The sequence below is a fragment of the Anguilla rostrata genome, chromosome 17 (genome assembly GCF_018555375.3).
Source record: "Anguilla rostrata isolate EN2019 chromosome 17, ASM1855537v3, whole genome shotgun sequence".
In the NCBI taxonomy this organism is placed as follows: domain Eukaryota; kingdom Metazoa; phylum Chordata; class Actinopteri; order Anguilliformes; family Anguillidae; genus Anguilla; species Anguilla rostrata.
In genome coordinates this window covers 11122513-11173087 of record NC_057949.1, presented here as the reverse complement: position 1 = coordinate 11173087, position 50575 = coordinate 11122513, and the positions used below count along the sequence as shown (strand labels likewise).

At 42.0% G+C, this 50575-nt stretch overlaps 5 protein-coding genes across 8 annotated transcripts in view; all 5 read right to left on the bottom strand.

The window, feature by feature from the left end:
- aimp2 (aminoacyl tRNA synthetase complex interacting multifunctional protein 2) overlaps positions 1 to 4900 on the bottom strand; it is a 5241-nt gene extending 341 nt beyond the window's left edge. Inside the window, exons 1-4 of one of the 3 annotated variants that reach the window (XM_064315418.1) lie at positions 4640 to 4900; positions 2893 to 3102; positions 1909 to 2143; positions 1 to 384 (exon numbers count right to left, since the gene is read on the bottom strand). The exon at positions 1 to 384 is cut by the window's left edge and continues 341 nt beyond it. In XM_064315418.1, coding sequence (XP_064171488.1) covers positions 1 to 384; positions 1909 to 2143; positions 2893 to 3102; positions 4640 to 4762 — 952 coding nt within the window. In that variant the 5' untranslated portion in view covers positions 4763 to 4900. Of the gene's footprint in view, positions 385 to 1908; positions 2144 to 2892; positions 3103 to 3530; positions 3680 to 4639 lie in introns of those variants that run through there. The other 2 variants (XM_064315419.1, XM_064315420.1) reach the window with 2 other exon arrangements.
- Positions 4901 to 20069: 15169 nt separating this feature from the next.
- On the bottom strand, positions 20070 to 24155 carry LOC135243803 (parvalbumin, thymic CPV3-like). 2 transcript variants are annotated; one of them, XM_064315857.1, is made up of 5 exons: positions 24048 to 24155; positions 22853 to 22920; positions 22308 to 22440; positions 20865 to 20974; positions 20070 to 20384 (listed from the first exon to the last, which is right to left on the bottom strand). In XM_064315857.1, the coding sequence occupies exons 2-5, from the start codon at positions 22911 to 22913 to the stop codon at positions 20359 to 20361; spliced, it is 330 nt and encodes a 109-aa protein (XP_064171927.1). In that variant the 5' UTR covers positions 22914 to 22920; positions 24048 to 24155; the 3' UTR covers positions 20070 to 20358. The 2 variants fall into 2 exon arrangements, with proteins under 2 accessions (XP_064171927.1, XP_064171928.1); XM_064315858.1 differs by lacking the exon at positions 24048 to 24155 and adding an exon at positions 23769 to 23995.
- A 6800-nt stretch (positions 24156 to 30955) lies between these two features.
- pvalb4 (parvalbumin 4) lies at positions 30956 to 33101 on the bottom strand. The gene is made up of 5 exons (XM_064315509.1): positions 32943 to 33101; positions 32216 to 32281; positions 31854 to 31986; positions 31429 to 31538; positions 30956 to 31254 (listed from the first exon to the last, which is right to left on the bottom strand). The coding sequence occupies exons 2-5, from the start codon at positions 32274 to 32276 to the stop codon at positions 31229 to 31231; spliced, it is 330 nt and encodes a 109-aa protein (XP_064171579.1). The 5' UTR covers positions 32277 to 32281; positions 32943 to 33101; the 3' UTR covers positions 30956 to 31228.
- Positions 33102 to 37234: 4133 nt separating this feature from the next.
- LOC135243575 (parvalbumin alpha) lies at positions 37235 to 40726 on the bottom strand. Its single transcript, XM_064315510.1, has 5 exons — positions 40572 to 40726; positions 38983 to 39066; positions 38352 to 38484; positions 38150 to 38259; positions 37235 to 37534 (listed from the first exon to the last, which is right to left on the bottom strand). Exons 2-5 carry the CDS (start codon positions 39041 to 39043, stop codon positions 37509 to 37511), a joined length of 330 nt encoding a protein of 109 aa, XP_064171580.1. The 5' UTR covers positions 39044 to 39066; positions 40572 to 40726; the 3' UTR covers positions 37235 to 37508.
- Positions 40727 to 46205: 5479 nt separating this feature from the next.
- On the bottom strand, positions 46206 to 50188 carry LOC135243780 (parvalbumin beta-like). Its single transcript, XM_064315804.1, has 5 exons — positions 50029 to 50188; positions 49164 to 49235; positions 48229 to 48361; positions 47801 to 47910; positions 46206 to 46473 (listed from the first exon to the last, which is right to left on the bottom strand). Exons 2-5 carry the CDS (start codon positions 49222 to 49224, stop codon positions 46451 to 46453), a joined length of 327 nt encoding a protein of 108 aa, XP_064171874.1. The 5' UTR covers positions 49225 to 49235; positions 50029 to 50188; the 3' UTR covers positions 46206 to 46450.
- Between the last annotated feature and the right edge of the window lie 387 nt (positions 50189 to 50575).

The following is a 50575-nucleotide window of genomic DNA, read 5'->3' as shown; positions in this document are numbered from 1 at the left end:
AGTGCAGAAGGGCGTAGGCTTGGCGGAAGTGGCCCAGGTTCTCACAGGACTTCAGCCACCTCTGGACATTGGGCGGGGCGGAGGGGGCGGAGCCGGACTGGTGCACGCAGCAGGCGCAGACGATGTCGGCCAGGGAGAGCTCCGCCCCCGCCAGCCAGGCGCTCTGCCCCAGGGCGGCGTTGAGCGCGCGCAGGACGGCGGCGCGCTCCTTGGCCCCGCCCTCGGACAGCTGGAAGAGCGCGGTGTCCACCCAGGCGTCCGACAGCGTGGCCGCGGCCGCGTCGGCCCCCGGGGACAGGAGGCCGAACAGGAAGCGCGCCACGTTCCCCTCCCCCTCCACCGGGCACATGGTCTGCACGCTGAACTTCATCTGCGTCTTAGGCACTGCGGGCGGAGAGAGAGAGAGAGAGAGAGAAAGAGAGAGAGAGAGAGACGGAAGGAAAGAATGAGGGAGGGGGAGAGGACAAATGGGGGAAGACGGGAGAGATGGGAAAAGGGGAAATGAGGGAGTGCAGATGGATGGGAGGATAAGAAGGAGAGAAATGGAATGAGAGATCAAGGGAAAGAGTCAGAGGGAGTGACAGAGGGGACAGAGAGAGCTTGAGGTGGCTGCATAATCCACTGCGTAACGCACCACACACTTATTATAACCAACGCTATCGCACATTTAAATTAGGAAAGATCTATGAATACTTTCCGAGGCAACTGAAATATCCAGGCCACTCTGCTCTATGCATTATGCGTATGAAATCACAATTAACCCACTTCTAAGAAAAACACTGGAGCCCTGTCTTTTGAGGAAATAATGCTGTTCAAGTCGATGCATATCAAATTAATTGTGCTAAACGGAAACAAGTGCATTTGTGAAACATTTCCCCAGGCACTACAGCACTGCAGCTTTGGCCTCAAAAAACAGTACATCCTGTAATTAGTGTCTTAAGGAAGTATTCACCCCTTCCGTTCACATCTTGCATGTTGAAATTTTCAACCCAAAAGCTCAGTACTCTCTCAGTGATTTTTTTCCCTGTTTATCATTCAAAAGCATTCTAAATGTCAAGGTGAAATATAGATGTTTGTGTATATTTGTGTATATTTATATCATAAAGGTTCCAAATTCATTGTGTGAGTGAAGGGGCAAATGTGTATTTCAACTGATTCAAATTTCAATCTGACAGTAAAATGTAAAAAAAAAAAAATCAAATGGGTGAATACTTCCTATAAAGACAGTATATATATCAGCCAACTTGCAGATGTTCAATGGAAAAGTACACAAACAACCAGCAGCAAATTTCTAATTTGTTGAAAAAAATAAAAATGAATAATAATAGGGAGGGATTTTAATGGAGCCTCAGCCAATGGATAGAGAGGCTGGAAAAGCAGTCAGATTACACAGCCCAGGCATGTGGCTGATAAGGAGTCCGGTCATCATTGGAACTTCTGGAATGCCACTGCACTGCTAAATCTGCCTGGCCCAAGCCATGCCCAATATACTGATGTAGGGCCTTGATACTGAGATTTTTGAGTGTATGCGCGCATGTGCCTGTACACACACGCATGGCATATCACTGCACCAACCACAGCCTTTCCTACCCATGCTCAAAATATATGTATAGTGAACTCCATGTTTGAGACATGGCTCTGTATTCCAAAGCTTCAGATTTGTAATCAAACTGTTCACGTGTGGTTGAAGTGCACATTCTCAGCTATTATTTAAGTATTTCTATCCACTTTCATTTCACCATGTAGAAATTACAGCACTTTTTATACATAAAAAATGTCTTAATGTTATAATATCCTAAATATTATGGAGCTCACTGTATATCCCTAGGCTGATTTCCTCCTTGGCCTTGTCTGGGTATATCAGACCCCCAACCCCCACTAACATGCGATACGTCCGTTCTCTCTTACCGTCCTTCCATATGAGCGTGAATCCCAGCTGGAAGTGTTGGCGGGCGTAGCTGTGGGCGTGGCGGGGGCCGAGGCAGGTGAGGAGCTCGGGGGGCACGGCGGGGATGGAGGAGTGCACGTGCACGGTGGAGAGAACGCGGTACCTCTGGCACAGCAGGCCGTGCAGCACCAGCAGGGACAGGGGGGGCCGGGAGGGGTGCGCGTTTATCACAATGTCCCTCAGGGCCCCGGGGTCCTGCCATTAAATCAGTAAGGAGCGTCATCTCAGTCATTAAGTCCTTCGCACAAGCCCCCTAGTGGCCAGGACGCCTGCGTCCTGACATTGCTCAATTCATTGGGAAATAGCGTCTATTTGGGAATTGATAAAAATATTCTTTCACTATCAAAAATTTGTATTCCATCATAGCAACAAGATAGTCAACAATAGCCAGAAGGTATGCCAATACAGCGGAGAAAAATTCTGCTCACTAAATAGCACAAAATATAAAGTGCCCAAACACAGAAGGTGAACTCCATCCAGCAAAATGTAATAACCTCTTAATAGTTAAAATACAGTGTAATAAATATAAACAGTACAAATAATCCCCCCAACACGTACACGGAGTCAGCAATCACAAATAAATTCTCAACCTGTGGGAAACACTGGGTCATTTATTCTCTTGAATGACCCATTTGAGAAATAAGCATGCAACTAGAAAGCAGGGTAGGCATTTACATTAGCCACATGTATAACCTCACTTGCTTTTTACGTTTTGCACGATGCCAACAATATTTACCTCACTAAATGCAGCAGAAACTTGGAATTGTTTCCAGAAACTTGTTAAACACTGGCAGCTCACTGCAGTTACAATATCTGCCAGATCCACATGACATGTGCCAAGTCTGCACTGTTTGAGGGACACTTCCTCTCAGTATTACACAGTCGCAGTCAGCCTTTCAGTCCAAGTGATTTGAACCCGTAACCCCAGCACTCCCGCTGCTCACCTTGCCCAGGATTGAGTCCAGATCGGCAGTCCCAGTGAGCATGGTGCTGGCGCCGCCCTGCGGGGGTATGGTGGTAGCGTCCAGGTCCGCGTCAGGTGTTGTCACAGTCTTCGCTAGCCCCTCCACAGCAGCCTTCAGCTCGTACAGTCGTCGCAAAATCTCGTCCTGTCGAGCCTCCAGCGCCCGCATAGCAGGATCCAGCTCCCCGTTCTGAGAGAGACGGAGGGACAGCAGGGTAATTCTGCTGAATTTCACTGCTTTCATTCAGTCATGATTCAGAAGTTACAGTCACGAACGACAGAACAAATATGAAATTAGTTCTAGCTTGACTGTAACCTCAAACAATACAAGGGATTTTGTTTTTCTCAAGCTTTGGCTATGCACTTTAACATGTCATGCAGTTCTACTGAATCTGAATTTGAGAGGAGGGAGAGGGGAGAGTAGGCAAGAGGGGGGATAGAAGGGAAAGACAGGAACGAGCATGGAAGAGAAAGAGAGAAGGAAGAGAGAGTAATTAGTCAAAACCACAGGCCCCTCCTGTGAACGCTCACCAAATGTTACAGGTTAAATTAGCCAAGTACAGACCTCCAATCAGTTAGTATTGGTTTAACAAGTGAGAGAGAACAGGGACATCTTACGAATATGTCTGGAGTCAGAGCCGACTTCTAGTTTCACTGCTCCCTGGCTTGTCTTTTTAAAATGTACGTTAAATTAGGTTGCGAACCAGATAAGCACGTTTGGGTGGAAACCGAAAGACTCCGGGTTTGGCGTTTGACAACAACAGACACTCGGGGCCAAATACTTTTTGCAGCAAGTATAACTTGTATATCGCAAGCATGCATAACATTACGTTTCTGTACTTGAAATGTTTATGATCCGGTCTGTCAGTTTTCATGGAACTGCTTTTCATATCTATAAGGCAGCTGAGGTAAACTCATGACCATGACATCTCAGTAAACTGAAATTATTTCACAAATATAATACGAAAGTTACAGCTTTTGACCTTCAACGGTGTAGAGCAATAATAAAAAGTGCAAAAACCATTGTGGATTATACACATTTGTCTGTGCATCTCTAGCTAAATGTTCTAACGATACACCATCTTAAGTGGTCAGTCCGCAAAACATTGACCACTATCTACATTCGATCTAAGGCTATAAGTACATTTTTCTATCAAGACATCATGCCATGAACTGTGATTGCCGTCGGGAAGACGTATTTTAACCTGCTAAAAAATCACAGCCAGGATTGCATCAGCCAAAAGTTTGATTGGCTTGTATCTGGGTAGCAGCTACCTACACATGCTAGCTAGCTATCTACACTAGACAAATCAGAGTGTATGTTGCGAACAAATAAGTAATCTAACGAGATACCTACGGGCGTCAACGCTCATAACGTTAGAGTAATACAGGCTTAACAGGCTACAAAATAAAGTCTGTCAAGCAAATTTACTCTACACTCACATAGTACCAACACGCGAATCACTAAGTTAATGGCTGGTTAACCAGCGTGGCAGCAAATCCGACTCGCTTATCGTATATTGGACAAAGTGCATGACATGCTATTATTTCATGGTTTTTTTGCATGTATATTTAGATAAGTATCACTCTATACATGTTTACGTGTCCTTTTTAATGTAACTAGTTTGGGGCTCTTTTTTTAGGACGTTACACATTAGCAAGCTAGTGAGGTAGCTTATTCCATGTGTGTAGCTCTGCACGCATCCACGGGGCCGACTGGAAGTTACCTGGTGCGCATGCTCGCCGAAGCCGCTTCTTGGCGTGTGGACATTCGGTAACTTGTACATGCAGGTTGGTAAATCTATCTTTATGTCACCACCACTGATTGGCTTTACCTGGTACATGGGCATGACTTCAGACGACTACCTCGACAGCCAAAAAACGGGGGGAAAACAAAAAGGTTGGGACTTGTTTAAATCCACTTTCGCCGACGAGCTACCCGTATGCTTACGTCCCCGGTCCCACAAAGGAAATAAGCTAATCTCTGTTATGTCACATCCGGGTAGGAATTCCGCGGACAAAGATTGTACGTTTGTACAAGATCCGTGGCCCTCTAATATTTTCTGTTTCAGTTTTGCGCCAACACGTGTTCAGATTTTTACATTGACACCACCGCTGGACCTCGGTGTTCCAGAGTTCAGGAATCTGGGCAGCAGTAATGTGTCGGAAACCACAATAGACTGTGTTTGTGACCTGAGCTTTTGGCCTTCTAGTGTTGCTAGGCCAGAATAATATTTCCAGCCCAGTGGTCTATGGTTTCTTAAAACCTGCACACAAATGTCAAAAACAATCCTGATGAAAGCACAGTGGCGTCGCCAGGAATTAAGTTTTTAGCTGAAATGTCTGATTGTCTGATATGCCTTTTACAGTTAAATAATTACTCATACTGTAGACTGTGTTTGATCACGCCAGAGATGCATTTCAAATGTAGTCCAAAAAAATACAAAAAACTACTATTTTTCTCTCGGTCAATCGGGTGAGAAAACCATGGACCCTGCAGTATTTCCCTGAAGCTTCTTGAAAGGGAAATTAGAATTTGTGAGATTATTTTCCTGCTCAACCAGTTTTTTCCAACATTATTCTGTAGATTATGATGAGGGCCACAGTGTCTGCAAGTCTTTGTGGTTGACTTTCAATCAGCTGCTAATTAAGGCCTACACAAGACGATGATTTCTTCAAAAGAAACTGACCATTGGTTTATAAGCTCAGCACATCCTTGACGTTGGGCAGATTGACCTCACACCAGATTATCAACCTGGCCTGTCTCATTGCACTGTAAGGCTATGTGCCTGAGAACTGAGGTTATGCATGCTCTGATCCACAAAAGACAAAGTGTTATATCTTGTCTTGAGCTAGGTCTCAGTTTTAATTGGTTCAGATTTCCTACTGCATGGCAGATCATTTCTAAGAAAATAGCACTTGTGTCATTAAATAAATTTAGATTCGGTTCTACTTGGAGCTTGGTTTTCCCTAAAGATCATCTGTCAGAATCGTCAGATCAGATGTCCCCCATTTTTAGTGTGTCCTAAACCGGGGTCTGGTAATGGCATCTCTCCAAGGCTTACTGTGTTACTAGCCCCATATACATTCCTTCAGTGCCCAGTGCTCAAGATGCAGTGCTGCCTGGTTCTGCCAGAAGATGGCAGTGTATGTATGTGAAATCATAATCATTATCCGTATATAACAAAGAAATATAATGTGTAGATGTCATGTGTTCAGTTCAGTGATAAATAAATCAGCGAAAACATAATTGAACACCCGTTTATAAAGACCCTTCATCTGAAGTGGTAATGAAGTGACATTACATTACAGGCATTTAGCAGACACTCTTATCCAGAGTGACTTACAGAACATTTGACATTAGCATTTTACATTGCATCCATTTGTACAGCTGGCGATGTACTTAAGCAATGCAGGTTCAGTACCTTGCTCAAGGGTACAATGGCAGTCCTACCCGGGAATCGAACCTGCAACCTTTAGTTTACAAGACAATTTCCTTACCTATTATACTACACTGTCATCATTCATCATACAACATATTTCCAGTAGAGGGCAGCATAACTACTCCTTTCAAAGTCCTTGGTAATTTTACTCCAGGCTGTTGAGCTGGACGTGGGATAAACTGGAACATCGATTGACCAGTTGACATATAGTGATCTTGTTTGAATAAAAATGAAGCTGCCAAGGAGAAATACAGAATATGCATTATTTCCCATCTTACCTTTACAACTAATACATCCACAGCACCTTAACGCTGTAGTACCTCTACTGTCCACGGTAGATTGATTTATACCTTTGGTCATTGAAATAAAAATTTATAAATAAATAAATCACTCAGATCTCGGAAGACATTTGCCCTTAAATATGATCAAGGATAATGCAAGAAAATTATAAAACCATGTTTTCCACATAATCATTCTGGTAGCAGGCTGGCAGAAATGGCAGAAATGGCTTGGGGCCTTAATTATTATAAAATGTACATTAAGCAAGCAGTCATTGTGACTGCTCTCAGCTCCAGTCCTTCCGTTTATTAGAAAGTCATTCCATTTCTGTTTGAACTTTTTTCATTATATTTGCTGAGCACACGCCTGATGTATGCAGTTTACGTTTGTACAGCTGGATTTTTACTGAAGCAGTTCAGGTAGTGTCGGTTGGAGATTTGATCCTGCAGGGGGTGGGGAGCCTGGTGCCGCCCAGCCAGTGAATGTGTGAAAAACATCCAATGTTTCTGTGGGGAGAGGGGAGGGGCACAGGAAGCTCCTCCCCCTTGTGCTGATGTCAGAGATTCCTGCTGTCTTCATAAGCCTGGGAGGCCTTCAGGACCATGGACAGTAGGCTCTCTGGCTGCTGCTTTTCAAAGCCATCCCTCATTTGAAGGGAAATGCCAGTGATGTTGTGGGCCCAATGCAGGGAGCCTAATGTACTTGTCATAGGACAGACACCTGCCCGTTTCAGCCAATAACGTTTGCAGAAGCTTGCCGCAGAAGTTTGCATAAGGTTGTTCATTTACTACTCACATTTTTAGGCTAGCTGGCAAAAAAGCAAACTAATTACTTCATTAGTCTTTGTGTACTTTTTCTTCTCCTCTGTTTGAATCTTGAAACAGGCATTGGGTTCATTAAAAGCGCTTATTTTCACTCCTTGCATCTTTTCCTCACTTCCGTTCCTCACTTGCCGTGAGTTTTTTCTTCAGCATATGAAACACATGCTCAGTTGGATTCAGATCAGGGAAATGACTTGGTCCACCAAAAAGCTTCCAGTTTTTGGCTTGAAAAAACTCCTTTGTTGCTTTAGAAGTATGTTTGGGACCATTGTCTGTTGTCCATTGTATGATGAAGCAACATCCAATGAGTTTGGAGGCATTTGCTTTAATTTTACTAAATAAGATGCTTCTGTACACCTCAGAATGAATTCTTCTGCTGTTAATGAAGACAGGTGAGCCTGTAACTGTAGCAGCCATACATGCCCAAATCATTACACCCCCGCCACCATGTTTCACAGATGAGAGGGAGTGCTTTGGATCTTGGGCAGTTCCTTTTGTCCCTCACACTTTTCTCTTGCCATCACTCTGATATAAATCATTTTTAATCTCATCTGTACTTCATAGCAAACTGTAACCTGGTTATCCTGTTTTTGCAACAAACTACTGGCTTGCATTTTGCAGAGTAGCCTCTTTAGTTCTGTTTGTGAAGTCTTCTGCGGACAGTAGTCACTGACACATCCGCGCCTACCTACTGAAGAGTTTTTCTGATCTGTCGGGTGCTTGGGGGCTTTTCTTCATTATTGTGAGAATTATTCTGTACTTGTCATGAACTGTAGAAGTCCTCCTTAGCTTACCAGGCCCTTTGCAATTACTGAGCTCACCAGTTCTCTTGTTCTTCTTATTGATGTTCCAAACAGTTGATTTTGGTAAGCTTAAGGTTTGGCCTATGTGGCTGTTTTTTTCTTACTTTTCAGCTTCATAATGGCTCACTTGACTTTCATTGGCACAACTCTGGTACTCATGTTGACAAATGCCAATAACTGGCTTCAAAGGAAATCAAAAGCCTAGACTTTTTGCTGTATACTGAAAGCTGTCTTATACCTGCATTAACAAAGCAACTGAACACACCTGACGAATCAGAAACACTTGTGAAGCCATTTGTCCCAAATATTATGGTGCCCTGAAATGGGGTGACTATGTACAAAAGGTGCTGTAATTTCTACATGGTGAAACCAAAATGTATAAAAACCTTTTAATAAACTCTGAGAATCTACACTCCACCTACATGTGCATTATTTGATTACAGATCTAAAATCTGTATGTGGAATACAAATCAAGAGAAATACGACTTTGTCCAAAACATTATGGAGCTCACTGTATGGCTTGCATCAAATTCAATTCAATTGGTGCTCGCCTATCAGGCAGCTAAAGGAACAGCTCTATTATATCTTCAAGAGATCATTAGACCCTAAACACCTACCGGACCTCTCCATTCTGCTACCTCTGTACGTCTGGCACCTCCCCCCCACATACCTGCACATCCAGGTCATGTCTACGATCTGTTCTGGCCCCTCTGGCTCCCCTGGCCCCCTTTAGATGTTCTTTCTGCTTTTCCTTGGATTTCCTTCGAGGTAATCCTGAAGGTATAGCTGTGTAACACAGGTTGTTCGTATAATCGCAACACGGATGTTCCTCAGTACACTGTTCATCGCTCTGGAGAAAAGCATCTGCCAAATGGTCGTAATATAATGTAATGTGACCCCATGACCAAGTGACTGCATGACCTTGCATTTTTGCTTCCTGCTGTGTGTGGTATGGTCAGCTCCAGTCTTGCTGCTACATCAGACCCGTGGTCTGCAACTCTAGCGTGTAACTGTACAGCTATTCTCTTTGACACAAAACACACAATAATTTGTTTTCCAGAAGCCTAGAAACATATCTATAGGTAGGGAGACCTGTCTTATTACAAATCAAACACCTTTCATATAATTGCAGTCCATACAAAAGCATAAGAAGTTAAACCCAGAAACAAATTACATTTTGATCATGTACAACATGTTGATAGTACTGTTTTCAAAATTTACTATACACAAAAAAAAAATGTTTTGAAAATTTCAATGTCAATGCAGAAAGAATCATTTGGGTTGCAAACAGGTGCGCTACTTCACACACAAACGCAGAAGGAAATTTAATTAAAAGGCACAGTTGAGTTTGGTGTCCAGAGGACTTGTTCACCGTAAATTATTCACGGTTTTGCCAAGCCGTGACATCAGCCCTGCTGCGGCCACCCAGAAACCTGTTAAATAATGGGAGGATCCAGTGGCCCGTTGCTGTGTCGACCAGGGAAACAGAGACAGGCTGTGGTTCTCAGAATCAAGCCAGAACAAGGGTGTCGAGCGAAACCAAACACAGGCTGCCACGGTAACAGCTAACGGTAACAACACTGTGAACCTCTGTGCTGTTTGTTTCCTGTTCATTCAAACCCCAGTGGTCTGAAGATCTAAGTAAAAACATTAGCTGCTCTCAAACGAAATCAGGAAAATGCATATAACCTATGTCAGTTTCTTTTGGACCTTTTTCTTTAACATTTGTAGACATACAGTGCAACTCCCAGATCTGAGAAGGACCGTAGTTAATAGTTAATGTGTCTACAATGCTATGGCCTTCCAGGACCTGGAAGAGTAGCCCTACAGGCACTGGAAATTATTTCCACTTTCACATACCACTTGCACACGCACACACACACTATGGGGCGGAGTTTGTAAAATGTTGCATATTCAATAACACTGCTAAATTTTCCACATTTATCATCACCAATTGTAAAGAAAATGCACTACAATTTTATAATGTCACTTTTACTGAGATATTTGTCTAGAATATTGTTATCGCTTTTCCAAGAGTAATGTTATCCATTAAAGAGAGATTGGAAAAAATATATTGTATATAAATGTGAAAATAAATGTTAAATATAGATGTTAAATGTAAAAACTAAGTGTTTAAAACACAAGCTAATTGGTGACGCCCATTATTTGTACATCAGTTTTTTGTAAAGAGGAGGGTGGTCTCAACCACACCAAAGCAAACACATTCGCAGCAGCTGAATCAGCTATCTCAAAATGGCTAGTCCAGGCAATTTCTTATTGAAAAAGTGTCTGCCGGGTATACAATAAAACTTTAAGATCGCGTTTGTCTGTTCCCTGTTAAAATGTTTTCATGGCAGTTTATCACATAATTTCCCATAGCCTAATGACAATGGAGGGATATCTCACATTACATTTATATTTTTACGTTACATTTACAGGAATGACATTTATATTTAACATTTACATTTGTATTTGACATTTATATTTAACATTTACATTTGCATTTAACATATTTACATATCATATGTAATTTTTTGATCTTGCTTTAATGCATGACATTACTCTTGGAAAAGCGATTACAATGTTTTAGACAACTTTCTCTCTAAATTCTTGAAAGTGACATTTTAATATTATGCACATAATATAACCTACTGTATGGTTGGCTATTGTAAAATGATTATAGGGATAATGTATATCTATCAAATAGCAGCTTCTCTTTTGGAAAACAATGTACTCGCATTTTTAGTATCCTAGGTGTGAATTTGCTTCTGTACATAGTTGCTTTAGATACCACTTCCGAAACCCAGAACGAGGAAGGATTACATTCTATTATGGATTTCAGTAGATTTTGTTGTTTTGTTGTTGAATTGTTCACCTAAAAGTTTGAACAATTTAGCCAACAGTAATTTCGAGAGAACATACATTACAAAAGTTCTAACACCGGACATAGACTGCGAATACGCTTCATGGAACAATATAGATGTATACAGGTACAGATAAAAAATGAAGATGAAAGAAAAAAATTATCTGGCTCAGGGGAGACGCTGTCGTGCAATGCATTATGAATGAATCCCAGTCACGAAAAGACTTGGCACCATTACGCAAGCCACTTATGACATCCGTAGTGCACGAGATCATTTGACTTCTGCCTGGCTTGATCAAAGTAATCACGAGACCTGGCGCGTAACATGCTATGGATTTCCGCAAACCTAGACATTACTCGCGCCTCTCTACCGTCACTCGCCCGAGATCCGTCTCGACCTGCTGCTTCAGTCAGAAGTTCACCTATCAATTTGTTATCAGCTCGGGACGGAGCGACATTAAAGTTTCAGACAAACCTAATAAGTAAGATGAGCCTGACAGTGCTCTGGGTACCTACGAGTTTTAGTGACAACGAAACAAAGACATTAATAATTGAGGCGCGGGGAGGCGGGCGCAAGGCACCCCGCTGAATTGCTGCGTCTGCAACTCCTCGCGGCCCCAGAAGCCCTGGTAATTGCGTCGTCTCACAAAAGAATTTTAGTCAACATTACTTATTTAGTCCATTCCTCGCGAACATGATTAAAGGCGCCCATCAAATCTTCTCGAAAGACAGACTAGGGTTACAATCTGCTAATCCTCGGCAGCGTGTCAGATGGTGTTGCTCTCGGTTTGAGTTCTCATTTGCTTGCATCTATTCATGGGACTTTACCATACCTTGTATATAGTGAGTGGAGCAGTCTTTGTAACCTCAGATTAACACATTTAACTGTGAAAATGAGTGATAGGCTAATCTTATATATGACTATGCCTAATACTGTTGAATCTAGCAGCGCCTAAAACACTTAAAACTTCCTGATATATATCACAATGATACCACTGATAAAAAACAGAATTAAAATACAATTGTTGTATTGAGAAAAAACTGGTATTAGTTTAGTTTTGACCATCTTGCCAAAATACACCATGCAGGGATTATTTACTTGATGTAAACTCAGTATGTACATTGTACAACCAATCATTTCCTCAAGGGTTCACAAGCTAATTTGTACTGAATTACTTTTTTTTTTTTTCAAAAAGCTTTTTTTTGTTTTAATTTCATTCTGCATTTAGTATTAAAAAATCTGAGCCAGGTTTACTTTTTTGTCAATCCTTTTGAATCAGTTTAAGTGAGAGCACCAGCTGTCATATTGTGCAAGAAGTATGGACAAACCATCGCTGACATCTATGATTCTCCAGTGAAGCACAGCCCTTAGTCAGAGGAGACCAGCACGTTTCCAGATGTAATTCCTGCACATGCTATGCTTAATTCAGTCAAGTCAAATGTGCATTGCAATTTGATTGAACGTGTTCCTGAATTTTCAGATACAACCGGCCCAGCTTCAGGAGCGTGGAGAAATTCCACAGAGGATGGGAGGAGCCATTCCAACACCCCCTCTGGCCTTTAGTTTTCACAACAGATAACAGAAGGCACTTAAAGTTAATAATGAAATATATTTTTGGGAGGCATCATTGGCAGATGGTAGAGCTGTAATTGTAGAGAGTTCTAGAAGAGTGAAAACTCTTAACCTGCATACGCGCTTTAATCTCATCATCATCATCTCATCTCATCATCATCATCTTCATCATCACGCGTCACACAGCTGGAACACCTGTGGCACTAAACTCTCGCAACCAGTGGGGCAGGAGGGGGTCAGTGACACTCGCTGCAGAGCAGGAAACGATGTCACTGTCAACAAAACAGCCCACTGGGTAGTGGACAGTCACGTGATTTCACGGCGAGAAAAAAACAGCAAAAAGGTAGAGCTTTCGAAGCATTCTGTGCGAGTGTCTTGTGACCACGCAGGTTCTGCGTATTATTACATTACATTACTGTCATTTGGCGGACGCTCCTATCCAGAGCGACGTACCATAGTGGAGAACATCTGTTATTCTCAGGAATACAAGACTGCGGTATCACCACAAAGGCACAGGGGCCCATTTATAATCACTGTAGTATTTACCTAACAAACAATTTGTATTGTAACAAAAGAAGGTACGGCTAGACAGATAGCCTATCTTACACAGCTATACCTGTAACATTATCCAAAAGGAATCCATGGAAAGATAAAAGGCATGCAGGTGTTAAGTGTTAAGCGTGTTAATGCGTTAACACACCAACATTAGCCGTCTGACATAGGTGGCACTTAGGTGTGTCACTCTCGGGGTATCATGTCGTCTTAATCCCTGCGTTGTTCTAATCACCCTCAGCATGAAAGAAAAAAAACAAGACCACAGGCCAGAGCCTATGCAGTTCTATTTGTGTGCTTTTAGCAGTTTGTTTTCACATTGCATTATATAATTGTGTGACACGTGGTCCTATTTGTGACTTCAGGATTTATCTGGTGGCATGGGTGGATATTTGTCATTCATGTAAAGGGCTAATGCACATGATGTAACAGCAGTGTTTTCACCTGGAAATAAAACCAGCATCCTCACAATTACGCCAGTTCCTTACCTGCAACCATGAAGGAATACGAACGGTAACAGCACTGTGGGTAAGCACAGTGGCTATGATTACAATCGGCCATTCGAAATGAAGGATAAACGGAAAATGGGGAAATATGACATTAAAAAAGTGGAGATTCTGTTACAGTTCACTCTTTTACAGTTACTTTTTAATTATCAAATTCCTTTTATGGGGGACTATGGATTTTGTGTTGCAAACAGACATGTGCCTGGTACTCTAGACGCTAAAACAATGTGACTTGGTCCCAACGTAATGATTGTTAGTGTCCTTTCTCCCTCTAAACTCACGTGCGCGTGTGTGTGCGCATTCACAAACGAGTGTGTATATGTGTGTGCACGCAATCAGACAGTTTGATAATTACTGCACAGTCATGTTTCCCTGGCTATGCTGCCCTTGTATCCATATATCTGTGCGTCACACTATCCTGTGACACTACTCTGGCTGCTGGGGCTTTTGGGTCCAGTTTCCTTCCTGTTTAGGTGTGAGGTGTGCATCCTGACCTCTAACGGGTCAGCACTCCCCTGGGACCTGGGGTTGGAGTCTCAGGTACAAGCCCCTGTCCCATCCTGAGGTCAGATGTCCGAAACAGGGGTCAAACCCAAAGGCTGACCTAGAGTGTCGTTTTTCAACTGTTTGTGCACAGTGCTGAGTGTAGTCCTACTGTTACAAACAATGTCATTTCTCAGTCAATCTTTCTGGATACCTAGCTAGCCGAATAACATTTCTTGAAGCATTTTTTTAGATTGTGGAAATTTGGTGAAACAATGTCCTTGTGATTTTGCCAGATTACAAAAGGGAAAAAAAGTTTAAAGTTTGGTCTGGGTAAACGTCAGCACACCTGCTTGCTCAGCAAGCAGATTGCAGTAGCTCTTGGGATTGGCAAATGTAGGGTCGGTCTCCAGCAGAACAAAAAGCCTAAACAACTATTGTAAGAAAAACAAACTTACTGTAACTTCCAGTGTGTTGCTGTTGTAACTGCAGTAATTTCTGAGTGTGGCAATAGTCTGGTTTTCCCACAATAGGTTGGGGTAAGAGCAGTGAACCTGAGCAGGGGCTGCTGGGATACTATGGTCACTTCAATCCAGCTGAGCCTGGCAACCCAGCACAAAAGAGACAGGTTGGCCCTTTGGCTTGTATTACGGCCCGTCGGCACAATCCCCTGCGCCCTTGCGTTTGAAAGGGGGAAAATGTTATGCAGCGCTTCTTTCACCAGGGATGTCTCCTGGGACAGGGGTTCCCTGAGGGTCCCACATGCTGGTGGGGTCATGGGGGAGCGATACAAAATGACAAAATCGACCCACTGTATATAAACCTCACACCGAATCAGTATTCACCCAGGTGGACACAGTAGCCACATTTCCACAGCCACGCTAATGCTGGGTGAGCTGGTGTGGGCCAGTGCTTCCCGCTAATCCACAGATACTGCCAGGCTTTGGCAATGCTTCAGTCGTTACCCTCTCAGTGCCTCAAGCCTCAAGAGTTCTTCATCCTTCTAAGCCCCATGATCCTCACTGGGCCAGCTGGGAAAAAAGGAGCTTGGTCACTGTCACTGGTGAGGTTATTACTGGTAGTTTGTTATCAAAATACAGAGGTTAGCCATCTTTCCAGTAGGTATTGTATGGGCAGTAGATAGTGTACTGGCAGGATTTAGTGTGAAGTTGCTACACCCGAGACCCGACGGTGGCAAACAGGCCAACAGTCTGGAGTTTTTGGCATAAGAAGGCTAAATGTCTGGCATTTTAATATTTTGAGATTATTATCCTTTGGCAGTTATGAGCAAATAATTAGATTACAAGGCTGACCTGAAAACACTATGCAGGATTTTAAAGCCTACTATTTGGTACCCTAACTTTTGAGGTGCTAGACTCCAGTCCTGGATTGTCATGGTGTCTTCTGATATTTTGTGTGTTTCAGCATGTGAGTCCTTAACTTAAGTCATTAATTAGCTAAAGAGTCTCAAATACCTTGTTTCCAATGTCTGCATTGGATGCTGATTTCAAGGAAACCACAAAATCCTGCAGACACTGTGACCCAAAAGGATCCTGTCCCAAAATGAACCTGATACGCGTCTCGTAAAACACACCCAGTGTGGCTAAGCGAGAGACTTAGAAACTGTTAAAGTGTTGTTGGATGCACTGTGTGCACTTCTTGTTGAGTGGCAAAGGGTGTTAAATAAAATGACTTTCCTAGGTGAGATTTTATCTGTGGATTGTTTAGGTGTATATTTTTAGTTGTATGCCTTCCAAAGCCCTTTTGTCTTGGCCATACGCATTAGGTTTCAGCAGTCGCCTACTGTCATTGACAAATGAGGTCTACTTACGCCATGAAGGTACACACCAGCTCCACAAAACATAGATAAGTCTGTTTGCAATAAAGATGACATTTTACTTATCATTATTCGCAGATATTTAACGTAAATGGCAAATGGAAGCTAGCGATCAGCGTGCAGTTTTGAACCCATCCCATTAATTGAAATCTGAGCGGTGGAGGATGCTTTGCCATGAGGCATTGGGCACCCCCTTGCCACCCCCCCCCCCCCCCCGGCCCCCCCTCTGCAGTGTAACCGTAACCTGCGGGCTCTACCGTTTGGCTTTTGTGCCGCCCGCCTTGCTTTAAATCTTTAACGCCGCTCAGGCTATTCTGAAACCCGCGTGCACACGCACAGAAGCTGAAAAGCTACTGGCTTCCTTTAAATTATTCAATTTTCTGTAGATTGCTATTTGAGGCGTCTGTTTGTTTGTCAGCAAACATAAAGGCCATGTAAGTTTGCAGTTAAAAATAAAACCTGTGTGTGTAGGGATGATGTAAGCTGATACACTCAATTGTCTTGAGAGATAATTGTACTTCAAGACTGAAAGAGATAAAATGTCTTAGGAATTCTCATTCATCAAAAGCATCATCAGCAACTTTAAGACAACACGGCTATTTGTAATAACAAACATATTATTTTGGGGGAAGGCTAAATATGTTGGATTAAAATAATGTCTCCCTTGGATGACAACACAAATGGATTACAAGACTGGCACAAACGTGTGCATGCTGTGGGAATTGTTACAATTAAATGCTTTAAACTCCAAGAACAAATCAAATAAAGACATTGTGGGTCTGTGAAGCAGGTGATATCTAATAAAGAAAAAAAGGGGAGGGGCAATGGGAGGAGAAAATATTACATACTCATCCCCTTTAATATTAAATATTATATACTCATCCCCTTTAATATTAAATATTATATACTCATCCCCTTGTTGTTTCAGAGCTTTCTGCAGCTTCCCAAAGCCTGTTAGGCCTTCAGCACCACAGACAGCAGCAGCCGCATCTACAGGCAGCACAGCTGAGTCTAATCATCCAGGCAGCACAGCTGAGTCTGATCATCCAGGCAGCACAGCTGAGTCTGATCATCCAGGCAGCACAGCTGAGTCTGATCATCCAGGCAGCACACTTGCGGTTTATCTGTAATCAGCCCATGTCTCACTCGTTGTTTTTGTTAGGCTTGAACGTACAGGCCAGCCACTGGGGAAATACTGATGTGGATATATGCAGCTCCCTGCTTCTTCCAAAAGACTTCTGCAGCTCATCCAACATGCTGCTGCTGTTTTAACCTACAACCTTCCCGGACATAGCCATGTCCATTCCCTTTTCATCTCCCTCCACTTTGTTCACATCAAATTCAATACCTTGGTGCTAACCTATTGGGCAGCTAAAGGGACAGCTCTCCTATAAAAGATGATCAGTCGCTACACCCCTTCCAGACCTCTCCGTTCTGCTGTGTCCGGGCATCTGGCACCTTCCCCTCTGTGTGCCTGCGCTTCCAGGCCGTGTCTCCTGTCTGTTCTGGTCTCCCGGTGGCGGAATGAGCTTCCCACTGCAGTCCAAACAGCAGAAACCATGCCCATGTTCAGATGCAGACTGAGGACTCATCTCTTCGGATTGCACTATGGCTCCCCTGACCCCTTGGAGATAACCCTTCTTTTTCTTTCTTTGTTTGAATTTCCTTTTGGAAAATGTTATTGTGATGACTGCGTAAACATAGGTTTTAGGTCTTTAGTGACAATATCAATTTTTTGTTGGCTTAACATTACACTTATTGATTATTAATGGGTGAACCCTGAGTGAGTTAGAGTGAACGCTGCGGTTCTCAGAGGGTAAGAGTGAACCATACTGAAGAACTTGCTACCAGCAGATCTGTGACAGATAAATTATACTGTGCAGCGTGTGAACTGTGCCATGCTGTGTGTAGCTGTGCAGTGTGACAGTACTAGAGCGTTCCTCTCGTTTGTGTATATTGCCCTGTGAGCTGTGCAGTGTGTAGATTGTCCTGTGATGTGTACAGTGGAGACCCTGGTGGCTTTATTTACCTGAGTCAGGTGCTACCTGATACTGCCAGGGTGACCGTGCCTCAGTACCTGCCGAAGGTCACACTTCTCACTGTCCCTGCCACTTGCCTTCACCGCACAAAATCACCACATCTGCAGGATTCCTTTAAATCCCCTCTTATTCCGTCCTGCTCACATCGGTCAGACTGATGGCCGGTTAAGTCATATTGATCACAAAAAGAGCACTACTTGGGTAAAACTGTGAAATGTGAATTGAAGGTGCTTATTGGAATATAAGAAATTGTAACATACAGGTAGTTGCCAAAAAAAGTGGAAAAGCCAGTATAAATCACTTAATAGGGTGTTGTACCACCATGCACCAACAGACCAGAATGTATCCACAATAGCGACATGGAATTTGCAAATCGGCACCACGCTTTCACAAGAAAGGCAATCAACTCATGTCTTGTTGATAGTGGTGGGAAACTCTAGAATCTCTCTCAAAAACTCAGTTTGGTTCATATTTGGTGACAGAGAAGGCCATGGAATATTGATAATATTGTTGTCATTGTCATCAAGCTCATCACTCCACTAGGTGACCTGCTCTGTGAATTGGGGCATTGACATCCTGGATCATATCAAGAAAGAAATGCAGCAACATGGATGAAAATGATCAGTCAGAATCCTTGAGTAGCAAATAGCATCGCCCTTGCCTTCTAAGGAGATGAGTATGGTGGCCCACAAGAACTATTGTGCTCCAAAAATAAAGCACAATCATAAACGGAAACATGCAACAACAAGGAGCTCATCAACAGCAGGTCACACAATCTTCCTTGCTTTTATATCTAACAAACCTCTGAAACTCTTATAATACCTAACGGATCTGTTAGGCTCTTTTATAATATCTAACAACCCTCTGAAGCTCTTTTATAATATTTAACGGATCTGTTTGGCTCTTGTATAATATCTAACAACCCTCTGAAGCTCTTTTATAATATTTAACGGATCTGTTTGTCTCTTGTATAATACCTAACTTCTCAGCGAAGCTGCCTGCTTGCACCATGGAGTTGGTCACTGGTTTGGCCCTGCACCTTGAGCTAATGCACGTACATCACAATCCAGGAACATGAGCTTCTGACCCCAGTCGCCCTTTGTTGGTGATGGTGACATCACCTTAAGCACGGTTTCTGATGAAATATTAGCAAGATGAGCAATCTTCAGCACGGAGGCTTCTGTCAGACGTGCCCCAATGATCAATCCTTTTTCAAAGTCACTGAGGTCTACTCTTCTAGCCACGGTAGACATAAGTAATACAAGCAGGCGTGCCCAGCATTTTTGTACATGACCCTCAACTTGCTGGGATGTTACTTGCTTCATTAACTCTGGAAACACGTCCCTCGTTTACCCCATTTTTCCACCTTTTAAACCACTGCCTGTCTCTACAAAATTGACATATTCCATGCTGGAAATGTAAAATGCACACCTGTGTGGGACATATGTCTCTCTTCATTATAAGCTTTGTTTATACTGCCCCTCTTGCAGTACAGAGCATAAATACAGGGTGCATTCAGATAATGGTTCCAGCTGTTCCCTGGATCGGCTCCTGACCTACAGAGCCATGTCCCCCTGTGACCTGTGTGTCAGTCCTCCTGCTCCATCCCAGTCTAACCGCCGCACAGCGTCTGTGATCGCACTGCATCAGTCACCCCAGCAGGCAAGCCCCCAGTGGACGGCTGTTAGCAGCAACTGTCGGCACGTTTTTCAAACCGGCTCTATGCCGATCGACTGGCTGCTGGACCAATCAGCTGTTCAGCTAGTTTGCCTTCTCTAAACAACTGATCATCGTTTTGACTGGATCGCCGCGACTGTATGCCATCGGACTTCTATTGTCCCTGTTTTCCAGATGCCGGCAGGCTGACAGCTTTGCCAGCGATGGCCTGGCAGTGGGCCTGCATGTGCTTGCTGGGACTGTCTTAGCCACACATTCAGGAACAGAACACACCAGTGAAGCAGGTTTAAAGCTGGGTTTTATTCATTTATTTTTCTTCTGGAGTAAGTGTTACATTTGTGAGGGGGGTGGGGCACACCCGGATAAAATTTAATCAAAAGATAAATAAAAATGATTCGCTTGTATGTGCGTATGTCTGAGGACAAGAAACTGCCAAAAACAGAACAGAGGCTACAAAGCTTGGGGGGGGGGGGGTGGTAGACAGTGAAAAAAAACAGTATTTTATCCTGGTTCAGGGCTTGATGTGATGGGCCATGAGGGAAGGATTTGTCATCTGTTTTCTTTGAGGGTTCAGGACAAAACCAACTTCTGGAACTCTGTAGGTACGGAGAAGGAAGTCAGTATTAATTCTTAGCATTAGCAGGAAGTGGCTTTAGCAGTTTTCGCAGGAAGTAATATGAGCTCTCAGGTGTTGACAGGAAGTGGCGCTTAGTATTAGCAGGAAGTGCGGTTAGCAAAAGGCATTAACACTGAGTATTTGCATTGAAGTTGCTTGTTTCTACCATTGTATCCATTAAAAAAGACATTTCAGTTATTTGTACATTGCATTGTATTTACGATTGACCTACAGTTGGAATGCACAAGTTGTTATCTACAGAATATTTGAATGACAAGTTATTCACTTTTGCAGAGAATTCTCAAGTTTTGTTTCACTGACTTTAAGCCAGTTATGAAAATTCTGGGGGAGGATAAATTCCATTTAGGATAAATCAGTGATGAAGTGAGATGAGAGAAAGACACTGCAAGAGAAAAGGAGGCAGAAGGAGAGATGGCGGCGGAGAGGGAGAGGCTGGCACCTTGCACTCCAATCTTCCCGTCACTGTCGCCATCAGCAGCAACCAGGAAGGCCTTGGTCTCCTTCTCGGTCAGCACACGAGCCCCAGAAGAGAATCGCTGCAGGAAGAACCTGCCGAAAACATTGCCATTACAAATGAGCGACCAATCACAATGGCCGACCCTAGATTCTGACCAATCATGACCTCTGTGAAGTGTCTTTAAATCCATCCAGTCAGAATAGCCTCCATAAACTGACCCTGCAGCTCAGCCACTCTGAGCCTCCTGGCCCCAAATCTAACCAAGCATAACCTCCTTCAACTGTAAACCTACCCCCGTGCTGCTCAGATGCAACACAGCATTTACATTTTATGATGCAATGTAATACTTACAAACCGATTCCTCTGGAAAATGTCATAGATTCTCTCTGCAGAGCTGTCAGACATACATCATTGAAGGCCAGAATTCAGTCAGAATGTGTCCTTGACTTTGACTCTCTATCAATTGAATGCCACTTTTTCAGTTCATATACACCTTTTCTATTAACTGTAGTGGTTACAGAACTTGCCGAATTATGTTTGTGATATAAAAATAAAAAAGCACTTGGATATAAATATGTAAATATTAAGGACAAATGTTTTGAATTCAGGTCTAATGTTGGTAAGACTATTTTACACCCTACAGGCCACACAATGCTAGAGGATTGCCAGTGACTGTTTTACACCCTGCAGGTCACACAGTACTACAGGAGAGCCAGGGACTATTTTATAGCCCACAGTCCACACAATACTACAGGAGAGCCAGGGACTATTTTACACTCTGCAGTCCACACAGTACTACAGGACAGCCAGGGACTATTTTACACCCTACAGTCCACACAGTACTATAGGAGAGCCAGGGACTATTTTACAGCCTACAGTCCACACAGTACTGCTGGAGAGCCAGGGACTATTTTACAGCCTACATTCCACACAATACTACAGGAAAGCCAGAGACTATTTTACAGCCTACAGTCCACACAGTAATATAGGAGAGCCAGGGCCGATTTTACACTGTACAGGCCACACTGCAGGACAGGGAAGCTGGTGCTGATTGGAGGAGATGTGTATCTCTCACTGATGGCAGCTGGTAGCCTGCGTGTTTCTTGTATGTTGTTGAGAGCAGCCAACACAGTGGTAACCTGAGGAACCCAGCCGGATCAACTGAAATCCACCCTAACCCTGGCGGGACCAGGCGAATTGCGCCCTGCCAGTGTGGACCCTTAGCCATATGAGATATAGACCTAGTCTATAGTAATTATTTTTTTAAATCAAGCGACAGTGACCAAGTACAAAGGAGAAATTAACACACTTAGTGGAAGTCCTCTTTGTGTACTTGTCCTCGTGGGACGTTAATGTATGTTAAATATTTGAATAACCAGCAATTCTCGGTTTAAAATTCAGATTCATTATTAATACTGTACTGACTTGAGCTCCTCCTCCTCAATGTAACCGCTGTCATCGTTGTCCAGAACGCGGAACACCTCCTTCACTTCCTGTGGGCTTTTCTTGGTCAAACCACATATCTGGAAGAACTTCTTAGAACAGAAGGAATCCGGGGCTGGTCAGGAAAAAGTGCACAATGCAAATCAGCGCTCAAATGGCACACCAATTAGGGTGCAGAGTTTACAATTATGTTAAAGTTACATTCCAGGTTTTGTTTTTTGTTGATGCATCGCCTTCAGCTTAAATAATTCCTCTCGTCTGTTCATTTATCGAATTGAAAGATTAAACTTCGACGATCTAGATCTGTTCGTTTAAACTGCAATAAAACGAATTAGCGTAATTTACAGTCATCGACTTGATCATAAAATGCAGTCAAATACAAGATCTGTCTCGCTTTAATAGTTTATCTTAGTTGCAATAATCATTCTGTTCATTCAAATTGCGAACATTGAAACCTTTTCGAATAGAGCACTACAAGTTTTTAATATCGAAATCGCCAAATAATTAATGATGAATGATGCCCATACCTGAACAATCCTTGATGGCACTGTCGATGGCGCCAGCGGAGAGGATAGAAGTGAGTGACATGTTTGTCCTGTAGAAAGCACAACGGTTACTAAAGCAATGGTTCACGTCAATATCCACTGACATATTTCGCTAAGGTTCCCCCCGACACACACGCTTGCGCCGGGACCGAGAACTAAACTTGCGATAGAAGTTCGCATCTTTACATGGGCATAGCTAAACTAAAGACCCATACGTGTGGCAATAATATGACGCTCAACCATATTATTCGCAATGCTCAACATGTTCTGGCTTACAACGGCGTTTTCTAGACAAGGTAGGCTAGGCTACATACACTTAGAATGTCTGAACACCGAGTCATTGAAACTAAGCATCTGTTTCTGGAAAGCTGACGGCTAAAAAGGACAATGGACACCAACCAAAAAAGTTATTAAACGGAAATATGTTTAAACCCAAAACTACGTAAAACCATAAATCTATATTTTTAATTAGCTTCATCAGAAGATGGAACAAGGATGTTTATTGCATAGAGTATTTGAGACAATACTCGCACTATCCCCAGGACAAAGTTAAGGGTGACGGGGTAGCTAGGCTACTAGCTATCTAAAGGCATTCGGATGCGCACCTTAACTGTGACCAAAGAAAAAAAGAAAAGAAAAAAAAAGTAGTCTATATTAATTCCAAAGTAGAAAAAACGAATACACTTCCTGTTTTGAGTTATTTTTTCCTTATGCTTTAAAAATTATTCGTTTAAGACTTTAAATTTGTGGTACACTAGCCTATTTTAGAGAACATTTACATAAAGTTATCTGTTTCTTCCCGTGGCTCTGATCCATTTTTCTTTATTTTCTTCCTTCAATGAATTGCATTTTTTTCAACTACGCGTCGTTTATCGATAAGCAGGTTACAGTCGCTTACCCTCCTGAAATGCTGCGTCATCACGAATGCAGTTCTTTTGCATCCAAGTGATGCATATACAGTTAAACTTGAGTGCTTCTTAAAATATGCAGTGTTTTCAAATCATCTGGCAACCGAACGACGACCATGGACCGATTTCCAGGCTTTCTTTCCCTGGCAGCAGCCATGTAAGCAGTGGTCTCTTCACTTACGAGTCGCAAAAGACATCCCCACGATTTATCAGCCAGCCGCGAGCATCAGACTGTGCAAACGGTCCTTTAGAGCCTTGAGCCTACTTACCGTTTGAAGTGTGTTTGCCCAGCAGACGATTCCGGAGAGGAGTTAAGGCAATGTGGTGTCTCTCGAGACTCGGGATGGATTTATATAGGTCTCATTGCACTGACAATGGACAATCCTTGAGTTACCTGCCCATGTATCAAATTCTAACTGACAGGTCAAGCTCGAGTTTCCTACCTAGCTAATTAACCTTTACTATTTATAACCACCCACAGGGATGGTGCAGGGAGGCCATAGACATATGTGGGGTCTTTTTTGTAAAATAAGTCTCATTCTCTCTCTCTCTCTCTCTCTCTCTCTCTCTCTCTTGAAAAAGGCATAATTTACATTATTATACTAGTTTAATTTAATTCAGTGAACTGCAACGTTGTCCTCATTTTTATGGTTTTGGCACTGTACACCATCGGAGTCAGATCATAAAGTACAAAAAATTTTAAAAGAAAAAAACCAGGTAGCCAGTGTTAGCGTTTCAAAACCATAGAAAACAGCTTGTGTGTTAACATACTCATATTCCCCCAATACTTAATCTCTTTGTGATTCTGAGAGATAAAACCTCAGGCCAGATGGTGTCAGATTGTTGCCCTGGCTGCTCATGCAAATCTAATGTGCCGGAGATCCATGCGATATATGTTGATGGCGGAATGTCATGACGAATGTCACGGTAGTTTAACCTTCTGGTATCATTCACCTGAGAGAGGCAAACACTGTGCTATCACTTTTTACCCTGATATGCTGATTCAGGGTTCACCTTATATCAGAACCTCTGGAGTAGTGCCATTGTGTCAAGCAATCAATTTTACTTGATGCAGATGCTAACAGGTGGAATCATCACTCTTGCCTGGTGTGTGTGTGCATGTGTTTGTGCACGCACACTTGTTGGGACCGGTTGCCAGCCTGGTTTATGTTAGTCAACACTTGGTAATGGTGGGAACTCACATAATAAAGACACTGTATGCATATTATATGAAACAATAAGACAGTATGCAATGCATTGTGATGTTTAATGACTACTTTTCAATACAAAAACAAGGGCACTGCTGCAACTGTGGCAATATGCAGATGGTGTTATTACTATTTTTTTAAATCAGGAATGTCACCCTACAACTTAGTCCTGCATGTGTACTCCTTGGTTTGTCCTAAAGTTAAGCAGGCTTGGCTTGGTTACTGCCTGAGTGGAAGACTGCATGGGGCCAAAGGTTAGTTCTGTAAGTGGTGTTGATGTGTAATTGGCGGGAGGACTTCTCTCTGGGGAAAGACCAATGGCCAGTAAAGTATGTCAGTGTGCTACAATATGTTTTCCAATTTTAAAAAAACAACAACAAAAAAAAAACTGTTTTCTAAACTAAATTAAACTGCTTAAACTACTCTCTGGAAGTTAAAAGGGCACATTGTGCATTGTTGCGATGAGTCTAGAAATGCAAATTAAAAAAAAAAAAAAATTCTCTGGCGATTGGCCATTCTGGTACACATCAATATTATAGGATTTCAGTTCGGTTACATGGGGAACGCTTTCATGGTCATGTAATTTAGTATTGCGTTTGGAATCAAGCCAGTGTTTCTTAGACAGGAGAACGAGGGAGTCCTCGGAAGGCGCATGCACTCTTCTCCAGTGCAGTGACGCGTGCTGGGCAGAAACCTGACTGCGCCAGTGCAGTTTGTTTCCAAGAGCCACGAGGGTCCAATGAATAATTAGCCCAAAGTGTCTGGGAGCGAGTAAGCTCTTTAAGAAATGTAGTAGGCCACAAAGGTGTAATAGGTCTTACATTTATAGTTATTTTCCCATTAAATAGGTTGTCAAGTCAGTCCGTTATTTGAACGTTAAGCTGTTAGCCTGATTGAGGAACTTAGAATGATATGGAACCGCAGCAGCGTTAAAAGCCTCAATTGCCTTTTTTTCGAGCGGGTTATCTTGGCTCTCAGTCAACTTTACTCATCTGCTTACCTGTCCCGCGCCCGAGAGATGGTCCTGGACGCAAAGTAGTCGCGCTGGGAAACCCAATAGGCGCTGGGCTGCAGGGCGTTTGAGACACCGAGAAGATAGACGACATCGGATCCAGTGGTGCGGTTTACCCACAGACGCTGATGTCATCGGCTGTACCGATACATCACTTCCCTATAGTGTTACGGCACGATAATTTATTGATTTGCATTTGCTAATTTTCTTTACAAGCCTTCTGCCTCTTTTCTCCCCACTAACTGGCAGCGCGTGCGTCCAGTGTGGAGCAGGCTGCGCGCGTGTAATCATCCTGTTGGGCGCTGTTGGCATTTTTAGTCCAATGTGAAACATTGTGAAGCACACTAATGATTTTTGCTACATTTTTTCTTGTGTGGCCTGTAGAGTGTGACACAGAAAACGTGCACTACTACTACTACTACTATTAAAAAAGAAAAAAAAACACCCTGAAATTTGGAAATTACCTCAGTCTTTGCTTTTTTATAGGTCAACCAATTTCTACAATATAAGTAAATAGATGAATTTACCGTGAATATAAAGTGGGTTGCAAAATGATTAAATTGATTAAATGAACGTGAATTTTAATTGCTGGTGCCACTGCACTGTTAAAATAAAATAAAATAAAATAAAATAAAATAAAATAAAATAAAATAAAAACCATAGTGTAACATGTCTATGCTGAATAAAGATGAAGATTAACTAGCCTAAAATTATAAATGAATAAATACTGAACAAAAATGCTTACTTTTGTCTGGACATGAATAAAATGAACATGCGGAACATGAATGCTATGAAAATTGAATAATGGAGATACAAAATAAAGTAAAATTATGACCTTTAAACGTCTGGTCAGCAAGTGAAATTTAAGGTTCAAATAGGTGCACAGTCTCTTATTTCCTCACTGTTTTGAGGTCATAAATAAAATCCTGCAGCTGATCTAAGCAACTGTATTATATTTGCATAGGTGGCTGTATTTGCTTATTCATTGAAGCATAATTACTAACTTAAGCATACTTTACTCTGGGGAAAACACAAGATCTTCACCCCATACATTTTTTAATCCTAGTTCAAATTTCTAGGCTCTTCCCTGTGCTGTCTCTCTTCCTACCATTGTGATCTACAGAAGACATAAGTGGTTAATAAACACATTAAAATAGCTAGCTACGTCGTGGTAGTTTCATGATGTGCCATAATTATTGTTTTTCAGAAGTGAAATGGTTCGTAACTTGCCATGTTTCGAAGGACAGGTTTGGAGCATTGCGCGATGCCACCATGTCTGGACATAATGTTCATGAAAACGTTAACCCTTTATCTGTCACCAATGCTCATGGATGACAAATCAAAGATTTATTTCGCCATCCACGTACATAACTTTACACTGAATAATGACACAGATTTTTAAAAAACTTTAAGTTGCATAAAATTGTCTAAGAGCTCTCATTACAACTTATGGTCACTGATGCATTTTGCGATTTGGAGGACGGATGGAAAGCTATGGAATCCTGCATCTCCACAGTCGTATGTCTGTGGAAAGCACTTCCTAACAGGAGACTATGTCATAGGGCTTAATCCGCCCTCATTAAATGTAGGCCTAGATACCGTTACATAAATACCTAGATAGATAGAATCCAGATTACATGTTAACTGGTGATCACTGGCATACACCTTCAACCAACACAATACAAGCTATCCCTAGTCTCAGAAATGAAGCAACAGAGGAATAGTATTCTTAACTTCTGTTCAACTACCGATTAATGCTAACAATAATGTAAAACCACATAGACTAACGGAAACTTGTACGAAAGTGCTATCTGTTTTACCCTCCTGATAATTGCAATAGGTAGCAAATAAATGTATAGTTAAAGAAATAACTATATTCTCGGTCCCCCACTGACATGTTGGAAGCAAGGGTACTTGTTTCTGACGTGTATTTCACTGGCTAGGCAGATGTGAGAGAAGAGCAGACCTGCCAGATCAGTAAAATCTAATTTTACTTTGTGTCTGGCCCGCTTGATCCTGGGAAGATATTTTAGTTATATACAGTACAAAACATATCTTTCTTTGTTTAACAAAAAAAAAAAAAAAAAAAATCTGGGATTTTTGTGTTGCTGTGTCCCAGCGCACTCCGGTGTTGTTTTCCCCCCAAAGGGGCGTGAACCTTAAAGTACCCGGATGTAAGTCTGGGGTCTATATGCTGTCCCTCGGCATACCATTGGAATATTGGTTTGACGGCTGAACACTGTTGATCAAGACACCTTAAACAAAAATCCAGGTGCAGCGGTTGTCGCTGCATTATAGAAATTGCGTTACAAGCCAAGCATATATTTAATTGATCTAAAACAGTGCAGTGGCAATCGCATTCACATCAGACAACGAGACGGGTACTGAGCATGTTGAAGCAGCTGAAAATCTAATGAATTTCAGTGGTGGCCACTGAAATTCAAATTGCGGGAACAAAAAAAGGACACCTGTCGATGCTTTTTTATCCAAAGTTCACGAAAACACGGTTGTGTAGCCAATTGTGAGTTATCCGTGTTTAACCCCGTTCATTTTGGCATTCCTTCAAAGCAGTTCTCTCATTACCATGGCGAGTCACCAACGAGAGTTTGTCTCTCTCTAGTGGCAACGAGATGCTAAAACAGGCTCCTCTTCAAATCAATGAAAAATTCCTCTTTGGTTAAAAAAATGGACGGAAAATAATTTATCAGATCAATTTCCTGAACAGTGGAGACTGATTATTAAAACACCAATAAATTGTGAGTATTGATCAGTTTGAAGGGAGGACTTGTGTCTCACCTGGTCTGGGCCCATGGGTTGCCACGGTAACCTGGGTTCCTCTGTTCAGGCAAACTGTAGCAGGCCTAGTGGGGCGTAGAATAAAAGCTGAACAAGGGCTCCAGCCCAGCCCCCCAAGGCAAGGGTGAAAAAGGTTTTCCCAAACAGTGAGTATGCTGGTGTTTTTAAATCATAGGCCTTGAAAACAAGTTTTGTTAACTCTTAAGCTGATCAATGATCAATTTATTGCAAATGCCAAAGCACTAAAAACAACATATTGAGACTGAGGCCCTACTCATTGAGAGCGTGCTGCTTTAACTGATCACTACCTCTCAGTTGGCAAACTGGGTCTGAGAGCCTTCAAACAGCGACAATGATGTCAGACCTTGGTCATTTGGCAGTAGCGCCCAAGCGGACAAGTGCTTTGAAATCCCTCTAATCATAAACAGGGTCAGATGGTCTGCAGAATCAGTCAGCTCCGATTAAAATGAAGTTGACTGTCAGGGACCAAAACCAAAACTGCTAGTGGACATGCAAAACAGCTTGAGTGTACCAGCAGCTCATTCTCTCTCCTCCACACAAAATGGGTGTGAAGCTAAAAAAATAAATAAATAAAAACCCATCTTCTGATAACAGGAGCTCCGCTCTCGTTTCAGGACACAGAAAGAACTTTCATACTGTACGTTTTCATTGGTCTTTTAAATGCCAAAGTACTTCCTCCAGAAAGGCACAGTGAAGTGTGTGGATAGCTGGACCTCAGCTACTGTAATAGCATAGTTCAGTTTTAATCACAATGTGGCACGGCCTTCATATTCAACCGCCAATCAGAGGAATTGCTGAATTTGATTCTGTTTTATACCTTTCATAGCTCCTGCTGCTAAATGAATGACATCATGTAAATTAAAGAACGATAAACAGCACCTCTATGCATTTACACCTAAATAATATTCATTATAATACATTGTAATATAATGCATGTTTACTACTGAAAGGTCTGCAAGTATAGAAATTAAAGAAAAATCCATGTTTTTTTTTTTCATGTTACACCGAAACAATGTGATGCATTATACTGGTAGGCAGAATATATGCACACTTCTTAAATGCAGTGCATACTGCATACAGTAATAAGGCAGAATCTGACTGCTGTAGGCCCTTGTCCACATGGGATCCCCCCAGGCAGTTGCTCCTATTGGCCCTGTCAGTCTGAACCATTTAGCCCCGCCCACTCAGCTACCATACCCAAAGTGCTCATCAGCCCTCCACTTCCTCCGCACTAATCACAGACCAACAAGCAATCACATAACACATACTCTATATGACCAAAAGTATGTGTCGTCTGACCAAATGTACAAGGCCTGGGGCTGTTTTTCATGGTTTCAGGCTAGGCTAGTTCCTGTGAAGGCAAATCTTAATGCAATGACATTTTAGATGGTTCTGGGCTTCCAACTTTGTGGCAACAGTCTGGGGAAGGCCCTCTCCTGTTTCAGCATGACAATGCCCATATAGAAATGGCTTCGTCGATTGGTGTGGACGAACTTGATTGGCCTGCACAGAGCCCTGACGTCAACTCCATCCAAAATCTTTAGGTTCAATAGGAAAACCAACTGTGAGCCAGGCCTAATTACCCTATTAGTGCCCGACCTCACTAATGCTCTTCTTGCTGAATGGAAGGAAATTTGGACAGCAATGCTCCAACATCTAGTAGCTACAAAATGTGGACCGCCTCCATATTAATGATGTTGGATGACAGGTGTCCACATACTTTTTGGCCATGTACTGTAGATTTGTGGTGCCTGAATAAATAGATACACACACAGTAAAATAGATAGATAGATCCAGCATGGTGTGAGTAAATAAGTAGATAGGTATTAAGATGTGTTGGCAGATATAAAGACTTATATGTTAAAATAGAGGTTGATTGGTAAGTGTATAAATAGGCTGATAAGAGCGAGAGAGAGAGATCAGTGGCTCTGTCTGACATTGCCGTTGCAGGTCAGCGTCATTTCCCTTAAATGTCAGGTTAGGAGTAATGCGAGTGCAGCGTTGACAGTCACGCACAACTTCCCTGAATACGTATTAACCCTATAATTTACCCCTTGAAGACCCACGGAGTGCTCTGCGATCTTGAGAGGAGAAACACCCTCCTGGGCGGGAAAGGCGCACGGCAAAGAAGAGCAAGACATTTCTATTGCAAAAGAATGTTTATTCTTTTCTTATCGTTCCGTTTCCGAAAAGTGCATCATAGATTTTACAATAAGCAAAATTCATATTTAAGACATGAAACACAACCGCGCTACATTCACAATCACCACTTTGAACAGTGTGCTGCATGGTATTAAACATTCTGCAGGCATGTCGTAAGCAAATGTATAAAAATTATTTATATTCAGATGAAAAGGGGAGGTCTTGGGCAATGTTGTTCCTTTCGAAGCAAGATGTGCTGGTCTGTTGCTGTTTATGCCTTAACCACGGCAGCGAACTCTGTGGGAGGGAACAGGGAAAAGAGAAATGCTAAAGCAATACTGGAGAGTGCAATTAGGCCAGTTTGTCTTAGATATGATTTGTCTGAGTCGACAGTCGTTTGTCATGTGTATTTAGTAGGCTAATCATACTTATTTTTGATTTAGGTCTGCGGTTGTAGCTTTCATTACTTACCATCTATGCCGATTTTGCCGTCGCCGTCGGTGTCGCCTGCGTGGAGGAAAGCCTTTGTCTCTTTGTCAGTCAGCGCTCTTGCAGTTTTGGAGAAGTTCTGCAGGAACAGTCTGGCGCAAGAAAGAGAAATGCGTTTTTGAACTTTAGGTTCGACTATATTTAGAATCAAGCTGAGCGAAAAGGAGGGGTGCGGGACGACAGGGTTTGTTGAGAATTGCTAAAATCTGAGGGAATTTCGGGAAATCGTAGGCTACTTTCTTTTTATTAGTTGGCTATTCATAAATTTACCCATCTATTGCCTCTCGTTATTCTCTCCGTTTCTTCATATCATTTCTTTAATCAATTGTTCTTTGTATGTTAGCTGGTCCCCACTGTATCTAATCGTTCGGTGCCAGTGCAGGAGGTGTGGTGAGAGCGCTCCTTACTTCAGCTCATCCTCCTCAATGAAGCCGCTCTTGTCCTGGTCAATGATGTTGAAGGCCTTCTTGATGTCATCAGCAGATTTTGTGGCCAGGCCAACCTTTGCGAAGAATGCTTTGTAGTTGAAAGAGTCGGCGGCTGGAAAACAAATACGTAATCGTTATTACGGTTATGCTTGTGACTTAGTGAACTATGAAATGAATGGATAATTGTGATTATGATTGCTGTTAATGTTGTTCATGCTTATGTGAGGCCTATTATTTGTAAATGCTATAGTTGTCATGTAAATGTAGCCTACTTACAGTTTCACGCGCGCGTGTGTATGTCTGTGTATCTGTGTGTCTGGCTCTGCGCTCAGCCGCTTTACCTTTGCATGCCTCGAGGGCTGCAGTGATGTCCGCATCTTTCAGAACACCGGCGAATGCCATTTTAGCTACAGGGGGAAAGCAGAAATTCACTTCAGTCAAATCGAGCAAAGTCTGATTTAAAGCCCTGAACTTTTCTAGTCGCATATGTTCCTCCCACGTGCCCACAGAGGGCATTGTGAGTGATTCGTGCATTATTTACATAAACGACTGAATGCCTTTACCTAGTTTGTCAAAGTATAAACTAGTCGATATGACTGATCAAAGTTCCGAAAAAGACACACACAGCAGCCTAACAAGTGAGTCTCGTTTGATAAATGTATGCACAACATTTTGAAAACCACATCGATCGAGACTCAGCGTATATGAAACGGATAGTTATCAAACTATAGGGTCCGGGTCAGGTCAGCATTAGTTGAATATCGCGAGGAGGTCGAATTCCATTGGTCAAAATTCTTTTTCACAGACGGATTTCAGGAGTCCTTTATGCAGAAGAGTTTGTATTACGTCCATCTCTTTTCCCAGTTTAGTCCAAAATCGAAACGCAATAACAATGGGATTTTAAAAATGTATATTATTACAATGGCTCGCTGTCTTGCAGTCCCGTTTAAAAATGTAGTTGCGAGAGCATTCAAGTGTTCTAAAATGATAACATCGCAGCAAAATCAGGAAATAGCAGATGTAAGGTTTTTTGTTCGCTGGTTCGTTCTCTTCTGCAACGAGACTCACCTCGGTTTTCGGTTGTGGCTAAATTGGGTTCAGAAGAATGAGTCAAGCAACTGCAGTGATCTTTCGGTCCGAATCCCCAACCTTATATACCTTCCCTCACGCGAAATATGAGGCAAACTGTAATGGATACGGCATGCGAGGGGGTTGGTTAAAATGTGTCCAGTAGTCAGAGCGTTCTATATTTATCATCATAAATAAAGATGCTTAAAAGGCGCGCGTTTGAAATAAAGTCCTTAATATCCTGCAATGCTAATAATACATGCTGCTGATATAGTTGAAACGACAGTTGCTGGCATAACAGATTCTGACCATTCGTAACGGAGACGCGGGCTCATGTATGGCTAGGAGCTCCAAAGATTGCCGCTGTGCGCGGAGAACTTCTCACAATGCTTTGGGTTTCTTGTGCCATTAAATATTGTATAACACACTGGACGAAAATATTTTATTTCCGCTTTGTTTTTTTCCCGTGTATTCCTGAAAAAGTTGTTTGCATTTGAGATGAGATTGTTGGGGATTCGTCGTTTCACTAAAACCGCATAGGTTACTTCGGCATTGCGTATAGATGTGGTTTGGATGTGGCTTGTTAACAAATGCGGTTAACCACTAGGAGTGGTTGTACTGTAATATTTTTCCACTGCTCAGAGGAATTCATTTATTTGTAGCGGCGTCGATGGTTGTGTGCTTTTCATATCTGATTCTTTTGAATTCGACAATTCAAACTTATACGCGTCTTTGTCGATTTTGTGGAAAGGGGGGATTTTTCCCGGCGCCCAGTAACGGATAGTATACCGTCTAAATAGGTTGGTAAGCTATATAGCTGCAGCCACTGTGTTAAGTGGAACTTTGCATTACACCTGTTGGAGTGGAGCATTACCAAAAGATCAGATCAAGTAAAAAGTTGTTGATAGAAATCAGGTTGGGTTTGAAGTGAATAATTTAAGCAAAGGTGAGGAGTGACCAAGGGGCTGTCGTGTCGAATCTTAAAAAAGGCTTGCAGCAGCTGTTGCAGATCCGTCGTTGTACACACTGCAAGATTCTCCTTCTTCTTCATTGCCTCCTCAATCGCAGCGCTGTGTGGAATCGTGCGTTTTAAAAAACTCTGGAGAGCAATAACCTGTTGAGAAAATAGACAATGAAAAACATGTTGGACAAACCGTTGGAAACGATACGTGAACGATACATATTTCAATAAAGCTCAAAATATTTGCAAACACAAAAAACACTCATCACTTTGGGTAAAATGATACTTACCAATCCGGCCTCCAACGACTGATGTGTGTGTGTTTGTGGGTGGGTGTGTGTGTGTGCCTGCGTGTGTTACACTTGTGAGAAATACTACAATAAAATAAGACTCGTTGGTTGAAGGTGTAAGTAACTGATTTAGCTTCAATTGAACTTAAAAGGAAAAGAGTTCTGCGTGAAGACTTGATCCCAACCGACCCACAGCATCCGTATTACATTACATTACATTACATTATAGGCATTTAGCAGACGCCCTTATCCAGAGCGACGTACAACAAGTGCATAGGTTTCATGATGTAGAGGCGCAAAAGAAACACTAGAGTGAAGTAAGGATCGTAGTGCCATCTTCTCGTAGTGCGTATCTTCTCAGTTTTCTAATAGGCCAGCTCAAAAAAAAAAAAGTATTTTTATTTGTGTTCAGGCCATACAATACTATTCAGTAGACTTTTTCCTAAACGTTTGGCGAGCGAACGAAAAAAAAGTTTGACCCACCTATAAAATATCGATTTAGACTGCTGGCAACCCCAAGACTCAGGTATAGGAAGGCCCCTCAGATGAGGGTCTATATGTCAGTGCTTTTGACAACCGGTTAATGAACGTCCAGCCTAAATTGATACATATAAATGGATTACATTTCAGCTTAGTTGTTAAAAGGTGATAAAATATGGTGACCCCCATTTCGTATATTTTGCTTTATTCAGACAGGCACAAAGCAGAGAGGGTAAGAAATACAGAAGGGATCACAGCTAAAAGTACCATGGGGGGGATCGGACCCCCGCCCCCATGTGGGAAGCCACGTGTGAACGAGAGTCGTTTGCCTTGGACTGCTTCCTATTGTTTTTTTTAAATTTTTTAAAATAAATGTTTTATAATTAACACACTGGTCAATACGGTTCAATTTAAAGTGAATGTACAATATGCTTATTAATCAAATTAATTCCACGATTAAAATTTGATATTTAATATAAGAAACAGGACAAATAGAAGACTAACGCTACATTGTGAGAGCGGAAGCTAGAAAAAGTGCATTCCAGGCACATGCCTACAGCACAGCTCATCGATACAGAAGTGATCATTAGGATCGTTAGAAGAGTTTGTGTAGTGTAATTTTAGAATGACCTTGTTACAAAGCAAGTGTATTATAACTGAGCGTCCCGGTGGCATCATTTCAGCAGAACCTGTCCTATATGGTAAAGGCACATTACGTAATGCCTGGCCGCTAAAAGACGTGAAAATTAATTTACGGTGGTGGACTATGCTGCTGATGAAAACGCACTTCAGTAACAATCATTGACAAAACACTGAAGTTTTCTGCTATGGACTTTGTATTAACACACAACTGAGCGTTTTTTTAAATAGAAAATCTATAAGCTGGGGATCCGTTAAAGTATTAATCAAATTTGTATGGTCTTATGTAAAAATAGAGTGCAATAAAGAAACCATGAATATATATTGTTGGCAGATCATGTGGGACTGGTGCTGAGCATATTTCATCAATGAATGTCATACTGTGTGCGCGCGTGTGTTTGAGAGCGCACGCATGTTTGCATGAATGTGTCTAAAAGAGAGAGAGAGTGTGTGTGAGCGAGAGAGAGAGAGAGAGAGAGAGTGTGTGTGTGTGTGTGGTGTTTGGCTTTTGGTGATATTAAATTAGGCATAGCTGTAGATGTCTCACTAAAATCGGAATTGGAAATTCATCGCTAAAATCTCTTATCGCTTTAGACTTCTGACCACATGATTTGTTCTGTAAAGTTTTATGTGAGATACATTTTCTTTGTTATATAAAGTGTATATGGTAGTATGGACTTTTCACAAAATGGTCAGTTGTAGGCTACACATCCCGTAAAAGTAGTGACAGCTCGACGGCGCCTTAATATAGAATTTACATTGGCCTTTAGATGGCAGTACTGTTCTGCAGCTATCGGGTTTGGGACGCTTGGCACACTGTTAAAAGGCAACAGATAGATTATCCTGTCTGCACATAATTACCTCAGCGCTTGTTGCTATACATGTTTTAAATATATTTTATATATATTCACAAACACTGTATCAGATAGTTAGGTATACCACAATGCCTCAAAGAGTCGAACGTTTAGCGTTTGGAATTATCACAGTCCATCATTCATAAATACTTAAAAACGTAAAACCCCTTGCTAAGTTTAGCCTGCAAGGCCGCACATTTTACATGCCAATATTGCAACAATTTGGACTGATTTCACAGAGGTATTTATATTTCACTTTTACGACATGGCAATATGCGTCCAAAACATTATGTAGACTACTCCAGTGTATGAATTAATTAATGTATGATGTAAATTGCCCGAAATAGTGCGACTACATTGCCTGTTTCTTTTATGCGTGCGGGTAGGTATGTAAATAATTAAGAATAGCCTAATTTCATTCAAATCTGCTGGACTTAAAATGTTTTGAAAAATTAACGTTGGCAATACATGTAAAGTTTAGATATCTGGCTAAAACTGGTCATACACTCTCAGAAAAAAGGTATGAAAATGTACCTAAACCCTGACGCCTCTGAGAGTGTTAACAGTAAACAATACGGGCAGTGGCAACAAACTACGTTTATATCACTGTACACTGGAATGAAACAGACCAGTTACGTTGAACTGGTTAATCATCGTTCGGTCTCGTTGAACAAATTTCTTAGTGAAGTGAGCGGGCATTGATTTCCACTGAGGATGTCTAAGATATTATCCGCGGAAGTATGTCGCAGAAGGCCAAGCCTTCAGACACAAACGTGTCTGCCAAAAACGTTTCTCGCTTCCACGAGCCAAGAGGCGTTCGGTGTGGACGTGTGGTGATCTTAGGTTTCCAATTATTTTAAAATTTAGAGACATATTCTAGTTTAGAAAACATTATGTTTTCTTTCTGTTTAAAAAATGCAAATCTGAATGTAGATATCATTATTCAAAGAAAATAACAGTACACCTATGCTCACATCTAAATATAGGATAGCCTACTCCAATATATCCATTTTACGCCCCCACCATATATAGACACAGTTGTATCGGAAAGTTAACGTAAGGACAAAGTTCTCAAAAAGAATGTTTTTTATTCCTTTTTCCTCACTCTCATTTAAAATGCACAAAATTTACAGATTTTACATTTGCGCAAATCATGTGCAGAACACGAAAGTATCCAAACGAAATAAACAAAACACTCTGGGGACATAGCGCTCCGTGGTGACAGTCCTTAATTAATAAATAAATATAAAAAATATGTATAGGTCGGCCGAACGAACTGGCAAGTCTTGCTAGGAGTCCTGGATCCTCGATAAGCGGGCGTTGAACCTTGGTCAGTTGATAATTAAGCCTTCACAAGAGCAGCAAACTCTGCGGAAAGGGTAGACGGGATACTGGTATCAATGAACCGCTCCAAAACATAGTATTGTATTTATTTTTGATATCCTGAACTTATAATTGCACGATTGACACGATTTTGGCCAAGCAACGAAAACAGTGACGGCAGAGTTCTTGCTGATGTTGTTATGTGCTAGAATTCATCTGTTCACCACTTCAGCTGAAGACAGGTTGATGGCGAAAATGCCCGCAAACACGTCTCTGATTTAGAAAATAATTAGAAATGAAAAAACATGAAACTGTATAATTGTCATTACCAAGATGAATCATTTCCTACCTTACCCTATCAAGATAATTAAGTAATTCAGAGCATAGTCTCCGAAATGAAGCGTAAGCTGTGTCACCCACACCACAGCCTATAGTCTACAGTTTCGAGACGCAGGCCAACGTGATATCCCAGTACCGTGTCCCCCACTAGTATATATGACCGTGTCAGAAACTGTTTACTTGCCTACTATGAGTATGCAACTTGTATACTCAATAGTCGGCAAGTAGGGTGTTTCGGACACGGCCTATGGCAGTCCTACACTCAGTGTGATGTCATCTAAACACATTCGAGGATTATTAATAGGTTTCCTTTTACATTACCATCAATTCCGATCTTGCCGTCGCCGTCGGTGTCTCCTGCGGCCAAGAAGGTTTTAGTCTCTTTGTCGGTGAGCGCTCTGGCACCGGCGGAGAAGTTCTGCAGGAACAGCCTGGGGGTTGGGGGGGACAAAAATGTTTCACTACAGTATTGAGGCTGAGACAGCTGGCTGAGGCCAGTTGGCATTGTGAGAGAGTATCTTACTTCAGCTCATCCTCCTCAATGAAGCCACTGTTGTCCTGGTCAATGATGGAGAAAGCCTTCTTGATTTCGTCGGGGGTCTTGCCGCTCAAGCCGACCTTGGCGAAGAAGCTCTTGTAGTCGAAACTGTCAGCACCTGTTGGGACAAGTATCAGAGGTTCATGCCAATCAAGAGACGGCTGCAACTCCCAAGCATTTAATGATCATACGAACGGAGAGAGAGAGAGAGAGAGGAGAGAGAGAGAGATTCCCACAAAGCTATTTCTCTACAGTCATCACTGCTGACCAACCCAATTAGAGAATGCTAAAATAAAAAATTACATGGCATGTACAGCTATATGGCCCCCATAGTCGTGATGAACAATTCTTTAATCGAGTTGTAGTCTTTATTTGTAAGAGATATTAAAGTAGTATGGCGGGAGATGGTTGGATTGTACACGGGTAGATTTTCTTTCCTAGAATATTTAAATTCTCCCATTTTCCATCCACTGCTACATATTTTTATTCTCAAACTTCCCCAATGAATTTCCCAAAACACCTTAAATTTCAGTTATTTCCCCGTCTGGCAACCATGTTCAAAAGCGCACGCGCTTGAGTACCTGGTGTTTTCTGCTTCTCTGTATTTATTGCTTACCCTGGCAAGCTGCAAGAGCAGCGGTGATGTCAGCATCCTTAAGAACACCGGCGAATGCCATTTTTCTTCTTTTTGTTTTTGAAGCTGAAAGCATGAAAACAATGCTATATAAGTGACTATATAAGTAATCTAAAACACAGACATTCACTGAAGGCTAATGTAATATGTCCTTCATATTATCATTTATATTTCTTGCTGGCGCTGGCATATTTCGTTGGCGCCCAGTATTGCACACTTTTTCCCAGTTAAATGTCATTTTACAAATCGTATGGCATTTATGGTGTGTTTAGTTTCTGGCTAATTGTTCATGCTTTATGCTATGCTAACTTTATGCTAGCTGTGTAACAACACTTCTGCTCAATACAGCATATAATTGAATGTAAAATAGGTCAATATGAACTGAATTAGCAGCATTCATAAATAGTTTAAATCTCAGTGGTTCTCGTAAGCATATGCAACCTATAGAGTGTATAGACTAATTCAAGCACCAAATTCGCTGCGCAGACAGCTGGTGTCACAACAGATTGTCAACCGGAATGTGCGGTGATTGTTGTGTATTTGATTATCAGATTTTAAAAACAAAATGAGTAGAAGATTATCTATTTGCACTTGCGACTTCATGCGCGCGCACACATCTGAACAGTTCGTGTGAATTTGCCTAGCAGGCACGGACTAGAAAGCACGTGTCCCCATTCAACCCCTTTCTCCTTGCCGCTGTGAAATCTGATTGAATCTACAACCAGTTTGTTTACATATGTATCGAATTCGGTTGTGGCTGCCAACCACATGTCAAACTTAACTTTCCCGCGTCATATTCCACACGCGCATGCAGACACCTGATTTCAAAATTTCTACTCAGTATCGTATTTTGACCTGAGCTGCTCTAGGGACACTGCGTGACAGTGTCTGACATACGGTAAAACGTTCAGTGTTAAACCAACTCTTACAGAGTACATATGGTCCCATTCGGGCTCATATGTAGCCTACTCTATTAGTTGAATTAGCACTGGATATTTTACTGTGTATAAGTCTGTCCTCTAAAAGAGCAACAAGATGGAAATGTTGTTGGAAAATACAAAAGTTACCACTCCCATGTGCTCATCAATGACTATTTTCTCATTTTAAAAATGCATCGCACAGTTACATACAATGTTACACAGAAATTACCGGAAAAAAACAAAAACCCTCGTTTTTTAAAAATAGCACTTAGGAAATCTTAACGCCTCTTCGCTGATAAAACGAACTTTGTGAATTTTTTCTTTCTCAAAAGCTCTAGTTTGTACTTTGTACGTTTTCCACAGTTGGTTTTTCAGCATCATTTGAGACGTAAAGTTGGCACTCCATCTAGCTGGATCCGAAAGAATGCACGACTCGAAATGTTTTTATCCTCGCTTCGCCAGATGAACGTATCCAAAAGACGGCGTTTCACTTGCTTCGCTTCTGTAATGTGTATTACGTTGCTTTCTCTGTGTTGCCTGGATTTCCATCGGAAGCGGGAAAGAAATACCCAGCCCACAGACGAAGCAACTCGGTAACCTCGCCGTAGCAACTGCCGTCCTTCTGCTCCGTAGCTTGCGGGGGCAACTCACCTTAGTGCTGCTCGAGAACCAGAATTGTGAGTCGCGTCGCCGCAGTGAATCTCTTGTCCGACCCATTCCGTCTTATATACCTGTCCACTCGCCGCATTTGCTGGAATTTAAGGTTGATTGACGGATATCAATACGCAGGGGTTAGGAATAGTTTGGAGAAAAATGTGTCCAGTAGTCAAGTTGTAGTTGTGCTATATTTGTCATAACAAATGAGGATGCTCAGAACCACATGTGAGACTGCGTGAGGGATTATTTTGGCGTGATTGGCTCCCTAACAAGGTATACTTCTGCTTTACTTTACATGACAATGGCTTGTTACGCACCGTCCCTCTCTGGAATTCTGTGGGTTGACGGTGGAATTTACACAGATTTTGGGGCTTGTTTTTAGATTAGTCTGATTAGCCACGCGATGGGGAAACAACAACGTCCGAATATGATCCGAATTCTAAAAAGATATTTATGGCTGACTGACTGCCCTCGCGCGGTCCCGATAGATTGAGTTTCTGTTTCCAAGGCAGAATGTAAAGTTGCCATATATGCTGGTGAGGGGTCAGCACAAAGCGTGTGGCGATTAACAGTCAGCGCAATGCTGCGTTTAGCGATTAGATGACACAGTCCTTTCGCACCGCAGCACCAATGAATTTTCGTTAATGACGATACCAAAAGGAACCTGATAAATAATGTTATTTTAAAATGCCGACGGAATAACCACATATCCTACCGTAAATCGCATCATAATAGGCTAGTTAATGCATTATATAATAATATAGTTAATGCATTATATAGGTTAATAGGATACAGCTAAAATTTAAAGTAATGCGTCAATCTACATTTTCCTATAGCAGCCTTTTTTTTGTTCCTTTATAGTTTCTCGGCGACTTGGATTGAAATGGCTCCGCTAAATGGATAAATCGTCTGTTCACAGATTTCGACGAACCAAGACGGACTTAGTTATAAACCTGAAAATAGATACGGCTACGGCTGATGAAACAGAACGCTGTGTTATTGCCCAGCCACTGAAATTAAAGCCTGATTAGTTTACATAACCCCGTGGCTCATGAATGCTATCAGGCACTTTTTGAAATAGTCATTAGAAATATTTATATGAAGTATGGGATTGGTTAGGTGGGGTCCGACCTCGAATGACGGATGTTTTTAATTTGCCAGTCAGCTGCCGCCCACATCTGTCCTATGCTTTACGTATCGCGTGTGCATATCATGTAATATTTAGTTTATTTAAACATAATATACTCTTAAGAGCTACTCGGTTCACGAGAGTCCACTTCGGCTCTGAAATTTTAGAAACTTTCTTTACTTTCCCTGGCCCTTGTAATCACCATTTAAAAATTGTATTTGCGCAAATACATGATAGATTACGGTTAAAACACGCGTTTGCTATCAATGAAATGGTTCATAGAGAGAAAGTGTTTTTAAACACATTTAAAATATTTAAAAAGTTATTTTTACTATAAAAAAAGAATTGAATAAAAACGATAATAATAATTTTAAATATTTTTTTAGGTAAAATTTTTTGACGGATCTCATAAAACACATCCCCATTTATTGACGTACTACTAGAATTTTACTGTTACACCCGCTCCCAGTCAGCCAGCTCAGCCACGCCGAGTTCAGCCCTGCTCAACCTCACCTGCTCATTAAGTGCACCTGTAACTCATGTTTCAATCAGTTCCTGGCTTAAGGACTCAGTCTGTGTTTCCTCATTGTGAGGTATTGTTCTTGCGACTCTACTAAGCCTGTAATCTGCTTTGCCGTGTTTGACTACTGTTTCTGCCTTCGTTTGTTAAAAGGATTCTTTACCACATTTGGATCCCAGTCTGTTTCATTGCATTTAATAAATTCATGATTCATTTTTCACGGGGCATTCATTGTCTGTGTATATGGGGAAGTTGCTAACTATCCTAAACTGAGACTGAAAAAAAATCTGAACGGGAACACAAAACTCAAAATGCGTGTATGTGTGTGGATCTCCCCCCAAAAGTTAGCACTTAGCACCATTGCCAACTACAGTGATTAGTAGCTACAGGTAATGCTAAAGTAACAGAATTGAAACCAAAAAAAATGCTAACCCCAAAACATTTTCAAAATGTCAGTTCTAGGGAATGATAATCATCTCGGACGAGCCCCTGTTTACAATCTGGCTCTGGATTGTAGCAAATGAGGGAGACCACACACCAAAATCATTGATGAACTTATTTAAAGTAAATAATTAAACAAGAAGCAAATTACAATGTGGGATGTGTGAGAGAAGATCTGTTGTGTAAAGCATGTGTGTATGAGTGGAAATGAAGTGTAGGCATTGTAGAAGTGTGAACAAAACGAAAATGAAGGTCTCCAGCAAGGAGAGAGTGAAGAAGCCAGGTCGGAGAGAGCAAAATGGCAGCCATGACACTGCCTCTTATACACCTGGCCACCCAGCCCAGGTGGTCATCAATTAGAAGGACGGTCCTTCCAACTCCGCCCACCAATCTCCTGCAGGGAGAATAAATAAAACACAGAGCAACACAAGTGTTGCAGAGCTCCACCCACCAATCTCCTGCAGGGAGAACAAATAAAACACAGAGCAACACAAGTGTTGCAGAGCTCCACCCACCAATCTCCTGCAGGGAGAATAAATAAAACACAGAGCAACACAAGTGTTGCAGAGCTCCACCCACCAGCCTCCTGCAGGGAGAGCAAGAAGAACACAGACAAAGTGGGGAGGGTGGTCACAAAACCCAACAAATCAAAAGGTTTGTGCAAAACCACACTTGGATCAAGTAATGGGTGTGGCCAGAAGTTCGTAAACCCAAACTCAGAGGGTGTGACTGAAATAAATAATGGATAATCAAATTTTCGGTGCATGAGGAAAAAAACAGTTGAAAATCAACTGCAACATTTGACACCATGGTAATCATTCAAATGAAAATGTTTTACAAACGTGTCAATCATGTACAAGATCTGGTCAGGTCTTAGGAACCTCAGAACAATATTATTTTACCATGGCACTTTTGGTGAACAGTTGGTAACTGTTGCAGGTTACAGGTGAACACTGATAAGGGTACCATATTGGAGATCTTAAAACTTCACTGAATCAAAATGTTTGTCACAAGTAACACTTTAAACACATAATATGTGACCAGGTATAAGGAAGCTGTATATTATGCGATTTTATGTGTAGTTGTTTAATAAATATGCATCAGTGTTGCTATGTGTTGTCGTTTATAAACTGCTACGGGTCCATATTGGAGATCATAAAACTCAAATCATGAAGGTACTATGGTGAACTGAATAAAGGAGCGAGACTCTTATTCGACACCCGCCACCAACTTTTACAAATCCATACAGCAAGGCCTTATCTCCTCGCGGCTCACATACCTACATTACCATATCAACACTGAAAGTGAACGCGTAATTCTCTGTGGTTTCTAAAAAGTATTATTTCAATTAGCCGAATGCACGTAAGCGTCACGGGACGCTCAGTACGTTATTTAACTCCAGGCTCATTTCCAGGTCTCTTATTGAGAAGACCAATTACGAAAATAAAGTAGGCTACAAACATGACAGCGCGTGAACAGCAGCTGCAACATTTCATGACAGATTACTTTTGATTGGGGCGACATAGCTCAGGAGGTAAGAGCGGTTGTCTGGCAAACGGAGGGTTGCCGGTTTGATCCCCCACTCTGGGCATGTCGAAGTGTCCCTGAGCAAGACACCTAACCACTAATTGCTCTGGTGTATGCGAGGCATCAATTGTAAAGCGCTATATAAATGGAGTCCATTTACCAATATATTTACTTTTTGGGCATGAAAAACAAAACAAAACATGGAAATGTGTGCAAAATACAACGTGAAGTGGTTAACCTATTTTAGCTCGCAGTAATTCAAACCGAACATATGTAAGACAGTATGTTTGTTTTTTAGGAATTCGTGAAGTATGGTACTTATTATTGCATTTCATTATTTATTGATTGATTTGGTGGGATCGGGTATCACTATTTGGCACTCATTAATCAAAGTATCCTGCCAATGTAATTAGTGGGCTGCAGACAATACCAATGTGGTGTAAAATTGGTTCATTTGTTTTTTCTTCCAGCAGAAGGCGGTGTTTGCTGTCACATAGACGTGTTCAAATATAAAAGTAAGATGGTGACCAAGAAAGAAGCACAAAATAGCTTGGTCAGTGTTTAACCAACGTAAGGTCTTTTAAAAGGCTGTGCACTATATCGTGGGTGACGAGTAATGTTTATCTGCTGGTGTTCTTACTCTTTATCAGGGCAGCGGGTGTATTTACGTTTATACTTCAGTGTGTTGTTTACTCACACGTTTTTTCCCTTAATTTTCGCCTCAGTCCATACCATACCGAAATTGTTTTCATTTATGACGAGTAAGAAAGAGTAGACAGGCCTACGCGTTTAAAGTTTTGCGTGTGGAACGAGTCACGGTTAACTGTCAGGCGCTGTCCACCACGTGGGTGCTGAATAATAGGTTTTAAGAGTGCCTGAGCACGGTGATGCAGAGAGATATTCTGTAAGGTTTGGTGTGGAAGTGGCTTATCGGGGCAAGCACATTTTTAGCATAGAAGAAAATGTGATTTATTTTCTATGTGTATGGCACCATAAGTACTATGAATTGAGAATATGATAAATATGTTTCAAAATAAAGTAATATAAGCCTAGTGGAAAAATGGCCGAAAATGTGATTTAACGTGGCTTAATGAGCTAATGTTGAAACGGAAACCAGAGGTAGAAGTAGGCCTAGCTACTTACTAGGATAAAAAGAATAGGCGCAGCAGAAATCGGGAAGTATTTTTGACAAATTTACTAAAAGCGAGCTTAATGAACTAAATTCAAATTTAATTCAGGCATGAGGGGGTGTGAGCCGATAATGTGGATGAAATTAAAAGTGAAATTATTAAGATATCCAACAAATCAGTCAAGACATACGACTGAAAATAGAAGAGTAGGCTATTCATTGATCACGCAGCTTAACGTGGTTTAACGTGGCTCGGGGCTACCTTAATGATTTTTGTTTCGCTGGAAATTGTCGTCAATGTCTCCTCAATTCCCATCTTTCTGAATTGCTTTCCATTTTTTCTGTTTCAATTTTAGGTAACATCTAGCTCTCGCATTCGGTCTGTTGATTTATGAAAAACGGTCTACTTCCTGTTGAGTCTTGCAGTTGTCCTTCTCCACATAACGAACCTAAGTAGGCCTACAATTGAAATTAGTTTAAGATACTTCCATCCCGCTTTTGAGTCACTACGCCACGTTAAAACCCATTCTATGGTCATTGTTAAAGTAACATAAAAAGTCAGATTATTGTATATTTTATTTTCCTTTTCACAATTTCCAGCAGTGAAAATTCCCTCCTCTTAAATCTATCATTTTCCCCACCAACATTAAAGATGCCATTTCATTTTACAATGTCATGCGGGTCAAAACGGTTGAAGTCAGTGGATCAACTATATGAGGCGCAGCACTTGGATCCAGATTAGCTCGTGACAGGAGTTTTATCCGTTTATTTTACCACCGCATCGTCTGGTTACCCTGTTCAGCTGGAGAGAATCATGTTCATTTTCTGTTCATGGTGTTTTTTCACTGGTTTTACAACAGTAAAATGAACACGGACAACACATTTAGATGTAAGTTTCTTTATTCATAGCACATTTGTCATTTGTCGCTTATTAGTTACAGGTTTAATTATAAATCGAAATTCCACGTCTTGTTTTTGATTAATCGCAAATCCCTGAGCAGCGTCTGAAAGTGCTAGCTACAGCAGACATAGCTACAGTGTTATAAAAGGAATAATTCAGACGGGAATGCTGGGGTTTCATTGGCCGCACAAAAGAGAATGCCAGATCAATAATCGATGTTTCAGCTTCACTTCAGCAGCGTGCAGAACTCTGTGGAGAAGAAAGAAATAGGCCGACATGAAAAAATTAAATAAACAATTCAAAGGCGTGACAACACTGTAATTAAATCAGTTGGCGTTCATGACTCCAGACGAGCCTACAAGGGCGGAACCATCGAACGGATACTGTGATCTCAGTAGGACACATTAAGTGAGAAAATACACAGACCCCTGTAATTTGTCAGTTATAACAGCTGTTTTTGGTGATTATTCATGGAACCTAGAGTGGATCTAGCTACTGAACACGTAGCCTACGACAGAATTTCCCGTAACCTAATGTTTACCCATTTTATCGGTAGTTTCTATAGTAAGCTGCATAAGACACAAGTTTGTCATGTGCAGGCGCATCTACACCGCAACCTTAGTGCCCTCGCCACAAAAGCGGAACACGTGCGGTACGCAGTTTTTTATATTTATTATTATGTTTTATCACAAAATTCCGTACACATATCAAGCAGCGTGTTATATAAATGTCTTTGTTGAACGGCTTTGTGGATGGTCCTGCTCATTGTATTTTTCTCCCCCTTCCACCTTTTCTCTCATTTCTACTGTGGTAGTTAGTATCAGACCCGCCCTGCCATCCTCTCCCAGTCACCTTATGTTACCTGTCGTGCTCTCTGAGGATAATCTATCCGCTCCACAACGCTCATGTTTCATTGTGTATAGCCTCTACTGCGAACTTATTATCACTTCGGAAAACAGACTGCTCACTTGAAACACTATTCTATGAACAATTAAAGTAGAATTGGTCAGCATTTCAGTTATTACATATATTTAAAAAAAAAAATACACTCGCGCGACAGAAATATAAAATTCATAATTCATAGTTGGGGAACTATTGAAGCAGCTTATCTACTGCCTGTGATTAATTGGGAACTCTTTGATGGGACACAACGCGCAGTTGAAACATAGGCATCGCTAATTCTTTTTTTCCCTCTCGCGGTTGCGTTATCTTTATTAACGTCAGGTCATTTAAAAGATCAGATTCAGATTGAGTAAAACAGTTTTATTATTAAGAAATGTTTATCTTGTCACTACAGTAACACCCCAGACTTTGTGAAATAATGGTGGAAAATGCAATACATTCGTCCGTATCTTAAACAGTGCATTTTCAGCAGCAATACGAACATGCTGTTTTAATGGTTTGCGCATTATGTTATATTGTCCAAAATACTTTGTTACGGGCACTGGAAAGACACATAAGCTACATCATTATCATCATCATCATCATCACCTCCACCACCATCATCATTATCATCATCATCATCATCACCACCACCACCACCATCATCATTATCATCATCATCATCATACTGTACCTTCAACCCCAATCTTTCCATCGCCATCTCTATCCACAGCACTTATGAAAGCCTTGGTCTCTGCCTCAGTTAGCTCCCTGGCTCCCAAGCAGAAATTCTGCAGGAAAAACCTAGAGGGATGGGAGGATGGAGAAAGGGAGAGGAGGAGAGAGAACAAAATGAAGAAGGGGGAGAGAAGGAGAAAACAACAGAAGGAGAGAGAGGTAGAGTGGTGTTCAGGGAGGGAGGAGGGGGAAGGAGATAAAGGAAAGATGAGAGAGAAAGAGCCAAGAAGAGTGATGGAAAGACAGAGAGGATTAGTGAATGTCACATCTCCTTGCATGTCCAAACAAACAAGCACACACATGCACATGTACACATGCACACCAATTTGTATGACATCCTCTGCCCTCCCCCCCCCTCCCCCCACCCCCACCAGGCCTTCATACTTCAGTTCCGCTTCTTCGATGAAGCCACTCTGGTCTCGGTCCAGAACATCAAACACTGTCTTTCCCTCCACGTCCTGCTGGCTCAACAGACCCACTTGAGTGAAGAACAACTTATAATCAAATGTGCCTGGAGCTATGAGAGAGATAGAGAGAGAGGGAGGGAGGGAGGGAGGGAGGGGGAGAGCATGACAGAGAGGCAAAGAGGTAGAGAAAGTGACAGCGAGGGAAAGAGACAAAGAGATGGAGAGACAGTGAGAGATGGACTGAGGAAGGGAGAGATCTCAGTGCTGCAGTTATCCAAGTTACTCTAAACACGTCTTTTAAAACTGGCTGTTTTTATGTCATATATGACAACGATCGCAATATTAGCAGCAATTCAGTAATCAAGTTGTTTTATTGGAAAGTGTTAAAAAATGGCATTCATTAAAATATGAATTATAAACAAGATTTGCTTCAAAGAAGAAGATATTATTTTGGGTTTTGCCCAGGAGCCCTTGGGACCCCTTCAGAAGTCCCCAGAGTCCCGTGTCCTGCAGTGGCACCATGTAGCACAGGGCTATGTGTTTGCTGGCGGCAGCCCTGAGTAACAGCCTCAGGCTCTGTGTCAGTAGGGGCACAGGGGCGGGCTCTGCCCTTGGGAAGGTGTGTGCTCTCCCCCCGCTCTGTGCTGCGTGGTGCACACCCCCCCCCCCCCTTAAATTATTGAGCAGGGCAGGAAGGGGGGGGGGAGGGGGGGTGAGGATATGCTCTCCCACGATTCAGCCTTGCTTCTCCGCTCAATGCAAACAAACCCGTATCCCAGGCGATGGCCTCCTCCCCTGCAGCCCAGCAACCCAGGTAACCAGGTAACAGCATCCCCCCTGCCCTAGACCCCGTGGGAGTGGGAGTGGATGCGGGAGCGCGAGGGGGACCAGAGTGGCGTGTGCCTGACTCACCTTCACACGCCAGCACCGCAGCCTTGATGTCCTCATCCTTCAGTATCCCAGAGAAAGACATGGTCCCGCCTCCTGATGGACAGCCAGCGTTATTTACAATAATTAAGCCATTGCTATGGAGATGGGTGGACGTGTCACTCTTCTCTCCTTTCTTATTTCACCAGACATGGAGGAGTGATTAGGGAGCAGTGGGCTTGCGAGAACATACATGCAGCCAGCCAATCAGAAGGCACCACCTCCCTTCTCTCTCATACACACTCACACACGCACACACACACACACATGCATATACACACACAGATGCACACACACACATATACAAACACACACATGCACATGCACGCACACACACACCCAGGGGCCCACAGCTGAAGGTCCGAGAATGGCAGCCTTTCGGCAGAGCACCATCTGGACAGTCAGCCTTCTCTAAATGCCGCAAAACATAAGCACAGAAGCAGCCCCAGATAATTTTGGGGGTTCTTCATCCCCACAAATTTGTGTTGATGGCATCTGCTGTATCCTCCAGCTGAGAAAGAGAGGGGATGTTTGTCAAGTTTCATTCTGTTTCTGTCCCTCTGCTGATCAAAATGTGTTGAGAGGATGAGAGAAGACCCAAGAGATCAGTCTGCAGCAGCTTCTCCTTCTTTCATATTCTGTGTGTGTGAGAGTTGTTTTACTGGCATGTATTATGCAGTGATTTATTTCTAATCTACTATTTTTTCCCATTTTAAAATCTACATTTCTGCAAAATTCACACACACACACTCACACACGCACACACAAGTGCACACACACTTGCAGTATTATTAGACATGTAATGCAGCATATAGGACAGATATGGGCAGAGAGAGGCAGGGGTACTGACCGTGAGCTGGTTGATCCCGCACGGTCTCGTTCCTGTCCTGTCCTGTCCGGTGGTTCTTCGAGGTGGAGCCGCAGCCGTGTCTCTGTGCCTCCTGCCTGTGATCCCAGTGCGGTCGAACCCTGCTTTCCTCGAGTCCTCAGCCCATACGGCGGCTCCGCCCCCAAACCAAGAGGGACTTCCCAGCCCCTAAGTCCCTCCCCCTTCATCAGCTAATCAGAGCACATAATCCTGAATGCTATTGTTGTACTTTCACAAATGATTGCAACCTGCACTGTAAGCCTTATTATGAACTGTGAAAAGTTATTGTTTTTTAATTAGATGTGTTATATTCGTACAGTATCAGGTTGTTATGAGCATCGCGACAGACAGAGATAATATCTTGTTTTCTTGAAAGCGAAACCTTGCAACTTGTTTTAAGGATGTCATAAGGCATGAGTGAAGAAGTCTGAAATGAACTAGAACTGTCAGTGTTATCAATGCAATCACAATTAAGACCGCACGCGTTACCGGAATTAATGACCGCTTGCTAATCCATAAATAAATGACA

Coding starts and splice junctions, on each gene's coding strand:
- LOC135243803 (XM_064315857.1), bottom strand. CDS start 22,913: ATGTCACTCACTTCTATCCTCTCCGCTGGCGCCATCGACAGTGCCATC. Junction 20,975..22,307: donor ATTGAGGAGGAGGAGCTCAA/GTCAGTACAGTA, acceptor TGTTTTCGGCAG/GTTCTTCCTGCAGCGATTCT. Junction 20,385..20,864: donor CGGGAAGATTGGAGTGCAAG/GTGCCAGCCTCT, acceptor CCGTACCTACAG/AGTTCCAGAAGTTGGTTTTG.
- pvalb4 (XM_064315509.1), bottom strand. CDS start 32,276: ATGGCATTCGCCGGTGTTCTGAAAGATGCGGACATCACTGCAGCCCTC. Junction 31,539..31,853: donor ATTGAGGAGGATGAGCTGAA/GTAAGGAGCGCT, acceptor TTCTTGCGCCAG/ACTGTTCCTGCAGAACTTCT. Junction 31,255..31,428: donor CGGCAAAATCGGCATAGATG/GTAAGTAATGAA, acceptor TCCCTCCCACAG/AGTTCGCTGCCGTGGTTAAG.
- LOC135243575 (XM_064315510.1), bottom strand. CDS start 39,043: ATGGCATTCGCCGGTGTTCTTAAGGATGCTGACATCACCGCTGCTCTT. Junction 38,260..38,351: donor ATTGAGGAGGATGAGCTGAA/GTAAGATACTCT, acceptor CCCAACCCCCAG/GCTGTTCCTGCAGAACTTCT. Junction 37,535..38,149: donor CGGCAAGATCGGAATTGATG/GTAATGTAAAAG, acceptor CCCTTTCCGCAG/AGTTTGCTGCTCTTGTGAAG.
- LOC135243780 (XM_064315804.1), bottom strand. CDS start 49,224: ATGTCTTTCTCTGGGATACTGAAGGATGAGGACATCAAGGCTGCGGTG. Junction 48,362..49,163: donor TGCGGTGCTGGCGTGTGAAG/GTGAGTCAGGCA, acceptor TCTCTCTCATAG/CTCCAGGCACATTTGATTAT. Junction 46,474..47,800: donor TGGAAAGATTGGGGTTGAAG/GTACAGTATGAT, acceptor TCTTCTCCACAG/AGTTCTGCACGCTGCTGAAG.